Consider the following 72,089-nt stretch of genomic DNA (forward strand, 5'->3'; position numbering starts at 1 on the left):
GGAAATCCCACCATGACATCCTTAAGAGCCTCAGAGAGACCCTTTCTGAACAAAGCTGCCAGCGCAGATTCATTCCACTGAGTGAGTACTGACCATTTCCTAAATTTCTGACAATATACTTCTATATCATCCTGACCCTGGCACAAAGCCAGCAAATTTTTCTCAGCCTGATCCACTGAATTAGGCTCATCGTACAGCAATCTGAGCGCCAGGAAAAACGCATCGACACTACTCAATGCAGGGTCTCCTGGCGCAAGAGAAAATGCCCAGTCTTGAGGGTCGCCGCACAAAAAAGAAATAATAATCAAAACCTGTTGAATAGGATTACCAGAAGAATGAGGTTTCAAGGCCAGAAATAGCTTACAATTATTTTTGAAACTTAGAAACTTAGTTCTATCTCCAAAAAACAAATCAGGAATAGGAATTCTTGGTTCTAACATAGATTTCTGATCAATAGTATCTTGAATTTTTTGTACATTTATAACGAGATTATCCATTGAAGAGCACAGACCCTGAATATCCATGTCCACACCTGTGTCCAGAATCACCCAAATGTCTAGGGGAAAAAAAAAAAGTGAACACAGAGCTGAGAAAAAAAAAAAAAAATGATGTCAGAACTTTTTCTTTCCCTCTATTGAGAATCATTAGTTAGGCTCCTTGTACTGTTATGTTTGCTAATGACAGGTGTTATGAAGGCAATCCAGAAACACAGTGTGCTTAGCGATCAGAGCGCACACAGTGATCTGACAAATACCCAAAAATACAAGAACGAGCTCTGAGACGTGGAAACTCTGTAGACTGCACACCTGATCCTATCCTAAACACAACTAAAAGCGGCTGTGGATTGCGCCTAACAACTACCTAGGCAACTCGGCACAGCCTAAGAAACTAGCTAGCCTGAAGATAGAAAAATAGGCCTGACTTGCCCCAGAGAAATTCCCCAAAGGAAAAGGCAGCCCCCCACATATAATGACTGTGAGTAAGATGAAAAGACAAAACGTAGGGATGAAATAGATTCAGCAAAGTGGGGCCCGATATTCTAGGACAGAGCGAGGACAGTAAAGCGAACTTTGCAGTCTACAAAAAACCCTAAAGCAAAACCACGCAAAGGGGGCAAAAAAAAACCACCGTGCCGAACTAACGGCACGGCGGTACACCCTTTGCGTCTCAGAGCTTCCAGCAAAACAAAAGACAAGCTGGACAGAAAAAAAGCAACAAAAAAGCAAAAAGCACTTAGCTATACAGAGCAGCAGGTCACAGGAACAATCAGGAGAAGCTCAGATCCAACACTGAAACATTGACAAGGAGCAAGGATAGCAGCATCAGGCGGAGTTAAGTAATGAAGCAGTTAACGAGCTCACCAGAACACCTGAGGGAGGAAGCTCAGAAGCTGCAGTACCACTTGTGACCACAGGAGTGAATTCAGCCACAGAATTCACAACACCTGGGACCAGAAGCTGCCGTGGACTACAAGGGCTTCCTCGGAAAGGTGAATATATGTTTATTTTTATTTTTTTTACCTGTAACAAACCTGGCTGGGAAATATACTACGTGACTGGCCAATATACTACGTAGCTGGGCAATATAATACGTGACTGGCCAATATACTACGTGGCTCTGTGCTGTATACTACTTCGCTGTGCAATATACTACGTGGCTCTTTGCTATATACTATGCCACTGGGCAATATACTACGTGACTCTGTGCTGTATACTACGTTACTGGGCAATATACTACGTCACTGGGCAATATACTACGTGGCTGCGCAATATACTACGTGACTGGCCAATATACTACGTAGCTGGGCAATATACTACGTGACTGGCCAATATACTACGTGGCTCTGTGCTGTATACTACTTCGCTGTGCAATATACTACGTGACTCTGTGCTGTATACTACGTCACTGGGCAATATACTACGTCACTGGGCAATATAATACTTAACTGGGCAATATACTACGTGGCTGCGCAATAAACTACGTCACTAGGCAATATACTACGCAACTGGACAATATACTCCATGGCTGAGCAATATACTACGTCACTGGGCAATATACTATGTGGCTGGGCAATATATTACGTCACTGGGCAATATACTACGTGGCTGGGCAATATACTACATGGCTGGGCAATATACTACGTGGCTGGGCAATATACTACGTGGGCTGTGCAATATACTACGTGGACATGCATATTCTAGAATACCCGATGCGTTAGAATCGGCCCACCATCCAGTACAGATAATAAAGTATGATGCAAACAAAAGAGCCACCAAGTGATACCACATTACCCTCCACACGCATGGCAAGGTCGGACTGGCCCACCGGAGAACAGGAGAATTCTCCAGTGGGCCCAGGCACTGACACTTGCCGGCATACAGTCAAGCAGTTGGCTAGAGCCTCCACTGCTCCAGGGGCCCCCAGCCAGTGGCGTGTTGCTAATAGCAGCACACCACGCAGCTGCTATGAGGGCCCCCCGATGCCAGCGGAGCAGAAGCGGGTGGCAGGAGGCAGAGGCCGGCTGCTGCGGCAAAAGCCTATCCCCGCTGCTAAAGAGAAATAAATATTCACTCTTCCCCACACCCCCATGGGCGTAGAGTAGGGTGAATATTCATTTCACCCTTATCCATATCAAAAACCATAACCGATGTCAGTGTCATAAATCATACCGTCAATGGGTCTCACAATGGTACACCCCTTTTGTTCTTAGGATATAGAGAGCATTAAAACATATTTCCACACAATGTCACTCAGATGCATCACTTTGCAGATCAAATGCATCCCCTTTAGAACTCAACGCGTTTACCCTCTTCCAATTTTAAGAGGTTCATCAGGAGTTAAACAGATATCAAAGGGTTACTTAGCTTAGCCAGATTTGGCGTATTTAAGCAATATAGTCCGCAGCATTACCGGGCCAGTCCCATATCAGTGTAGTGCTACACTGATAGGGGACTGGTCTGGTAATGCTGCACTGACATCGGTTATGGTTTTTGATATGGATATGGGGTCCTGTTTGGGATATTAATATCTTTTGTCTATACCAGCATACTAGTTTTGGAATCATGTGGTATGTGATTGTATGGCTATATGAAGTGTGATTGATCATCACAAGAAGGGATCCCTCTATTGCTAGATGAGCACCCAAAAGGGGCACCCCCAGTATGTATAAAAAACCTTAGGATATATATGTATTTCTTTGACACTTTATTAGCACTGTAGCACCTTAACCTATTTTTCTGCACCTTATTTAATCAAAAAGGGCTAGATTAGAGTACAGCTATTAGGCAGGATATAGGGTGCCAACCTCCGCTGTTAGGTACGGTGTGCTCGGTGGAGTGTAGGGCTTGGCACCATCCTGGCCTTTTCTGAGGTATGTTAGTGTTGTTGTTGGTGATGGTTTAAGTAGTGCACGTAAGTGGTCATTTTTAAATTTCCTAATAAAGGTTAATTTTTATCTTTTGAATTTTTGGGGATTTTGTTCTGTGAATTTGTAAATATATCCCCAAAGGGCATTTTTTCTTCTGTGAACCCTACATAGTACACCATACACTATAATGGCCACAAAAGTGCTACATGCAGTATAATGGCCCAACATAGTGCTTCACACAGTATAATGGCCACAAAAAGGGCTCCATACAATAAAATGGCCCCACATAGTGCTCCATATAGTATAATCCCCCCGCATAGTGCTCCATACAGTATAATGGCCTCACACAGTGTTCCATAAATTATAATGGCCCCACATAGTGATCCATACAGTATAATGGCCCCATGTAAAGCTCCATACAGTATAATAGCCTCATATAGTGCTCCATACAGTATAATGGGCTTCACAGTGCTCCATACAGTATAATATTAGCCCCACATAGTTCTCCATACAGTATAATGGCCCCACATAGTATTCCATACAGTATAATGGCCCCACATAGTGATCCATACAGTATAAGAGGCCCCATATTAAAAAAAATCCTCACCTCTGCTTGTTTCCCACTGCTCCGATCTCTTCATTATGTCTTCAGATCCTCTATGCACAACATGGTACATTGGGTGCGTTGTAATGACGTCATCGCTCCCGCTGTGCTGAGACATTAGACTCAGAGGGGGAATGAAGGGAGAGGTAGCATCTGGTGATGCTCCCTCCTACAACATTGCTTTAAACTGTATCGGCCTTAAAGATGCCAATATAGTTGAAAGTGTGATGCTGGATGAAAGTGCGATTCTGGGTGGATGCAATGCCGGCATTGTAAGCCAAATAAACTTGGTCTCACACATGTGGATCATGAACTCACTATCCCATGAGCTGGGCAAACTCAGGAGGTGCATGGCTAAGCGGCTATATGGTCTTCGCTCCTGATAAGGGAGTTAGGTTGCGCCGCAGGTAGTTGCCAGGTACCATTCCTGGACATTACCTGGTACTACCGCAGCTGGCTCCAAGGGTCAGGATCGCAGTCATGTACAAGGACACTGAGTCACTGGCAGGACAGGATTCAAATACTGGTATAAGAGATATATCAGAGCCGGTACAGACAGTGCAGATTCTGGAAAACCAGCTAGTACGGACACTGGTGCTAGTTCAGACAACACATGTTTCAGGAACAGGTTCTGGTTCAGACAACACTGGATTCAAAAACCTTTTCTGGCTCAGACAACATGTGTTTCAGGAACATGTTCTAGTTCAGGCAGAACAGGTTTCAGGGACAAGTTCTAGTTCAGCCAACACAGGTTTTCAGCAACATGTTCAGGTTCAGATAACACAGAACTCAAGGAGAGGGACCTGACAACATAATAGCTGCACAGACAAAAGGGTTGCTAAGGAGTGTGCATTATATACTTGATGCCTCCCAGTTATTGTGTGGGGGCATTTCCAAAGTGCCTTATAGAGTCGGGGAGTATACGCTCTAGCTGCGCCTCCAGAGACCTGCATGGCATGAGCAGGTTCAGAGAAGCAGGAAACCACAGCAGGGTATCGGGGCACCACCATACAGCCAGAGAAGTCAGTATGTCGGCTTCCCTCCCAGGAGGAGGGAGAAAGGACCAGGGATGCTGGTATTGGCGTTACAAGGGAGCTGACTTTTCTGGTGCTTTTGGATCAGTAGAGGTATATGTCAGGATGTTCATGCATACAGATCTTCAACATTTAGTATGCCTCAGTGCTTGCTGCCCCCAAATTTGGCTACAGGTCTTTTTCCGTTTCTTAAGGACTTTTGGACATCTGCCTCCTCAGGCATATCATGGTAGCTGGTAATAGCCTTCTCTTTTTGTTTCCTTATCACTATTTGTTCAAAGCAATGATCTTTCCTCTACAGTTTTTGGACCACTATCAAGCCAAGTGTTTCCCAAACTCCAGTCCTCATGGCCCCCAGTAGATCAAGGCAGCAGAAACTGTCACAGGTCTCTCACCTGTGCAATGTTAAGGAAATCCTGAAAATATGAGATGGTGGGAGTGGCGAGGACTGGAGTTTGGGAAACAATGATCTAGTCAGCTCAAAGTATTTGATGTGTTTTATCTCATACACCGGATTTACAAATGTGTGCTCTTAAAAGGGGTGCTCTTTTCAAGATGTTGAATAATTCTAAGGCTGCAGTAGTCATTAACCCCCTTCCCAACATGGCTATTTTCCGTTTTTTTTTTTTTTTTTTCTCCAAAAGCCATAGCTTGTTTATTTTTCCTTCAACATAGCCATATGAAAAGCTTGTTTTTTTGTTGAAAGAGTTGTACATTTTAACCTCTTACTGCCATTGGACGGGATAGTACATCCAATGGCAGTACCCCCGCTTTGATGTGTGCTCTGGAGGTGGGCCCGTATCAAAGCCGGGACATGTCAGCTGTTTTGAATCGCGATCCGCCTGTGCCTATTAACTAGTTAATTGCCGCTGTCAAACTCTGACAGCGGCATTTAACACCCGCTTCCGGCCATCAGGCCGGAAATATGTACACCGCTGCCCCCCATCACGTGATCGTGGGTCATCGGTTGTCAGCATAACAACCAGAGGTCTCCTTGAGACCTCTATGGCTGTTGATGCCGGATTGCTATGAGCGCCACCTGTGGTCGGCACTCATAGCAATGCTGTAATTCTACTATATACAGTAGAGGCGATCTGAGCATCACCTCTATGTAGCAGAGCCTTGGAAGTTGTGGCAGCTTCTAGCCTCCCATGGAGGCTACTGAAGCATTCCAAAAGTAAAAAAATATGTTTTTAAAAATATGAAAAAATTAAAAAAAATATAAACGTTTAAATCAGAAATTTGTAAAAAAAAAATTTTGCTTTTTAACGATAGGGTTGTGTAATGGCTTATTTTTTGCATTTTTTGTAGTATTGCAGAGTCCGGAACAAACGTAATTCTGGTGTATTGAATTTTTCCTCATTATGTTTTTTACCAATCGAGTTAATTCAGTTTATATTTTTATAGATTGGACTTTACAAACATAATAGTACCAAATAAGTTTATTCTTATTTATTTATTCTTAATAAGGCAAAAGGGGATGTTTTGAATTTTAATATAATGTTCATATTTTTAAAAACATTTTTTTTAATTTTCACTGTACTTGTTAGCAGGGTCGGCGTCAGCACCTGGCGCACTTGGTCAAGTGCCTGGGCCCTGGTGAGATGAAGGGGCCCACTCATGCTGTCTGGGATACAGCGCGACACACAGTGCAGACTACGTGGTGACCGTCTGCCTCTGCCACACACACCTGGAACGAACAGTTCGGCAGTTATCAAACTACAGTTCCCAGAAGGCCAGAATGCAACACGGAACACGCCGCAGGGAATTGTTGAGCTATATGATCCACCTGCCGCACGTGACCTACTTCAATACCATGACGCGATCGTACGCCTGTTACCTAGACAACAGCCACAGCCTGACACTCCGCATGCGCAATATACTGTGACGTCATTTGGAGGCAACCGGACCTCGTGCAGGAGAACCGGAGGATCTTCGGAAAGGACGTCTCTCCAGTCCCCAGTAAGAGGAGCGTGAGGGGGAGGCTGACAGTGCAGAAACCTCCTGTAATGGAGGAGGGAAGGGAGGCCTCAGCTTGGTGTATAAGGCTGAGAACTGAGCGGTGACCTCTGCGGTGTGAGGACACATGACCCAGTACTGCCCCCTGTTATGCGCTGGTGACCTCTCAGCAGCACATATACTAGCATATAATTAACCTCTGCAGCTAATTAAAGGGGTGGATGACTTACCATGCCTTTTTCCTTTTCAAAATTGGAGATGAGAGATTGCTGTAGAGATAATACAAGTGATGGCCTTGTAGTGTCCGCCGCTCAGCGATGTCATCCAGGGCCTCAGTCCCCAGATCGCTGGGGTCACTAGTCACACATGACCAGGATGTCATCACTGAAACCGCCAGGTGGAGCATTGGGGAATTGGGGCGCATGTCCTCACTATCCCTGCTCTCTGACCAGTTTTTAAACAGCTGTGTGAATCCCTTGTCAGGCAGGAGAAAGTGCCAATTACAGTCACATACGTGGAAAGAAGTATATGTCGATGTGGGGGGTATACAGACCTTGTGTCCCCTATATACTGTTGGTTTGATGTTTTATGTCATTGCTAGTCTTGTAACAGTGTTTCCTATTGTGCTAAAATGAGGATTATTCTCAAAATCAAAAAATGGGTAAAATTAGAAAAAGGCTTATAAAAAGAAGCCGCACTGTAACTTGTTATTTTTCTCAAGAATAAAGGAATTTTTTATTTGTTTACTCCTCATTGCCATGGCGACGTCTGCAGTCTGTTCTCAGTGGCCAGTCTCTTAGGCAAGGAGCATGGATTCATTCCCCCAATACACCTGGTATGACATCTTGGAGCAGGTCAACCAAATCAGCCTGGCTCTACAGACGAAAACTATGAACCTCTTCAACACAATTCCACTGGTTGAGATCATCACTACTGCCTTCACAGAGTATTTCACATTTGGGTTCAAACAAGCAGAAAGTAAAGCTGTCGATATATGTAAGAAGCTTGATATACCCACCGAGTACCCAGCAAACAGAATTAGTAAAAAAAAACTCGGCAATGCAATGATAAAGATTGCCAAGAGCCAGCATGCCAGCACGCAAGTGGAATGTTATATTTAAATGCAAGAGAAGAATTTGAAAAAACATTCTTCAAGCCTTTACTTAAAACTGTGCTTGATGAAATCGAAACAAGATTCGTTTTCTTAAAAAAAATTCATGGCCAAGTTTGGATTTCTCAATGACATAAAAAAAGCAGCCACTGACTTGCCGACATTACAACACTAATGTTTAAACTTTGCTGATCCAGCAGTTGGTGGAGAGATTCTGCTGGAGGAATTGAAGACACTCGCTAGTATGGTGCCTGATCATCTAACTCCACAGGAAACACTGCAATATCTATTTTCTAACTCGCTGAGCCTGGCATTCCCAAATCTGGTATTGGCATTGTAGCTCCTGCTAACAGTGCCCGTTTCAGTTGCGTCAGCTGAAAGAAGCTTTAGTAAACTAAAGCTTATTAAAAACTTCCTCTGGTCCCAGATGTCTCAAGAAAGGTTAAATGCATCGGCAATTCTTTTAATTGAGTCACAAGAAGCAGAATGTGTAGAGAAAACAGGAGAAAAGCTTTTTAGCAATTTTCAAATCAAATCTTTGGTTTGCCATCGAATTGCACTACTGGTTTATTTATTTTGTTTTCTTGTTTTTATAGCTCTAAAGCTGCATTTTTGCACATGTCACTTATTGGGGTCAGTCATCAGCACTGTAAATCGACAGTGAATTCAAAACAATCTGACAACGAATACTGATGTGTTGCGATGCTGCAACCCATTTTGCACTTTTACAAATGTTCTACGTTAATACTTTCTAATGCTTACTTAAAAAAGTTATCCATTAAAAAATTGTCATATTCAATGTATGCAGTTTTTTCTTTGCAGCAAGTTCAGCTAACAATAAAATGCCTACTGGTAACTGAGGAAGAGGGAGTAGGTCACAAAAATTGTCATATAAGGGGTTGACTTATATAAAGCCCCTCTGCTGTATGGTATTCTAGAATTTACAATAGCTATCACTCATGTAAGAAGTGAAATCTGGTATTGTACTATATCTATATTTCTCTGCTGTATCTGTGCATCATGAATCATGGTATGTGTTAAAGGGGGGGCCCGCTGAAACTCTTTCGCCCGGGGCCCTCAAAAACCTGGAGCCAGCCCTGCTTGTTAGTCACCTTAGGGGAATTGAACCTGCAATTATCTGATCACTTGTGCTATGTACAACAATTACACAGTATTGATATATATTGCAAAAATCATGGTTTGCTATGAAAACAGGACAGAAGCTGGGGTTCATAGAAGAACCATCATGACAGGCACAAGGATAATCGGCAGACCCCCAGTTATCATGCTAACTCATCGGCGCCCCATGATCACGTTACGTGAACATCATTGGGCGTATGGAAATGCCACCTGTTAGAAGCAGATGATGGCTCAATATCACTGTGATCATTTGCCTGGAAAGATGTGGACTCAGTTCAAATCAAAGTCAGGGTGCCGAAATATGACGTATCAGTACATCATATGTCTGTAAGAGGTGAAACATTTTCTTTTTTGCTGAATTTGGAGAAACTGTTTGTTATATTAGTTGTTTCGAGCTACTTAATTTGTTCCTGTCTGATTGGCTTATTGCATCAGCAGAAAGTTTGTAAATTTTGTTAATAAATCAAAATTTTGCAAAGCGGGTTGATTAATTTTGATTGCAACTTTACATTTCAAAAAAGAAAAACAGAGGAACTGTACAACACAGACCTCTAAGAAAAGATTCTCAGAGGAGATAAGTGCAAATCAGCATATACAAGTTGTAGGACTGATTGAGCATGTGCAACATTGGTTAATCCTGTTTGGTCAGCTGGGGTCCAACGGCAAAGAAAATCAATTATAGTCTGAATTTTGGTGAGTTGATTGATGCCCATGTGAAGAAAGAAGAACTGGTGTATGAATCCTTCTATTAGTTGCTGTTAAGTGGAAAAATGCACTTATTGATTTGACTCCAATACATGAAAGTTAAAGGGATTTTCTAATTCCAGAAAACCCCTAACCAGGCAGCAGTTTGTTTTTTTTTAAAAAAAAGGCAAAAAATTGAGGTGGTTTAATACTATTCAGAGTTGCATACAAATTACAAATTACCATCCTGCTTAATTATGGAGAAATATATAGCAGATCTAGTTGACCAGTTTGCATTACATGCTCTAGTTGTCAGACTGTGGTTAAACATTGACCTTGACATAGTTTAGTCGAATTCTTGTAATAAGTACAATAACACAGACTAAGTAATTAAGGTGATGGTATACCAATTTTTTAACAGAATACATTTAATATTATATACTAGATCCATTTTCACTTTAAAATAGTTATAACATAGATTGCTTTTATAAATATATCAGAAGCTTCTCCACTTAAACCTATTTTAAAAACCTACCTGCGTTTTCATGCAAATCCTGTACAAAGAAGTTTTACTGCCCTCTGCCTCACACAACGTAAACCCAGGTTTGGTGTACAATATGTCTAAAAACTGTCCCAATTTTCATGCTCTGTAACTTGCCAAACAGGCAGTGGATGGTTCCTCTTCATCGGCTTTCTGCAACTGCTATAAGTGCTGGAACTCCCTTTTCCTCATTTCTCATCATGCATTGCTTCCGTCATTATCCATTGTTTTGTTGCCCTAAACTGAAAGCCTGCCCCTCTGTTAATGCATGAGCAGAGAGATCACCAACCTGTAAACAGGGGCAGAGAGACAATTTCTCTAAAACTACAGTAACTATTCTAAAACATAGAACCAAAACTGTGGCTATGCATAAGATAAATGTCAGCTGAAGTAACAAATTTTGTCCATGGGACTTTTTTTGCTAAGTATTTACAATCATTTGCCACTTTTGCAAGTCCACTCTCTTGTATTACATTTTAATTAGATATCTGATCTGCCAGTTTAGTCTGAAACGTTTATGGTAGTATTGTTTATACGTAAAATCCAACGTATGACTGATGAAATGAATTCTAGCTGATCCTTATATTATTTCTTGTGGACAGCTTAACAAATAGAAAGATCCTATTACTACTAAGCCTCTTTAACTTTGACAGCAGACAGCCAATGATCTACCACTGTCATATTCTTTTATTAAATCTTCTCATTCCTGTTTGTAAAACTTCTCCTAAGCTGCCCTCATTCTGTGGAATGTGCTGCCCTAAATTATTGAATTTCTTACTATCATTCCTAGCTTTAAACATGTCTTGAAAAATAATTTCTTTAAGCAGGCCTATGTTACAGTGGGGGGAAAAAGTATTTGATCCCTTGTTGACCTTGTAAGTTTGCCCACTGACAAAGACCTGATCAGTCCATAATTTTTAAGGGTAGGTTAATTTTAACATTGAGAGATAGAATAACAAAAATAAACTCCAGAAAATCATATTACATAAATTATATCAATTTATTTGCATTTTGCAGTGAGAAATAAGTATTTGATCCCTCTGGCAGGCAAGACAAAACCCTTGTTGGCAAGCACAGCAGTCAGATGTTTTTTGTAGTTGATGATGAGGTTTGCTCACATGTTAAGAGGAATTTTGGTCCACTCATCTTTGCAGATCATCTCTAAATCATTAAGATTTTGAGGCTGTCGCTTGGCAACTCGGAGCTTCAACTCCCACTATAAGTTTTCTATGTCATTAAGGTCTGGAGACTCGCTAGTTCACTCCATGACCTTAAGGCGCTTCTTTTTGAGCCACTCCTTTGTTGCCTTGGCTGTATGTTTTGGATCATTTTCTTGCTGGAAGACCCAGCCATGACCCATTTTTAATGTCCTGGTGGAGGGATTTTATGGTACATGGCTCCATCCATTTTTCCATTGATGCGATGAAGTAGTCCTGTGCCCTTAGTAAAGAAACACCCCCTAAACATAATGTTTCCACCTCCATGCTTGACAGTGGGGACAGTATTCTTTGGGTCATAGACAGAATTTCTCTTCCTTCAAAAATGGCAAGTTGTGTTAATACCAAAGAGCTCAATTTTTATCTCAACTGACCACAGAACCTTCTCCCAATCACTCACAGAATCATCCAGGTGTTCATGTGCAAACTTCAGACAGGCCTTCACATGTGCCTTCTGAGCAGGGGGACCTTGGGGGCACTGCACGATTTTAAACCTTTATGGCGTAATGTGTTACCAATGGTTTTCTTGGTTACTGTGGTCCCAGCTGCCAGGAGATAATTAACAAGTTTCCCCATATAGTTTTAGGCTGATCTCTCACCTTCCTCATGATCAAGGATACCCCACGAGTTCAGATTTTGCATGGTGCCCCATATCGATGTCGATTGAATGTCATTTTGTGTTTCTTCAATTTTCTTAATATTGCACCAACAGTTGTCTCCTTCTCACCCAGTGTCTTACTTATGATTTTGTAGCCCATTCCAGCTTTGTGCAGTTCTATGATCTTGTCACTGCCATTCTTATAAAGCTCTTTGGTCTTGCCCATGTTTTAGAGGTTAGAGTCTGATTGATTAATTGAGTCTGTGGACAGGAGTCTTTTATAAAGGTGAATTTATAAGACAGCTGTCTTTATTGCAGGTAACGAATTGATTAGGAGCGTCTAACTGGTCTGTAGGAGCCAGAACTCTTAATGGTTGGTAGGGGATCAAATACCGTATTTTCCGGTGTATAAGACGACTGGGCGTATAAGACGACCCCCAACTTTTCCATATAAAATATGGAATTTGGGATATACCCGCCGTATAAGACGGGGGTCATCTTATATGCCCAGTCATCTTATACGGCATGTGCGGTGCGTATGGTTCCCACGGTCTGGAGGAGAGGAGACTCTCCTTCAGGCCCTGGGATCCATATTCATGTAAGAAATAAGGAATAAAAATAAAAAATATGGATATACTCACCCCTCCGACGGACCCTGGCTCTCAGCGATGCAAGCATCTGCCTCCGTTCCTAAGAATGCTTTGAGTGTAGGACCTGTGATGATGTCGGGGTCATGTGACCGGTCACCTGACCGCTCACATGACCGTGACATCATCGAAGGTCCTTCTCCGTCAGAGGGGTGAGTATATCCATATTTTTTATTTTTATTCTTTATTTTTTACATGAATATGGATCCCAGGGCCTGAAGGAGAGTCTCCTCTCCTTCAGACCCTTGGAACCATCCAGGATCGCTCCCTGCAGCCGTATCCAACGTATAAGACGACCCCCAACTTTTGGGATGATTTTTAGGGGTTAAAAAGTCGTCTTATACGCCGGAAAATATGGTACTTATTTCTCACTGCAAAATGCAAATAAATTTATATAATTTATAAAATATGATTTTCTGGATTTTATTTTTGATATTCTATCTCTCAATGTTAAAATAAACCTACCCTTAAAATTATAGACTGTTCATGTCTTTGTCAGTGGGCAAACTAACAAAATCAGCAAGGGATCAAATACTTATTTCTCCCACTGTACATAACCATAGTCCAAAAATTAAATAGAACATGATGGCTGCACTCTGTCCTCTAGTAGGTAAATTCTCATGTCCGGGCTATAGTCCTGAACAGCTCATTTGCTCATTTACATATAAGAAAAACGTGGAGTTCTTTGGTATAAGACATCAGATCGCATATATCAAGGCATCATTTTATTAAGAGTCCTATGACCGACATGCCCATGCAGACGGCTTAACAGGGTTAATGCTATTGACAGATTCCCTTTAAATACCAGCTTGATGACAGGTATTTTCTCCATGCCAGAGCAAAGAGCCAATCTCTTGGACAAAATTAACAAAATGTGCTTATTGTGTGACTCTTACCATTGCATTTAAATAGCAAGCTCTTGTTCATTACATCACTAATTGCAAAGCACCGTGGAATATGTTGGCATTTTATAAAGAGTTTTATCTGAGACTGCGCTTATATGTAACTCTTTAATGTTTTATCTATGCTCATATATCTATCTCTGCTGACTCTTCAATAACTTGTCTCTTCTGAAATCTACCTCCTCCAAATATGCAGACAAAAGAACATTAGACTGGGCTGAGCACTCATGTTCTTTCTGCAAGATACCTCTGGCAAATTCTTATCTCTAGGTAGAACAGATGAATTAAAGAGGTTGTCCACTACTTTAGTATTGATGATGATGACCTATCCTTAGGATAGGTCATCAATGTCTGAACGGTCGGGGTCCAACACCTGGCACCCCTGCCTATCAGCTGTTCTCGATGCCGGTGGCTGCGACTATTCAAATCATAGGATACGGATGTGTAGTACCCAGCCGCAGCCACTATTAGAAGACGGCAAGTTCCACAAGTGAGCATTTCCAGTCGGTGGCCGCTGCCTACACTGAGAACAGCTTATCAACCGGGGGCCGGGAGACAGACCCCGACTGATCATTAATTGTTGACCTATCCTAAAGATAGATCAACAATGCCAAAGTAGTGGACAACCTCTTTAAGCATTAGTAGAGGGAGAGTTAAGAGGCCCTCATACACATTGGATGGTCAGGTGGTCCTACAAATATAAGAGGGGTTGGCCAACTTAATTTAGGGGTGCCCATACACCTACATAGTAACATAGTAACATAGTTAGTAAGGCCGAAAAAAGACATTTGTCCATCCAGTTCAGCCTATATTCCATCATAATAAATCCCCAGATCTACGTCCTTCTACAGAACCTAATAATTGTATGATACAATATTGTTCTGCTCCAGGAAGACATCCAGGCCTCTCTTGAACCCCTCGACTGAGTTCGCCATCACCACCTCCTCAGGCAAGCAATTCCAGATTCTCACTGCCCTAACAGTAAAGAATCCTCTTCTACTGTATGTTGGTGGAAAAACCTTCTCTCCTCCAGACGCAAAGAATGCCCCCTTGTGCCCGTCACCTTCCTTGTCTACTAATGACAATAAACACAAGATCATTAAGCTTAGCTGACTTTTGATGTTTTTCAATGTGGAAAGGGGAGAAAGCCACTGTCACCAACCAAGAGGGAGAACAAAAGGAACTGGTGTGTAATTTTATCATTTGCTATCTGTTGGGGGAAAATCAAAATGCCCCCATACAAGACAGTTGGTCAGCAAGTCTCACCATAATAGTTAGGTTGGACGGACTTTAATCTAAAGTGTGTTGTGGCCTTATCTATAAGTATCAAGTCTAAGAACGTTTACGAAATGCTACAGCTTAATAAATACACTTCGAAAGACAACAGAAGAGACACAATGATATAATAATAAATTACAGATTGTAATGACTGTCCAGCCAACCAATCAATACCGTGAATCCTTTTTAAGATTCAGGGCAGCAAAAACCTAACACTAAAAGCCCTCACGACTTCTTGTATTGAGATGATCTTTCATTTCCTAGTACATGTGGAAATTTAGTCTATTATATTTGCATTCATTTTCTAAATCTTCACCAATATGGGTTGTCCCATCTTAGCAAGTTATTATCTATCCACAGGATAGCTGACAATTATATGTTCATTGGGGGCCAGACCATCCTAAGAACGGGGCTCTAAAATGGCCTGTTAAAAAAATGGTGTTGGTCGTGTTGTATAGGACTGTGTTTAGTTACAATATCACCCACGCTATTCAAAAAAGTATACATACACCTCTCCGATACTTCAAAATGCAAACTCTCCCTGCTAGGGTTTTCATTCATTTAAATTGAAGTCACACAACAGCTATACAAGTATGGTAAAACATACAATTATATTTATAAAAACAATTTAAAGTGCAAACTGGGGCACATCTTGTGTGTTTTAAAAGATAATTATGGTTTAATAGTAGGTTACAATTATGAGCCAAAGAAGAGAATGACTAACAAGCAGCAGCTTTTGCTCTGACAGGCACGGGCACTCCATGTATTAAATAGAAGACCATTTATTTGAATGGCTACTTGTAATACACACTCTACGCTAAGGAAAATGATTAGCGGACTGCAATTTACCCCTTTTAGGAGCAGACCCATGACTCTTATATTACGGGGATAACATCTGTGGTGAAACGCCACACATCATACATAGTAATTATTTTTATATATTTAAAGGTTTATGATCATTTGGAAATATTTCCCCTCTTGTTTATTGCTTTAACATGATAAGAACTCCGTATGATGTTCTCTAATATGGAAAAAAGTATTCTTCTCCTCCAGAGACCTAAACATTTAAAAAAACATTTCAGATATAAATGTGCCAAAATATACATCACATAGGGATAATCATTGTCAAACCTAATTAATGTGAATAGTGTAAAAGCATCAAACAATAAGAACATGTGAAACTAGATACACCAAGAGGGTATTTTGGGACTTTCCACCTATTCATGGTCCATTTGTAGGCAAAATTGCATAATTCATACTGCACCTTTTATTCCTCTCATATTACAAAATAACGACCTTATCTTCATTTTTACGGAGTTGAACATCACATGTCCAACTTTGCTTTAGGGCGGAACTGCTGTTTATTTAACCTTTCACCTCTAGATTCTCAGCTGCACTTTCTTCATTCGAAAACACTAGAACCACGGTCTGTTATGAATTTTTTATATATATATACAGTGAGGCAAAAAAGTATTTAGTCAGTCAGCAATAGTGCAAGTTCCACCACTTAAAAAGATGAGAGGCGACTGTAATTTACATCATAGGTAGACCTCAACTATGGGAGACAAACTGAGAAAAAAGAATCCAGAAAATCACATTGTCTGTTTTTTTAACATTTTATTTCCATATTATGGTGGAAAATAAGTATTTGGTCAGAAACAAACAATCAAGATTTCTGGCTCTCACAGACCTGTAACTTCTTCTTTAAGAGTCTCCTCTTTCCTCCACTCATTACCTGTAGTAATGGCACCTGTTTAAACTTGTTATCAGTATAAAAAGACACCTGTGCACACCCTCAAACAGTCTGACTCCAAACTCCACTATGGTGAAGACCAAAGAGCTGTCAAAGGACACCAGAAACAAAATTGTAGCCCTGCACCAGGCTGGGAAGACTGAATCTGCAATAGCCAACTAGCTTGGAGTGAAGAAATCAACAGTGGGAGCAATAATTAGAAAATGGAAGACATACAAGACCACTGATAATCTCCCTCGATCTGGGGCTCCACGCAAAATCCCACCCCGTGGGGTCAGAATGATCACAAGAACGGTGAGCAAAAATCCCAGAACCACGCGGGGGACCTAGTGAATGAACTGCAGAGAGCTGGGACCAATGTAACAAGGCCTACCATAAGTAACACACTACGCCATCATGGACTCAGATCCTGCAGTGCCAGACGTGTCCCATTGCTTAAGCCAGTACATGTCCGGGCCCGTCTGAAGTTTGCTAGAGAGCATTTGGATGATTCAGAGGAGTTTTGGGAGAATGTCCTATGGTCTGATGAAACCAAACTGGAACTGTTTGGTAGAAACACAACTTGTCGTGTTTGGAGGAAAAAGAATACTGCGTTGCATCCATCAAACACCATACCTACTGTAAAGCATGGTGGTGGAAACATCATGCTTTGGGGCTGTTTCTCTGCAAAGGGGCCAGGACGACTGATCCGGGTACATGAAAGAATGAATGGGGCCATGTATCATGAGATTTTGAGTGCAAACCTCCTTCCATCAGCAAGGGCATTGAAGATGAAACATGGCTGGGTCTTTCAACATAACAATGATCCAAAGCACACCGTCAGGGCAACGAAGGAGTGGCTTCGTAAGAAGCATTTCAAGGTCCTGGAGTGGCCTAGCCAGTCTCCAGATCTCAACCCTATAGAAAACCTTTGGAGGGAGTTGAAAGTCCGTGTTGCCAAGCAAAAAGCCAAAAACATCACTGCTCTAGAGGAGATCTGCATGGAGGAATGGGCCAACATACCAACAACAGTGTGTGGCAACCTTGTGAAGACTTACAGAAAACGTTTGACCTCTGTCATTGCCAACAAAGGATATATTACAAAGTATTGAGATGACGCCTCTCATCTTTTTAAGTGGTGGAACTTGCACTATTGCTGACTGACTAAATACTTTTTTGCCCCACTGTATATACTATATGCATATATATATTTTTTTTTTATTTATATGTATGTTGAATTGTAATGAAACTTCAAAGGTATATCGGTTATTGCCACTGGGCAAGAATCAAATAAATGCATGAAGAAGAGTTTTCTGTGCAAACTTTCTGCAGATATTTCCTTAAGGCTTCATGTTGGACTAAAAATTCATTGGGGATTTTGTAATTCATGCTGTTTACAGACAGGATGGGACTGTTTCAGAAATTAGAAGATAACATATTAATTTGCCTCTACAAATATTGAAAATGATTTGATGATGGTAGTAGAAACTACAATAGTATAGCTTAACTCCCCAATGAAGTTAGCCGGTAAGTGAATAAATACAACTAGAGCGCCGTTCGCTTTTGTTTCGTAAGATTTCCTATTTGTTATAGTATGTGTATCTGTATTAAAAAAATTAGATTGTGATCCCATTAGGGGCTCAGACTTATAAAAATGGTAACACTGTATAGTGCTGCTCTTTGGTGCCGGAAATGGAAACAAAGTCAAGATTTCAAAAGTGGTGAGTAAAACACAAGAGTCTAATAGTAATCACAAAGGTAAAACCAAAATCCATATTGTATGACAAAACTGAAAAATTACAAAACAAACATAATCATCAGATCATAACGGAGGTGACCATACACTAACCAACTGGTAAAAAGGAAAATTCCTTTTAACGTCAAACTATTAATGATTAAAAGGTCAAGACAAAAAATGAGAACATGTGGTCAGGTACAGCTTATGTACAGCAATAGTGTTCAATTTTACATTTTAATACATTTTTGTGCCGTCAGAAAATAGCTAATTTAATCAATTTTATCTTTTTAAATCAAGTTTTCATGGTAGAAAATGTCTGGGGGTTTTTTTTTAGAATTTTTCATGATTTTTTTCCAATGTAACAATTTTAATTGGAAAAAAATCTTGCAGTTTTTACTGTGGCTACTGAGTCTGATGATATAATGACACTTCCTGTAGTGTAATGATCACTTTATGCATTTATTTCAATATCATCACAGATAGGAACACAATGAATGTAGTATGATCTGCATATAGCTAATACAGAATTCACTACTCACAGTATGATGAAAACACTCCATCTCCCTGCACAATGATCTCTGCACAAGCCTGAAAAAAAACTTGCCCATAAAAGTCAATTAACCTCTCCATCTTTATTGCTTCCTATTTCACTTCAGTAAAGCATAGCTGTAGATGTTGCAACATCAACTCATGCAAGATGGCTGCCCTATAATGATGTACAGAAATAGAATAAAACCATCTATTATCAGAAAATAAAAATAAATAACAAAATAAACAAATATCATGTTTCCCTATTTGGTTATATATACTCTATATAGTGCTGGGCAGCCCACCTGATCTAATAGTAAGGGCGTCACTAATTGGCGGTAAGCCATCATGGTGCACTACAATCTATGTGACTGGCACTCTTTACAAATCCTATCCATGTGCATTTGTAATACATGTGCTTCTCATAAAATTAGAATATCATCAAAAAGTTAATTTATTTCAGTTCTTCATTACAAAAAGTGAAACTCGTATATTATATAGAGTCATTACAAACAGAGTGATCTATTTAAAGTGTTTATTTCTGTTAATGTTGATGATTATGGCTTATAGCCAATGAAAACCCAAACGTCATTATCTCAGTAAATTAGATTACTTTATAACACCAGCTTGAAAAATTATTATAAAATCAGAAATGTTGGCCTACTGAAATGTATGTTCAGTAAATGCACTCAATACTTGTGTTTTCTTTTTTTTTTTTTTTACCAAGGGCATCCCATCCTCCATCAACTTAGTGTCTCCAAGAAGCTGGCTCAGAGTCACCATATTGATGCTGAGGACAGAGAAGACCCCTGGTCCACATAGCACAGGGTGAACCCAGCTGGATGCTGTGGCACACACCTGTAATCCTAGTTACTATGGGAGGCTTGGGCTGTTGGATAACTTGAGATTGTCAGTTCTGGTCCATCCTGTGCTATGTGGATGAAAAAAAGAAGAAAACACATGAATTTCAGAGCACTATAGAAAAATAAAGCACTCAATACTTGGTCGGGGGTCCTTTTGCATTAATTACTGCATCAATATGGCGTGGTAAGGAGGTGATCAGTCTGTGGCACTGCTGAGGTGTTATGGAAGCCCAGGTTGCTTTGATAGCAGTCTTCAGCTCATCTGCATTGTTAGGTCTGGTGTCTCTCATCTTCCTCTTGACAATAACTCATAGATTCTCTATGGGGTTAAGGTCAGATAAGTTTTCTGGCCAGTCAAGCACAGTGAAACTGTTGTTTTTAAACCAGGTGTTGGTACTTTTGGCAGTGTGGAAAGGTGCCCCTGCTAGAGAATGAAATTTCCATCTCCAAAAAGCTAGTCGACAGAGGGAAGAATGAAGTACTCTAAAATTTCCTGGTAGACGGCTGTGCTGACCTTGGTCTTGATAAAACACAATGGACCTACACCAGCAGATGAGATGGCTCCCCAAACCATCACTGATTGTGGAAACTTCACACTAGACCTCAAGCAGCTTGGATTGTGTGCCTCTCCACTCTTCCTCCAGACTCTGGGACCTTGATTTCCAAATGAAATGCAAAATTTACTTTCATATGAAAACAACACCTTGGACTACTGAGCAACAGCCCAGTTCTTTTTCTCCTTGACCCAGGTAAGACGCTTCTGGAGTTGTCTATTGATCATGAGTGGCTTGACACAAGGAAGGCGACACTTGTAGCACATGTTCTGGATACGTCTGTGTGTGGTGGCTCTCGAAGCAATGACTCCAGCAGCAGTCCACTCCTTGTGAATCTCCCCAAAATTTTTGAATGACCTTTTCTTAATAATCCTTTCGCGGCTGTGGTTATCCTGGTTGCTTGTGCACCTTTTTCTACCATACTTTTTCCTTCCACTCAACTTTCCATTAATATTCTTGGATACAGTACTCTGTGAACAGCCAGCTTCTTTAGCAATAACCTTTTGTGGCTTACCCTCCTTGTGGAGTGTGCCAATGACTGCCTTCTGGACATCTATCAAGTCAGCAGTCTTCCCCATGATTGTGGAGCGTAATGAAACAGACTAAGGGACCATTTTCAACACTTAGGAAGCATTTGCAGGTGTTTTTTGTTAATTATTCTAATTTACTGAGAAAATGACTTCTTCTGGGCTTCCATTGGCTGTAAGCCATAATCATCAACATTAACAGAAATAAACACTTGAAATAGATCACTCTGTTTGTAATGACTCTATATAATATGACTTTCACTTTTTGTATTGAAGAGCTGAAATAAATTAACTTTTTGATGTTATTCAAATTTTGTGAGAAGCACCTATCTATTTGGCCCTCTGATCTATGACTATCAAAATAAATTTTGTTTATAATGTGGCACCCCTAGGGGTATTTGCCACAAAAATAGTTACTGACAGTAAATGCAAATACTAAAATAGCAAGACTGCACTACCACCTCCGGCCAGAAGGGGGAGCTCCAGAGACTCCCCTTGATCCATTCTGGTCTGAGAGAAGAACTGGCAGTTGGGCCAAGGAGCTGAAAGTGAGAGGTCATACAGTTGAATCTCTAACAGCCCTGTGACTGTTACCAGGCCTAAATCACCGGCCTGAGGAGAAGAGGGACAGAGAAAAAGGACATTGTGAGAACCGGGTAGCATTAATCACTACCCAGAACAGGCGCAAAGACGGATACCGGATCCGTGGCTGTATTCATTATATATAATACAGCAACCGGAAAAACGTGAGGTGATATCAGCTTCACTAGGGCCGGACGTAGCAACAGACACAGAGTTCAGCGGTACTCCCAGAGGGGGTAAACCGATAAAAGGACTCGGGTTGCCCGTCGAACCAGGACCCGGAGGGGACAGATTGGGCCGGCAGCCAGTTCACATACAGCAGCAGGGCCACACAGAAATTGCGCACAATAAGAGGCGAAGACCCCGGCAGGGTCAAAGTAACTCAGAGTTCCCATACAGACTCCGGTGACAGGACTGGTTGTAAATCCTTTTATGTTAAAGTAAACTGGTTAAACATTTCAGTGCCTCAGTCTTTCATTTGGACAATAGCCATCTATCCAGGATCGGGATTGTCACCGCTGGGAGAACCTGCTGCTGATCAAGTAAGTGCCTGTCCCCTCATGATACCCCTTACACTGTGCATTGCCTGAGGCCACAGCACCGGGTCAAGCCACCCGTGACATCCCCCTCAAGAGACAGACTCCATTGGTCCGGTGCTGAGTATCCCGGTCTCCTGGGCATCACAATTGGCGTCACGAACAGGATCTAGCCAGCCCGTATACCGGGTATTGTGTGCCGTGATTGGAGCCCAAAACTGTGAAAACTGGGATGAAAAATCTTGAAAATTGACTTTATTAAAGAAAAATCCATTCCCCATTGAAAACTATTGAAAGTGACTTTTCCCCATTGGTTATAATGGAGTAAAGATGGCCGCCATCCCCTGAGGTAATCACTTCATAACCGTTAGGCACGAGACTGTTAATTGAGCTACGCCATCACCTGAGCCCCAGTCTAACTGAAAAACTTCAGAATCCGCCATTACAGAGCGTGGCGGGCGGGAGCAGCAGGGGGCGTGTCATTGTGGGCGGCACCAAGCTGAGCGCTCTGACATCAGAGCAAGGGGAAAATCGATCCTGCTGCACAGCGGAACGAATCTACACTATCCCGACGGAAGCGGAGGACCGGAAGGGTCCGGATTAACTAAGGGGGCACAGTATGTCGCAGCACGGAGACGCCGCAGCACCCGGCAACGCTAATGCAGCTGAAAGACAGAGTGTCAATAGAGAGTCCGGCAGCGCAGCGGTGCAAGGAGTGGCGCCCATCATGCCGGTGCTGATGCCATATACCCCGGGTGGCCCATGGCTTCCAATGTATGAAGGTGAGCCTAATACCCTTGACGATTTCAGAGAAAAGATGCTGGCCCATTTTGACATGTTCCCCGTGGGTGAAGTTCAGCGTGTTAGTCTCCTGATGATGCAGTTAAGTGGCCATGCTAAGCGAGAAGTCACAGCATGGGCAGCTGATCTAAAAGGCACTGTTGAACGCATATTTGCTGGATTAAAAGCTACATTTGTAACCACGGCCAGCAGCAAAGCTAAAATACGATTCTTTAATTGCAAACAAAAAGCTAATGAGGGCGTGAGAGACTTTGCCTTAAACCTGCAGGAAGCCCTTAAATCACTTACACTGGCTGAACCCATTTTTAACACCGGAGCGGATAAACTGCTAAGAGATCAATTTATTGAGGGACTCTACACCCCTTCTCACCGGGGGCATGTGAGCATGCTTGTTTTTAAGAACCCTGAATTGACATTTGCCCAATTAAAGGAGAGCGCTATACGTCTCCAGCTGGCAGAGGCACCTCGGGATCAGGATCCTGCGCAACCCATGGCAGAGGCACCTCAACAACAGGGAGTGCCAGTGACATCAGCTATGTCTGGGGCCATTGCTAAGCCCCTGGGGCCCAGTACTAATGAGGCTCTTCAACAAAAGCTTGACTCTTTAGCTGATGTTGTTGCTTCAATGGCTAAAACCATGCAGGAGATGAGAGGACACAAGATGGAGTTGGCAAACTGTAGAGAGGATGTTCCATGGATGAGACCCCGGAGATACCCGACATGGAGAGGACGACCCCGCGACCGCTACCAACCGGATGGACAGCCCATTTGCCGCCGTTGCCAGCAGCCGGGCCACTTTGCACGAGATTGTGATTTAAACGGGAATCCCCTGGGAATGCGGGCCGCTTCGCAGGAATGAACTTTCAAGGCCCAACACCCTGGCACGACAGGTACATCGGAGGACGACCCATTATCCCTATCGTGCTGGACGGAATTCCCCTCAACGCTTTGCTGGACACAGGTTCCCAAATTTCATCTATACCGTATATCCTTTATAAGAGGTACTGGGCTGATGCAGATATTGATAAAGGGCCCTCTGATGTTGAACTAGATATATGGGCCAGTAATGGTAAGTTGGTACCGAAACTAGGATTCAGGGAGATGACCATAAAGATTGGTAAAGTAGAACTGAAGAAACAGGGTATAATTGTTGTTGATGTTGACCGGCGGAACTGTGAACCAACTGTATTGATGGGAATGAATGTGTTAGAGAACTGCTTTTCCGAAGTCATTTCTGTCTTACAGCAAATTGCTGAAACTGCCCAATCCTGCCAGCAGAGAGTTCTCCGGAGGGAAATAAAAGTATTGATGTTAAGGCAACAGGTAGAAGTTGCAGGTGGAGAAATCGGCAGTGTGAGGGTAAGTGATCCAACGTCTATTGTAATCCCACCAAAAACAGAAATGCTGGTATGGTGTAGAGCAGCCATTGGTACTAAGGGACGAGATTATCAAGCCTTAATAGAACCAGTGTACACCGACAGCAGGCCCACTATACTCACAGCACGAGGGATAGTCGAGGTACACCGGGGACGAGTGCCGGTACGACTTTTGAACTGTGGAGAGGAAGAGGTCACTTTGCCAAGGTATGCTACAATGGCAAAGCTATATACTGTTGACAACAATGCCATCACAACCATTGAGCCCTTAGAACCAACCTGTCAGGTGGAAGGCAATGGCTCAGATGGAGAAATGGAGGATTGGTGCCAACAGCTACACGTGGGCATAAATTCAACACCTACCCATCAAAAACAAGGGGTGTATAGGCTAGTGACGGAATATGAACAAGTCTTCAGTAAACACCCATTGGACTTCGGACGTATAGAAGGGGTAGAACACACAATCCCCACAGGTGACCATCCCCCAATAAAAGAAAGATATAGACCCATACCGCCCGCTCACTATCAATGTGCAAAAGATATGCTGAGGGAAATGAAACAGGCCGGGGTAATAAGAGACAGCTGTAGCCCCTGGGCGGCCCCTCTAGTGATTGTCAAAAAAAAGGACGGAACCATGAGAATGTGCGTAGACTACCGGAAGATTAATAACATCACCCATAAAGACGCCTACCCCTTGCCTAGGATAGAAGAGTCCTTAACTGCTTTGAAATCTGCTAATTATTTTTCCACCTTAGACTTAACAAGCGGGTATTGGCAAGTCCCTGTGGCTGAGAGAGATAAGGAAAAGACGGCATTCACCACACCAATGGGTCTATGTGAATTTAATCGCATGCCGTTCGGACTCTGCAACGCATCCGGTACCTTCCAGCGGCTGATGGAATGCTGCCTCGGACACAAGAACTTCGAGACCGTCCTCCTGTACCTAGATGATGTGATCGTCTACTCAAAGACTTACGAACAACACTTAATAGACCTGGAAGAAGTGTTCGAAGCCTTATCCAGGTATGGCATGAAAGTCAAGCCATCCAAATGTCACCTTCTCAAGCCAAAGGTACAGTACCTGGGACACATCGTGAGTTCGGAGGGAGTAGCACCAGATCCCGAGAAAATAAGCGCCATAAGGGATTGGCCAAGACCTACCAGCGCAAAAGAAGTGAGACAATTCCTGGGATTGGTGGGTTACTATCGCAGATTTATAAAAGGATTTACCAAGTTGGCAGCACCCTTGCAAGACACCTTGGTAGGGCAGACGAAGAAACCTTCAAACCGAAACCCTCCTTTTCAGTGGAACGACGAAAGGGAAGACTCCTTTGAACAACTAAAGAAGGCACTAACCGGAGAAGAGGTTCTGGCATACCCAGATTACCATTAACCTTTCATCCTCTACACCGATGCCAGTAATGTGGGACTAGGAGCGGTGCTGTCACAAAAGCAAGAAGGTCGGGAGAAAGTCATCGCCTTTGCAAGTAGAAAGCTCCGGCCTACTGAAAGAAATTCAGAAAATTACAGCTCCTTCAAATTGGAACTACTGGCAGTAGTTTGGGCTGTGACGGAGCGTTTCAAACACTATCTGGCCGCTGCAGAATTTATTGTCTATACTGACAACAATCCGTTGACCCACCTGGACACAGCCAAATTAGGTGCGTTAGAACAGCGATGGATAGCCCGGTTATCTAATTACAACTTCATAATCAAGTATCGAGCAGGTCGCAAGAATGGAAATGCCGATGCCCTATCCCGGATGCCACACTTGAGAGATGTAGAAGAGGAAACGGGGGAGCTTGAAGAAATTGAACTACCAGCCTTCCATCGTCCCAAGGCAAAACATCATCAGTCAAGTACCTATCAGAAACAACAAGAGGTGAATTTTAATCCGTTAGCACACCATAGATGGGCTGACACCCAAGACAGCAATCCGGCTGTGAAGTTGGTGAAGGAACTGTTGACTGAGCAAAGTGCATATCCCGATGAGGATGCCCCAGAAGAGACGCATCAACTCTGGAAAGAGAGAGGCAAAATGTTCCTGTATCAAGGGAAGCTCTGTAGAAGATACACCAATCCGAAAACACATGAATTGGTTTGGCAGATTATTGTGCCTAAACAAGATGTGAAGATGGTCCTCGAAGCTTACCATAATGGTGCTGGTCACTTCGGTTGGAAAAAGTTAGAAGTACTTCTAAGAGAAAGATTTTATTGGGTCGGGATGAGAAAATCAATCGAACAGTGGTGCAGAAATTGTGGCCCGTGCAACCTCAGAAGAAACGATCAAAAGAACCAAAGAGCACCACTGCAGCCCATAATCACCAAACAACCACTTGAACTTGTAGCCATGGACCACGTGAAGTTGACACCAAGCCGGTCCGGCTATGTCTATGCCTTGACCATCGTGGACCATTATTCACGTTTCTTGGTAGTAGTACCCGTAAAAGATCTGACAGCAAAAACAGCGGCCAAAGCGTTCCAAACATACTTTTGTAGACCCCATGGATATCCGGAACAGGTTCTCACCGACCAAGGTACAGCCTTTGAATCAGAGATCTTCAAAGAATTCTGTAATATGTATGGTTGCAAAAAGATCCGGACGACGGCCTATCATCCACAAACAAACGGCTTATGCGAGAAGATGAACCATATTGTAATAGACCTACTAAAGACTTTACCTGAGACAGAAAAGAATCAATGGCCAGAGAAATTGCCTGACTTGGTGGATCTGTATAATCATGTCCCGGTGAGCTCCACCAACTGCACCCCAGCTTACCTTATGCGTGCAAGACCCGGCCAATTACCAATCGATCTAGAAATGGGAATTCTGAAACCAGACGCAGAAGTTCAAGACTCCAATTGGGATATCATACGGCAAAAGCAGTATCGCCAAGTGCAAGAGAGTGTGGAAAGAAGCCTTCAGCAAACTAGAGAAAGACAAGAGCGAACTTTCAACCAGAATGCTCTAGCGACCCCATTAAGACCGGGTGACCAAGTGCTCAAGAGAAATCGTCGAACCAATAAACTGGACAATCAGTGGGAAGCCGTACCCTACGCAGTTTTACCAACAAGAGTGGATAATCCTAAAATGTGTCTCATTAGCAAAAACGGAGGCTTAACATCTGTACTAGTGTCAAGAGACAATCTTAAATTATGTCCGGAAGCATTGAAAGAGCCAGACGTTGTCCAGCCAGAACCAGAAGTTATTCAACCCATACAGGTTCAACCAGTAAAGGAAAAAGAAGAGGAAGTGTATCACACCTGTATAGGAGACTTTCCCAAAACCCTACTAACATACCATGGTGCAGTAGTGGTTCCCATGGTGGCCTTTTACCCAACACCGAACCCAATACCAGAAGTCCCAAGACAGGAAGAGGCTGACCCCGTACTACAGGAGGTTCCAGGCCAGGAAGAACAGATTCCTGGTCAGAGTAATCCCATTCACGGTGGACTTGCCAACTCCATAGTCGTGGAATTATCTTTAGCAGAGCGGGCAGATACTACATCCGCAGTAGACAGTAGTACACCACATGAAGAGACACCGCTATTACGTAGATCACAGCGTAGTACCCAGGGTCAGTTACCGGCCAGGTATGCAGATTACCAACTATAAAGCTCATAATGTGAATTGTATATATGTTATGCCGTATAGTTAAACAGAAAATGTAGTATAGTCATTGTTATCAGTCTGCAACGTTTAAGCCCAGTGCCTACAGAGACTTGTCTGTATGAACTTAAGGCATATTCTTGAACTTTTTATCAGCCCGGAGGCACTAAATCAAAGCTCCGGAAAGACTGCTTTTTGAACTTTGCTTTTTGCTCTTTTTGAACTTTCTTTAGACTTTATATTGATAACTCCGTTGGAAAAATGGAACTAAATTCCTGGACACTAAGAACAGTGCCTTTCCTAATACCTTCAAGGATAGAACTGTATTAATGGACGCTATTTGAAGTGACTTTTTAAAGAACTCTATTTTTGTTTCCTTGAGTGGTTTTTGTAACTTTTCATTTTTAAGACTCTGTACATATTAATTGTTATTTCAAAATGTTATTGTCCCACAGTCCCGGAGTACTGTTCTTAACTAAGGGGGAATGTGGCACCCCTAGGGGTATTTGCCACAAAAATAGTTACTGACAGTAAATGCAAATACTAAAATAGCAAGACTGCACTACCACCTCCGGCCAGAAGGGGGAGCTCCAGAGACTCCCCTTGATCCATTCTGGTCTGAGAGAAGAACTGGCAGTTGGGCCAAGGAGCTGAAAGTGAGAGGTCATACAGTTGAATCTCTAACAGCCCTGTGACTGTTACCAGGCCTAAATCACCGGCCTGAGGAGAAGAGGGACAGAGAAAAAGGACATTGTGAGAACCGGGTAGCATTAATCACTACCCAGAACAGGCGCAAAGACGGATACCGGATCCGTGGCTGTATTCATTATATATAATACAGCAACCGGAAAAACGTGAGGTGATATCAGCTTCACTAGGGCCAGACGTAGCAACAGACACAGAGTTCAGCGGTACTCCCAGAGGGGGTAAACCGATAAAAGGACTCGGGTTGCCCGTCGAACCAGGACCCGGAGGGGACAGATTGGGCCGGCAGCCAGTTCACATACAGCAGCAGGGCCACACAGAAATTGCGCACAATAAGAGGCGAAGACCCCGGCAGGGTCAAAGTAACTCAGAGTTCCCATACAGACTCCGGTGACAGGACTGGTTGTAAATCCTTTTATGTTAAAGTAAACTGGTTAAATGTTTCAGTGCCTCAGTCTTTCATTTGGACAATAGCCATCTATCCAGGATCGGGATCGTCACCGCTGGGAGAACCTGCTGCTGATCAAGTAAGTGCCTGTCCCCTCATGATACCCCTTACACTGTGCATTGCCTGAGGCCACAGCACCGGGTCAAGCCACCCGTGACATCCCCCTCAAGAGACAGACTCCATTGGTCCGGTGCTGAGTATCCCGGTCTCCTGGGCGTCACAATTATAAATTCTTATATGTTTTCCATATGTGCTGAATATGTGTTATATGCAACTTTTTTTTTGTTTTGCCCCTTTTATGTATTTGCGGGGCTAGACCAGTTGCATGTGTGGCCGTCTGAAATATAAATGACACCTCTTAATGCGCATGCCCTACCTGCTGGAACACGGCTGAATAGTGCATTTATCTAACACCACTGGCTGAGCTGAAATTATATATTCTATATTTAGCTCCGCTTTTCAACGCAGAGGATGGGGAAATCCCCCCTTCCGCTACTGCCCACCGCTCTGGAACGCAGGTGGATCGCATGACGTCACTTCCGCTTCTGCACATCGCTTTGGAACGCAAGCGGACCACGGTCACACATGAATTTTACATATGGGAACCGGTCTTCCTGTGGGTTTGAGATGCATCTTGACACACATGCTGATTAAGACAGGTGATTTGGGTCTTTTTATTTTTGGAGACTATATAACACACTTGTTGCCACGCTGCCTAGGCACCACATCAAGAGGAGATTCTTCCTGTTTGCTGAGGACTCTATCACAAAACATTATGACTGACAGCTCAGTAATCTCTCTAACATTCTAAAATTCACTATTACGTTACTCCTGATGAACATCTGGTGAGGGGAAAGGCATCGAGTTGACAGATTACATATATTGTGTTTTTTCTTTTTCTAATTGAACTGTTGGTACACTCCTTTCCCTTCTCATTAATTTCTTAACGTGGTTGACACTATGTTTTTGTAGCACCTTGGATATGCAGCTTTTTTGACAAACAACATATCAACTGTATTTAGATTAAAAATGTCTCCGTGTATAGTTATCTCTGAACAACTCTTACAGTTTTTTAAGAGATTAGCAACATCAATATTACCATTGTGATTAAGTAAGCCTACCAACTTGACAATAGAACTATGTATATTTATTTCCTACATCCAACGTATGAGCCCTTATGTGAAGGATGCCTGAAGTTATCATCTGTTTTCTTTTGAAGCTGCTGTGGTAGTATACTGTATTAATTTTTTGTGTTGATATATTGTGAAGCACTCTATCACTTTATACTGTTAAGCACCCTATCACCTTATAGGCTATACAGTTCCCGACATAATTTCCACATCAGGCTACAAGGGATAGCCATTGAGAAGCGGGGGCAAAATTCTCGCTTCATAAAAGGGTGCCAGCCTCCGCTGATAGGTAGGGGCATCATTAGGGAGAGTTTATATCTCTTTTTAATTTGTGCCTTGCTCTAATATAGCAATGACTAATTCTCTTTTCTCTACACCTAACTGACTAGCTCCTTGATACTACAGGATCCTCTGGGCTAGATTTTAAAAAATTCTTTGTCAGTAATTGTTATTTAACAGTAATTTTTTTCTACCCTGTTCCCAATTAGGGCCCAGCAGGGTTAGTAGGGTGAGCCAACGTTGAGCGGGGGAGTCACATGCACAGAAATAGGTAGGTAGGGCTGTACAGTAATAGAGCAGGGAATGGCCTTCCCCTGGCTCTTCTATCTTGTGTCTCCTTATTTAAGTTGGTGATGGTATTTTGTGTATTTCACTTTTTGCATTTAAGAATTTTTTTAAGATTATTAGTTTGAAATAAAAGTTATATTTTATACTATATTAATTGGAGTTCTCGCTGTGAGCCTTCCTTTATTCATGGATAGCAGGCACATGAAAGTATAGTATTGCAAAGCGACCTACGGCCATTTAACGTGTGCACATACTTTCTCAAAGCCTCCCTGGGGTGTTCCCCTGAATGTGATTGCTGCCTGTGGATAGTGAGTTTTCTATTTCCTTCTTACAATTTTACCTAACCTAGCTATAAACCAGCTAAGGGAGAGCCTACGCTATAATTTATCAATATGAAATTATACAAATCCATACAGCTTATAGCAAGATTACTTTTTGTAGTTAATAATTTATAAATTCTGCACATTAAGGAGAAGAAAGCAAAACTATTTTTTAACTATTTAAATAACAATAAGCCATATTACTTTTTAGGCATAGACCCACAGGATATCCCATATTGTACAATAAGATCCAAAACGCCTACTGCCGCAGAAGGGTTTTCCTCCAATTCCCAAGTCTATTTGGCCTACGCTATTGCAGATGTAGCCTGCCATCTGGATTTAGCAGAGAAGACCCGTCCTGGGACAAATGGATTATCATCTTCTTTGCATAAAGGTGAGGAATATTGTTGTTAATTTTAACTCTTTTGTAGGAGACAATGGCATCTGTGGAATGGGCGATGTATTAAGTATGATTTAATTAAGATTTTCTAAAGGAGTCTGTGTCATTCTTTCAATTAAAAGACTTTTTTCTGAGTGTGTTTTTATATGATATGACTATGGTGTTAGTAATGGGGGCATCTTATTGACGCCTCTCCATTACTAACCTCGGGGCTTGATGTCACCTGACAATACAAAGGTGACATCAACCCCCCCCAACTATCATCCCACTTACCACCGCTACAGGGCAAGTGGGAAGAGTGAGGCTAAGTTCCAGAATTAGTACGTCTTAGAGATTTGCCTTTTCTGGGGCAGCTTAGAGCTGATGTATTTAGCCTGGGGGTTGGCAGTATCCATGGCCCCTTCCTAGGATAATAACAACAACCTGCAGCTTTCTGCATAGCCTACACTGGTTATTAGTTATAGGGAGAACCTACATCCTTTTGGGGGGGTCCCCCATTTTAATAGCCAGTAAAGGCTAAGTATACAGTTGTGAGCTGATATTAAAAGCCTGGGAAGCTCCATGGGTATCAACCCTTTCCCAGACTCTAAATATCTTCCCCCAGCCTTTGGCTTTCCTTCTGCTGGTTAAAAAAAAATATGAGGGAGACCATGCCGCATTTTTCAGAAAAATAATCTTTTATTAATTAAATACATGTACAGTAAGCTGCTCAGACACACTATACTAATTATATATGTCACTGACATCTGTATATCTATCTATTCTATGTGTATATACTGTATGTAATCCATCTATTCTATTCTGTAGGTTCCTGTTGTGATTTTACAGTATGTGGCAGATGAATTGCCGGCTTTTCTTCTATCTATCTATGTAATATATACACATATATAAGTGTGTCTCTCACATCTACATATCTATCTATTCTATGTGTATATATCTATTCTATCTATTCTATTCTAGCTTTTAACTCTGATTTTACTGTACGCAGCAGATGAATTGCTGGCTTTTAGTCTATCTATTATATATATATATATTGTGAGGCAGTGACCCCTATTACAGCTAGGGGACACTGTTTGTTCTCCTCAGGATGTGCACAGAGGCATAGTGAGGCTATGAGGGGGCGTTGTAGTTGCAGATGTAGCTGTGATTACAATTGTTAAAAGCCCTGTAGTATAGAGAGGTTTTAGAATTGAGTCTGAGGAGTCTCAGGTATTTCAGGGCCAGATTGAGGCCTGGCAACCCACAGCAAACACAGTGGTGCTGCTGTCCACGATGACTGGTCACGGATGTGGACAGGTCTTGTGCCCGGAGGTGAACTGGTGGTAGACTGTCCTGTGCCCGAAGGAAGGACTGGCATGTGTCACAGCTGCACACAGGAGGATGTCAAGGTCTGTGTACAGCTGTGAGTAGAGACTGTGATACAGCAGTGCAGGACACCCATGTAATTAGTCTGAGGAGGACTAGCATGTGTAGTGACTGCAATCTAAAGGATGCTGTTATGAACTGGTGTGATTTGAACATTGAAGTTATATGCATTGAATTTATATGCTTGGAACCTTTTCTGTGTGAAGATAACACATTAAATAGACTTTTATGTTTGTGGGTCACTGCTATACTATATATATATATTCATTAAAGAGGTACAGTTTTTAGAATGGAGTCACTTTTTGGTATTTTCTATCATATAGACCCCTCAATGTCACTTCAAATGTGAAGAGGAGGTTTCTAAAAAATGGTTTTGCTAAGAATCAGTGGGATCCGTTGAAGCGTTCCAGAGCTATAACCTCATAAAGTAAATTGGCCTGGTCATCAACGTGCAAACAACCTTGGGGATTAAAAGGGTTAAAGTCACAGTAATGGCAGGGGACACAGGGCTCAAAGGAGATGAACGCCGATGGTGCAGGAGGTAACTATACTCTCTTTTTAATTGAATCCAGAGGTCTCTGGGTATTTAAAAGGGTTGTTCAGTAGTGGACAACCCATTTAAGTGTGGGCTACACACTGTGATTATGCAAATAGTCTCTTCAGAGAGGAAGAGGACTAGAACTTTAGTGCCACCTATTGGAACTAGCAATCCTAAAAGTCAATGTCGAGCCAGAGCCTTTTCAAATTGATGTGCATTTTCAACTTATAATAAAAGATATTTGGGCCTCATGCACATGCGACACAAGTCATATTTATTCCACATACTTGGATCCACATGTTACATATGAATAAGGTCCAAATAACAGATGGAGTCCTGTATGGTGGACATTAGGGTTGAGCGACTTTTAGTTTTTCAGGGTCAAGTCGGGTTTCACGAAACCCGACTTTCTCAAAAGTCGGGTCGAGTGAAATCGGCCGATCCTATTGAAAAGTCGGGGTCGGGGATCGGCCGAAACTCGAAACCCAATGTAAGTCTATGGGTTTTTTGTTTTTTTTTTACATTTCCTTCAGGGCGATATAGCAGAAAAGCCGGTAATTCAATTACCGTCTTTACGATTCCTCCTGCCAAAACCCGACATGATATGAGACATGGTTTACATACAGTAAACCATGTCATATCCCCCTTTTTTTGCATATTCCACACTACTAATGTTAGTAGTGTGTATATGCAAAATTTCGGCGCTTTAGCTCTTAAATTTAAGGGTTAAATCGCGGAAAAAATTGGCGTGGGCTCCCGTGCAATTTTCTCCGCCAGAGTAGTAAAGCCAGTGACTGAGGGCAGATATTAATAGCCTAGAGAGGGTCCACGGTTTTGGCCCCCCCTGGCTAAAAACATCTGCCCCCAGCCACCCCAGAAAAGGCTCATCAGTAAGATGCGCCTATTCTGGCACTTGGCCACTCTCTTCCCATTCCCGTGTAGCGGTGGGATATGGGGTAATGAAGGGTTAATGTCACCTTGCTATTGTAAGGTGACATTAAGCCAGATTAATAATGGAAAGGCGTCAATTCTGACACCTATCCATTATTAATCCATTTGCATTAAATGGTTAAAAAAACACACACACATTATTAAAAAGTATTTTAATGAAATAAAAACACAGGTTGTTTTAATATTTTATTGTACGCTCAATCCACTCGCTGAAGACCCTCGCACTGTAACAAATAAAAAATAATAAATCAACAATATACATACCTTCCGTAGATCTGTAACGTCCCACGTTGTAAATCCATCTGAAGGGGTTAAAATATTTTACAGCCAGGAGCTCTGCTAATGCAGCGCTGCTCTTGGCTGTAAACCCCAGCGAATGAAGGTAATGTAGGTCAATGACCTATAGTTACCTTCATTCGCAGTGATGCGCCCCCTGCTGGATGTCCTCATATGACCGCGAGCCTGGGAACTTTTCCCACGCTCCAGGGACATCCAGCAGGGGGCGCATCACCGCGAATGAGGGTAACTACAGATCTACGGAAGGTATGTATATTGTTGGTTTATTATTTTTTATTTGTTATATAGCGAGGGTCTTCAGCGAGTGGATTGAGCGTACAATAAAATATTACAACAAACGGTGTGTTTATTTCATTAAAATACTTTTTAATATTGTGTGTGTTTTATTAACTCTTTCATACAATTGGATTAATAATGGATAGGTGTCATAATTGACGCCTCTCCATTATTAATCTGGCTTAATGTCACCTTACAATAGCAAGGTGGCATTAACCCTTCATTACCCCATATCCCACAGCTACACGGGAATGGGAAGAGAGTGGCCAAGTGCCAGAATAGGCGCATCTTACAGATGTGCATTTTCTGGGGTGGCTGGGGGCAGGTGTTTTTAGCCAGGGGGGCCAATAACCGTGGACCTTCTCCAGGCTATTAATATCTGCCCTCAGTCACTGGCTTTACTACTCTGGCGAAGAAAATTGCGCGGGAACCCACGCCAATTTTTTACGCGATTTAACCCTTAAATTTAAGAAGTAGAGCGCTGAAATTTTGCACATACACACTACTAACATTAGTAGTGTGGAATATGCAAAAAAAAAGGGGGATATTTACTGTATGTAAACCATGTCTCAAATCATGTCGGGTTTTGGCAGGAGAAATGAAAAGACGGTAAATGAATTACCGGCTTTTCTGCTATATCGCACTGAAGTTAATATAAATATATATATATGTGTCTGAATGACATATATATATATATATATACAGTGGGGCAAAAAAGTATTTAGTCAGTCAGCAATAGTGCAAGTTCCACCACTTAAAAAGATGAGAGGCGTCTGTAATTTACATCATAGGTAGACCTCAACTATGGGAGACAAACTGAGAAAAAAAAATCCAGAAAATCACATTGTCTGTTTTTTTATCATTTTTTTTGCATTTTATGGTGGAAAATAAGTATTTGGTCAGAAACAAACAATCAAGATTTCTGGCTCTCACAGACCTGTAACTTCTTCTTTAAGAGTCTCCTCTTTCCTCCACTCATTACCTGTAGTAATGGCACCTGTTTAAACTTGTTATCAGTATAAAAAGACACCTGTGCACACCCTCAAACAGTCTGACTCCAAATTCCACTATGGTGAAGACCAAAGAGCTGTCAAAGGACACCAGAAACAAAATTGTAGCCCTGCACCAGGCTGGGAAGACTGAATCTGCAATAGCCAACCAGCTTGGAGTGAAGAAATCAACAGTGGGAGCAATAATTAGAAAATGGAAGACATACAAGACCACTGATAATCTCCCTCGATCTGGGGCTCCACGCAAAATCCCACCCCGTGGGGTCAGAATGATCACAAGAACGGTGAGCAAAAATCCCAGAACCACGCAGGGGGACCTAGTGAATGAACTGCAGAGAGCTGGGACCAATGTAACAAGGCCTACCATGAGTAACACACTACGCCACCATGGACTCAGATCCTGCAGTGCCAGACGTGTCCCACTGCTTAAGCCAGTACATGTCCGGTCCCGTCTGAAGTTTGCTAGAGAGCATTTGGATGATCCAGAGGAGTTTTGGGAGAATGTCCTATGGTCTGATGAAACCAAACTGGAACTGTTTGGTAGAAACACAACTTGTCGTGTTTGGAGGAAAAAGAATACTGAGTTGCATCCATCAAACACCATACCTACTGTAAAGCATGGTGGTGGAAACACCATGCTTTGGGGCTGTTTCTCTGCAAAGGGGCCAGGACGACTGATCCGGGTACATGAAAGAATGAATGGGGCCATGTATCGTGAGATTTTGAGTGCAAACCTCCTTCCATCAGCAAGGGCATTGAAGATGAAACGTGGCTGGGTCTTTCAACATGACAATGATCCAAAGCACACCGCCAGGGCAACGAAGGAGTGGCTTCGTAAGAAGCATTTCAAGGTCCTGGAGTGGCCTAGCCAGTCTCCAGATCTCAACCCTATAGAAAACCTTTGGAGGGAGTTGAAAGTCCGTGTTGCCAAGCGAAAAGCCAAAAACATCACTGCTCTAGAGGAGATCTGCAGGGAGGAATGGGCCAACATACCAACAACAGTGTGTGGCAACCTTGTGAAGACTTACAGAAAACGTTTGACCTCTGTCATTGCCAACAAAGGATATATTACAAAGTATTGAGATGAAATTTTGTTTCTGACCAAATACTTATTTTCCACCATAATATGCAAATAAAATGTTAAAAAAACAGACAATGTGATTTTCTGGATTTTTTTTTCTCAGTTTGTCTCACATAGTTGAGGTCTACCTATGATGTAAATTACAGACGCCTCTCATCTTTTTAAGTGGTGGAACTTGCACTATTGCTGACTGACTAAATACTTTTTTGCCCCACTGTATATATATATAAAACGAAACCTGACTTTTAAGTAGAGATCGCCGACCGCCGACCCGATCCCAGAGTGGGATCGGGTCGGGTTTCACGAAACCCGACTTTGCTAAAAGTCGGCGACTTTTGAAAAGTGCCGATCTGTTTCGCTCAACCCTAGTGGACATTATTACAGGATGTTGGCTAGAGTGGGGGATATTATTACAGGATGATGGTTAGAGTGGGGATATTATTACAGGATATGGGTCAAGATGGAGGACGTTGTTACAGCAGCCCAAACATCTGATCAGTATGCTGGTCTTGGCCCATGTTCAAATTTTGCATTTGACCTATAGAACTATAGTTATGCCCCTGTTAAGAAGTGTTAGTTAATTAAGATGCACTCTATATTTCTCGTAGAATCATAGTCATAGAATGGTAGCTTCGGAAGAGAACTAAAGGGTCATCTGGTTCAACCCCCTGCTCAACGCAGGATTCAACCCCATCACTCTCCAAATTTATGACATTTGAATGAAATTAGCACTTATCAGTAGCACTGTGTATATGCTGATAATTACAAATCACCGAACAACCATTAACCTAAACTTTTAGTTTTGCAGCTTTGAATAAAACAGTAAATTATATAAACCTATGTCTGTGTTCCCTTTGTAAAAATAGATTTAGTCTGTGTTCATTGACACTCACACAAATTTGCAGCAATAATTTCTATAGTTAATTTTGCACAAACAAAATCATATACAGTGTGTCCGTAAAGTCCTGGTGCACTTTTGACCAGTCACTGAAAAGCAACAAAAATGATAGAAATGTGAAATGTGCTCCAAATAAAAGAAAACCTCTCCCAGTTTCATACCTATTCAGTCCAGTTCGATGTGGGCTCCATTTGTTGCCCTACACACATCCAAACGATAACATAAGCTTGTGGTTGCATGAAGTCACAAACCTGGCAGTGTATTAATCAGTTCAGTTTATCAGGGGTTAATCTGACTGGGGGCTCAGCAACAGCTTAAATGAGTTTGTGTTGTTTGATTGGTTCTTGCTACCTCTCGTCATAAACAGGTCTGATATGATTGGGCCAGAGAAAGGGTGCCAAAATGTAACTATAAAGTGCACCATGACTTTAAGGACACACTGTAGATATCTGACTCTACTATTTGCATTGTTTGCAGTGAATATCTTACAGTGAGTCTGTCAACAGGTTTTTGCCAACTACTCTCAGGGCAGTATAATATAGAGACAGAGATCCTGTTTTCAGCAATGTGCCACTTACTGGGTTGTTTACTTTAATTTCAACAAGATCACAGTTATAGCTGAAGGAGATGGTAATTAGAAGACTAACATAGTAACATAGTAACATAGTTAGTAAGGCCGAAAAAAGACATTTGTCCATCCAGTTCAGCCTATATTCCATCATAATAAATCCCCAGATCTACGTCCTTCTACAGAACCTAATAATTGTATGATACAATATTGTTCTGCTCCAGGAAGACATCCAGGCCTCTCTTCAACCCCTCGACTGAGTTCGCCATTACCACCTCCTCAGGCAAGCAATTCCAGATTCTCACCGCCCTAACAGTAAAGAATCCTCTTCTATGTTCTATCCTCCAGACGCAAAGAATGCCCCCTTGTGCCCATCACCTTCCTTGATATAAACAGATCCTCAGCGAGATATTTGTATTGTCCCCTTATATACTTATACATGGTTATTAGATCGCCCCTCAGTCGTCTTTTTTCTAGACTAAATAATCCTAATTTCGCTAATCTATCTGGGTATTGTAGTTCTCCCATCCCTTTTATTAATTTTGTTGTCCTCCTTTGTACTCTCTCTAGTTCCATTATATCCTTCCTGAGCACCGGTGCCCAAAACTGGACACAGTACTCCATGTGCAGTCTAACTAGGGATTTGTACAGAGGCAGTATAATGCTCTCATCATGTGTATCCAGACCTCTCTTAATGCACCCCATGATCCTGTTTGCCTTGGCAGCTGCTGCCTGGCACTGGCTGCTCCAGGTAAGTTTATCATTACCTAGGATCCCCAAGTCCTTCTCCCTGTCAGATTTACCCAGTGGTTTCCCGTTCAGTGTGTAATGGTGATATTGATTCCTTCTTCCCATGTGTATAACCTTACATTTATCATTGTTAAACCTCATCTGCCACCTTTCAGCCCAAGTTTCCAACTTATCCAGATCTATCTGTAGCAGTAAACCTGCTGCCATGTGATCCTCCATATTCATGAGTTCTGCAGTCCCTCGCCCAGAACACTAATTGGCAGCGTTCTGCCTATGCACAGTGTATACAGAAAGCTGCCAATCAGTGGTGTGGGAGGGGTTATACCGAGCTCAGCATTCAGAGAACTGGTAGATCTGCAGAAGATAAAACTGTGAGTTTATGAAAAAATCAATAGCAAGCAGAAAAGGAAGTGATATATTGCTGGAACCAGGGTCTCTGTCCCTACATCATGCTACTCACAGTAGGAATAGCAAAAAGCTGGTGACAGATTCCCTTTAGGCCTCATTCACACATCCGTGTTGAACGTAAGTGTTCTATACATTTTTCTTTAGAACACGTACCCATTATAATCCAAAAAGACGCGTTGATTTTTCTCCAGTATCATGGATAAAAAGTGTCCATACAAGTTTATGGGCCTGTGAAAAACACACGTACAGCACAAGGACGATACGCGTCAATGCAAAGGATAGAAGCTTAGTCATTTATTTATTTATTAGTGATGAGCGAATATACTCGTTACTCTAGATTTCTCGAGCATGCTCGGGTGTCCTTCGAGTATTTTTTAGTGCTCGGAGATTTAGTTTTTTTCGCCGCAGCTGGAAGATTTACATCTGTTATCCAGCATAAGTACATGTGAAGATTCCCTAGCAACCAGGCAACCCCCACATGTACTTATGCTGGCTAAAAGCTGTAAATCATTCAGGGCGAAGAAAACTAAATCTCCGAGCACTAAAAAATACTCGGAGGACACCCAAGCGTGCTCAGGAAATCTCGAGTAACGAGTACATTCGCTCATCACTATTATTTATCCATCGATGAAAAACACTGATGACACTGATGGTAAAAACACACACACGGACTGTACACCAACAACACACAGATCCAAATCACTAGTGACGCAGGCATCTTTTTTCACAAATGTGTGAATGAGGCCTTAAGCATAAATTGTCTTGCAGCGAATATGAAATCCGCAGAGCCGGTCAATTTATACTGCGGGTTTTATCCTCAGCACATGGATGAGATTTCCTATAATCTCATCCACTAAGCTCGTACTGTAAAATACATTCTGGACAGCAAACCCACTACAAATACATCCTGTGCTAGGAAGGCCTAGAAGTAAAATACATTAATTTAATGGTATAATGATTATAAATACCATAGTGTTTTCAGTCTCCGACACCATTCCATGCCGTATTATGGGAAGGTTTGGGAAAGCTTGTTAGGCCCCTCTCAAACATCAGTTTTTTGCCGTCATTCACAATCCGTTGGCTCCACGGATCTATCGCAGATTGTGAAAAACTAATGCGTCAGACCCGTTTTTTTGGAAGGATCCGATTAGCGGATCTGGCTAAATAAATTGGAGCATGCTCAGTTAAAAAAACGGAATCCATCGCCAGATTCCATCATTTGACAGATCCGGCACCATAGGCCTCTATTCTAGCAAACGACGGACGGCGACGGATCTGTCACTGTCCGTTTCTTCAATGTACACAAAAAACGTGGGAAAGTTTCTGAATATTTTCTCACGCTACAGAGTTCATATGAGTTCATGCCACTAGGGGGCGCAGCTTCAGTGATGGCACCGCTAGTTACCGAAGCTCCGTTCCCTGGACTTCATTCATTCCCCAGTCTTTTACAGCCGGGAGCAGCAGCATTAGCAGCGCCCCAAGTTGTAAATGTATTTAACCCCTTGAGATCGATTTACAGCGTGGTACTTGACTGTACGGCGGACAGGTATGGGATATTGTTGCTTTTTTTATTTTGGATTTTTTTCTTAATGTGTGTGTGTGTGTTTTAACCCTTTCAGAGTAGTGGCTTAATAATGGATAGGTGTCTTATTGACACCTCTCCATTTTTAAACAGGCTTAGTCTCACCTTACAATAGCAAGGTGATATTAACCCCTTTTCACCCCATATGCCAATGCCACTGGGCAGTGGGAAGAGAGCGGCTAAGTGCCAGAATAGGCGCATCTTACAGATGCACCTTTTCTGGGGTGGCTGGGGGCAGATGTTTTTAGCCAGGGGGGGCAATAACCATGGTCCCTCTCTAGGCTATTAAGATCTGCCCTCAGTCACTGGCTTTCCCTCTCTGGCGGAGAAAATTGGGCGGTGGCCCACGCCATTTTTTTCTGTGAACTAACCTTTTATTTTAACACCTAGAACTCCCAAATTTTGCACACACCCACTACTAACATTATTAGTGAGGCATATATAAAAATATAAAGGATATGCCATGGTTTACTGTACGTAAACCATGTCTCTTATTCTGTCGGGTTTGATAATTATTTAGCAAAAGCTGACAAATGAATTACAGCCTTTTCTGCTATCTAGCACTGTATGAAATATAAATATATACAGTTAGGTCCATATATATTTGGACAGAGACGACATTTTTCTAATTTTGGCTATATACATTACCACAATGAATTTTAAGCAAAACAATTCAGATGCAGTTGAAGTTCAGACTTTCAGCTTTCATTTGAGGGTATCCACATTAAAATTGGATGAAGGGTTTAGGAGTTTCAGCTCCTTAACATGTGCCACCCTGTTTTTAAAGGGACCAAAAGTAATTGGACAGATTCAATAATTTTAAATAAAATGTTCATTTCTAGTACTTGGTTAAAAACCCTTTCTTGGCAATGACTGCCTGAAGTCTTGAACTCATGGCCATCACCAGACGCTGTGTTTCCTCCTTTTTGATGCTCTGCCAGGCCTTCACTGCGGTGGTTTTCAGTTGCTGTTTGTTTGTGGGCCTTTCTGTCTGAAATTTAGTCTTTAACAACTGAAATGCTGCTCAATTGGGTTGAGATCAGGTGACTGACTTGGCCATTCAAGAATATTCCACTTCTTTGCTTTAATAAACTCCTGGGTTGCTTTGGCTTTATGTTTTGGGTCATTGTCCATCTGTAGTATGAAACCACGACCAATCAATTTGGCTGCAATTGGCTGGATCTGAGCACACAGTATGGTTCTGAATACCTCAGAATTCATTTGGCTGCTTCCGTCCTGTGTCACATCATCAATAAACACTAGTGACCCAGTGCCACTGGCAGCCATGCATGCCCAAGCCATCACACTGCCTTTGCCATGTTTTACAGATGATGTGGTATGCTTTGGATCATGAGCTGTACCACGCCTTCGCCATACTTTTCTCTTTCCATCATTCTGGTAGAGGTTGTTCTTGGTTTCATCTGTTCAAAGACTGTTTTTCCAGAACTGTGCTGGCTTTTTTAGATGTTTTTTTTAGCAAAGTCCAGTCGAGCCTTTTTCTTCTTGATTCTTATGAGTGGCTTGCACCGTGCAGTGAACCCTCTGTATTTACTTTCATGCAGTCTTCTCTTTATGGTAGATTTGGATATTGATACGCCGACCTCCTGTAGAGTGCTGTTCACTTGGTTGGCTGTTGTGAAGTGGTTTCTATTCACCATGGAGATTATTCTGCGATCATCCACCACTGTTGTCTTCCCTGGGCGCCCAGGTCTTTTTGCATTGATGAGTTCACCAGTGCTTTCTTTCTTTCTCAGGATGTACCAAACCATAGATTTTGCCACTCCTAATATTGTAGCAATTTCTCGGACGGGTTTTTTCTGTTTTCGCAGCTTAAGGATGGCTTGTTTCACCTGCATGGAGAGCTCCTTTGACTGCATGTTTACTTCACAGCAAAACCTTCCAAATGCAAGCACCACACCTCAAATCAACTCCTGGCCTTTTATCTGCTTAATTGAGAATGACATAACGAAGGGATTGCCCACACCTGTCCATGAAATAGCCTTGGAGTCAATTGTCCAATTACTTTTGGTCCCTTTAAAAACAGGGTGGCACATGTTAAGGAGCTGAAACTCCTAAAGCCTTTATCCAATTTTAATGTGGATACCCTCAAATGAAAGCTGAAAGTCTGAACTTCAACTGCATCTGAATTGTTTTGTTTAAAATTCATTGTGGTAATATCTATAACCAAAATTAGAAAAATGTTGTCTCTGTCCAAATATATATGGACCTAACTGTATGTGTCTCACTGACATATATATATATGTTTTCACAAATATTTGAGCCCATGGATCCATCATATGTCCATTTTTCAAGCCGGCGATAAAATCTCGCCTTACAGATGCCATATGGATGACACACGAATTCTTTTTGGAGAAAAAATTGCATCCTCGCATTGAATAGAGGTCACTGTTCAGGAACATTTCTGCGTATCTTGGCCGTAAAAAACGGACCGTATTTTTATACGTTAGGTGTGACGCCGGCCTTAGACAGCGCATGATGGACTTAAAGAGGACCTGCCACCGGGTCAAAATTGGTCGTTTTCTACTCTTCTTTTATTACTACTGTTCCCCTGAGTAATCCCTTTTTTTAATCCACCATACGGTTCCAAAGATACACCATATGCCTTTTGGTTTTGTGCTATGTTTTATGGTCTTTGCCAAGGGGTCGTTTCTCATAGGATACTTTGGAGGGGTCATTTTTAGCCTGCTCTGAATTATCCTGTAAGTAACGCCTTCTTGGAGCAACAACAACAAACAGAATACTCAGAGGAGCAACAGGAATAAAATAAAGGGAGAAAATTAATTAAAGTTAAATCAGATTTTTGTATTAAATGTATTTTTTTAACAATGTTTTATTTTCCAATATCACAATCTTTGAACATTTGCAATTTTCACACTGGCTGATAGGAATTAGACTCTTTAACTTCATTTTGTTACATGAAATCCGCATGTACATTAGCCACAATGAACAGAATCTGATCCTATCTTTTGTACTGAAGTATTTGATGAGCGTGTGCAAAGGTCATTGTAAAGGGGGGCTGTGAAATTACCGGTTTTGATTAGTAGATCCTGTATTATCAGCTGTTTATAGAGGTGTTATCAGTTATTGTAAACCTGCCTCCTGAAAGAACAGGAAGCATGAGTCTAAAATAGCCCCAAAGACCAATGTGACCATTGAAAAATAACTCATTTTGTCATTAAGCAGACTTTTTTTTTCTTTTCATAGATGTGGTTTAAAGGGTTACAAAAAAATGTTTCTCTTTTGGATATCCAAGTAATTTTTGCATCTATTTCACAATATATGGGCCTTTATTTATTAGTGGAAAAATAAGGGGAAAAGGTATCTGTTTTTCCCATGTTTTATGACCACACAGGACAATTAAAATACATTTTAAAATGTGTTACTCTTTCTGTTATTAATTATTATTAACAGATATAATTATTTGTATATATCGGACACATTTTTTGTTTTACAGGGGTGGGTATATTTACAGTCATTTTGATTCACAACTGCATTTTTACTTATTTGTATTTTTTTTTACCTGCTATTTTGTATTCATTGATCCATTTTACTTTTCATTTATTTTACACATTGTGACCCCAATGAGGGAATAAAAGACCTTGGGGGGGGGGGGGGGGAAATTTCAATAATTTTATTTATGATACTTCCCTTGTATCTGGGTCTAGTATATTAGCCCCAGTTACAGGGGAAATTCAACCTCCTGGCTACATAGCAGACCTTTGTGGGTCTCTTCTGAGCCATCAACTCCTGCTCTAACCCTGTACACAGCAATCACATGTGCGTTGTGTATGGATGAGGCAGCACTATCAGCGCTTGACCACATCTGTGCTGGGCTGTTCTTGTTTGTTTGTATTTTCTTAAAATGTATGTATAAATTGACAAGTATGTGTTACTAGTTGTGGGTGTGTCCCTGCACAATCTGACACTGTCCAATCAGTGGCGCCAGTACCAAATGCGCTGAGACACACCCCTAGGGCAAGAAGAATGGTGACGCCAAGTTGTCAATTTATTCCTAAAGAGGAATGGCACAATGCAGGATGATAAGATGCAAGAATGGTTATATGAAGGGGTGGTATACAAGTGTACATTTCTTGATGGTCCTTTTCAAAGGCATACAAATATATACAATACAAATATTATTTTCCCACTTAAACACATCTATAATGATCAATTAAAAAGATTATGTTTCATATACACTAGAAACATAATATTCAAAGAATAGCATTTATGTAGTGATTGCTTGAAATTTCTAGTTCTAAATCACAGTAATTGCCTTATTTTTGATTGCTGAAATTTTCATTTGGAAGATTGTTCTATTATTTTCATTCGTGACACCCTTCATCTTCAATGCTTTGAATAAGGTTTTATTTTTAGCAGAGAAAAAAATGCATATTGGTGTATTGACTTCTGAGCAGTATCTAACGGGTTAATTGAACATGTACAGAGGCCTCATTTGGTGTTATTGTTGTTATGGCAGATGGAGATGGAGGATTAACCTGGATAGCCAGTGAGCCGTGCTCCAGGAACTGGATTTTTTTTCACATATGAGGTCAGTAATATAAGTCGAATGTGCTAAAAATAATCAGAATGAACAAACCGGATATCTTGTCCTATATTGACAATGTACCAGCATCTAGTGCCAGTATTAGGAAAGTAGTAATGACATAACTCTACAATACTTTATCGTCCTACATATTTAGTTATGATAAATAGGGAGTCTAATGGTCCCAAAATAAAAAATAAAAAAAAAAACAGAGGATGTGTTGGTGTTTTATAAATAAATGATAAGGGTCCTGTAATTACTTGAGGTCAGTCACCACGGACTAACCCAGCATGGATCCAAACACATGCTTTCAGAAGCAGGAGTACAAAGGTAGCTTTCTGCTACGTCTGCACGGCACATAATAGTCTACAACACACTCAGAGATCCAACACCTAAAACATGAGCTTGCTACTTTCTAGCTAAAAGATTGGTAGAATATGTAACATTTCATGTATATGATCATTTGAATATAATCTTATATTGCTTCCTTTTTCTCTAACTTAGTTTAGTTTTAAATTATCTTTATAAAAGTTTGACAAAAGGTTTAGTAATAATGTCAGTTTGGTTTAATAAAATAAATGAATGAATGAATGAATGAAAGAAAATGAAAAGATAATTAGGTCAGGAATGGGCATGAAGAAGGTCAGTGTTAAGAAGCTATATACTGGATGAGAAAGATTGAAAAGACTTACATTTATATATCTACTATGCACAAGTGCTTTCACTGACCTATATAAGTAGCAAAAGCTGCATGAATAAACGCACTAACTGCCTTTGTGCGTGGGGATACTAAAATAGAAATGAAGCAGAGATACACGCGCTATATACAATGCCTTGCGAAAGTACTTTTCAACCTTTTCCCACATATCATGCTTCAAACATAAAGATTCCAAATGTAAATGTTTGGTGAAGTATCAACAACAAGTGGAACACAATTGTGAAGTTGAATGAAAGTTATTGGTTATTTTACATTTTTGTGGAAATTCCAAAACTTAACAGTGGGGAGTACAATATTATTCAGCCCCTTTAACTTAATACTTTGTTGTGCCACCTTTTGCTGCGATTACAGCTGCAAGTCGCTTGGGGTATGTCTCTATCAGTTTTGTACATCGAGAGACTGAAATTCTTGCCCATTCTTCCTTGGCAAACTGCTCGAGCTCAGTGAGGTTTGATGGAGATCGTTTGTGAAGAGCAGTTTTCAGCTCTTTCCACAGATTCTCGATTGGATTGAGGTCTGGACTTTGACTTGGCCATTCTAACAACTGGATACGTTTATTTGTGAACCATTCCATTGTAGATTTTCCTTTATGTTTGGGATCATTGTCTTGTTGGAAGACAAATCTCCATCCCAGTCTCAGGTCTTTTGCAGACTCAAACAGGTTTTCTTCAAGAATGTTCCTGTATTTGGCTCCATCCATCTTCCCACCAAACCATAATGCTGCCACCACCATGTTTGAAAGTGGGGATGGTGTGTTCAGGGTGATAAGCTGTGTTGCCTTTACGCAAAACATATCGTTTGCCATTGTTGCCAAAAAGTTCAATTGTGATTTCATCTGCCCAGAGCACCTTCTTCCACATGTTTGGTGTGTCTCTCAGGTGGCTTGTTGCAAACTTTAAATGACACTTTTTATGGATATCTTTGAGAAATGGTTTTCTTCTTGCCACTCTTCCATAAAGGCCAGATTTGTGCAGTGTACGACTGATTATTGTCCTATGGACAGACTGTCCAACCTCAGCAGTAGATCTCTGCAGTTCATCCAGAGTGATCATGGGCCTCTTGGCTGCATCTCTGATCAGGCTTCCTCCTTGCTTGAGATGAAAGTTTAGAGGGACGGCCGGGTATTGGTAGATTTGTAGTGGTATGTTACTCCTTCCATTTCAATATGATCGCTTGTACAGTGCTTCTTGGGATGTTTAAAGTTTTGGAATCATTTTGTATCCAAATCCGGCTTTAAATTTCTCCACAACAGTATCACGGACCTGCCTATTGTGTTCCTTGGTCTTCATGATGCTCTCTGTGCTTCAATTAGAACCCTGAGACTATCACAGAGCAGGTGCATTTATACGGAGGCTTGATTACACACAGGTGGATTATATTTATCATCATTAGGCATTTAGGACAACATTGGATCATTCAGAGATCCACAATGAACTTCTGGAGTGAGTTTGCTGCACTGAAAGTAAAGGGGTCGACTAATATTGCACGCCCCACTTTTCAGTTTTTGAATTTCCACAAAAATTTAAAACTATCAATAAATTTCGTTCAACTTCACAATTGTGTTCCACTTGTTGTTGATTCTTCACCAAAAATTTACATTTGGTATCTTTATGTTTGAAGCATGATATGTGGGAAAAGGTTGAAAAGTTCCAGGGAGCGAATACTTTCGCAAGGCACTGTAGTACTGTGCGCCCAATGTGATGTGAACATAGCATGTTTAATTAATCTTAAAGAGCATCTGTCAATAGGATCAACTCTCCTAAGTCATCTATATGGGTTTATAGGTCATAGAAAGTTGAATAAAATGATACCTTGATATCTGAGATCCAATATGTTATTACAGAGAAATCTACATTTTTCTTATTATGTAAATGAGCTGTTAAGAGATCTATGGGCCGGACATATATCTCTTGGAGAATCTGCCTTCTGAGATTATTTTAAATGAAAGGGGGCATCACCAGTGTGACACATGTAGATCAGGAGAGCAGTCAGTCATTACATGTCTCACATTGGTATCTCCCTGTGTCATTTAAAATAAACTTTGGGGCAGATTTTAAAGGAGATCTATGTCCGGCCCATAGATCTTAACAGCTCATTTACATATTAAAAAAGTGGGTTTATCTGAAATAACTTGATATCTATGATCTCATGTTTTATCTTTTTATTTAACTTCCTATGAGCTACATGCCTATATGGATAGTTTAAAGGGAATTTGTCAGCAGGTTTTTGCTATGTAATTTGAGGACAGCATAATGTAGCAACTGAGACACAATTTCAGGGATGTGTCACATATTAGGCTATGTGTTGTTTCCATACAATGAAGGCTTTATCACCAGGAAATTATTCCTGCCTGGACCACAGTGCACACAACCCCTGGATCAGCCACACCCCTTTCTCTGATAAGTAGCTCACTGTCAATAGAAAATGTACATAGAAAGCTGTCGAGTGGATGGGGTTAGCTTCTTGGGCTCTGCTACATGCTCCATCTAAAAACTCTGATTTTGACACAACTGTTGTACCCAATAAACTAAGTGATACATCTTTGGAATAAGGTTCTCTATTCCAAAATTATACTGCTGTCAGATGAGGTAGCAAAAACCTGGTGACAGATTTAGGATGGTTGATCCTACTGACAGATTCCTTTAAATAGAGTCTTCACTTTGACACAAATGAATGCAATTGTGTTTTTAATTATAGGCACCACAAACTGTTTACATAATTAGGGATCCCTTTTACTGATGGTCTAAAATGAATAAGAAGAAACAAAAGAGCACAGTGAGGTAAAAAATACTCTGTTGTAAAAAAAAAAAAACACAGTAATAAGCAAGTGCTAGTCAAAAGATGGAAAAAACAGGGTATTTAGTTGATACGTTTTTTTGCAAAAAAACATATCAACTAAATACCCAGTTTTTTCCATCTTTTGACTAGCACTTGCTTATTACTATGATTTTTTTTACAACAGAGTATTTTTGACCTCACTGTGCTCTTTTGTGTCTTCAAGTTTCTTGGTGGTGTGTGAACAGGTTCCTACAGACTTGTTCAATGTGCAAGTAGCCCATGTGTTTCTGGTTTCTGGTCTAAAATGAATGCTGCATTCACATGAGGAGTGCTGTTGTAAGTCAGATTTGCACCTTTCCCACCTCAACACTACATTGGGATGGATCAGCAATTATGAAGTTGGCGCTGTGCTCATCCTTGTACATTTAACTGCAGGTCTTGGCACATGATTCACAGCTGAACATGCTGGAACCCATGTATAGCGAGGTAGGGGCCTCATTGGCCCTGGTCCATCCTATATCATTGTAGGGACAAGGGAGATCTGCTTCATACTTTCCACAGTGCTCCCTACACAACTTACCCAGCCATTTCAAATACTCAGAAAAGGGTCCCAGAACTTGATAATGGCAGATGAGAGTTAAGCCCACCATACATGGGTAATTTCATGGTTCAACCGATCATTCAGCTGGTAGGTATCTTACCTGGCTCTCTCCTACATAGGAGCGCCCACAATTTATTCAGCTGGTAGGTATCTTACCAGGCTCTCTCATACATAGGAGGGCTCACTATTCATTCGGCAGATAGGTATCTTACCTGGCTCTCTCATACATAGGAGCTGTCAGGATTTGAACCCAGCAAATCCTGTGCACCAGACAGCAGCTCTCCCCTCAGAGCTATTTAACTCGCTGGACAGTTCCGTGCTAAGCCAAATTTTTGTACCTATGTTGCTGCTGATGCCTCCACCCTGATTTTCCTGTTGTTTACCACCCCGCGTTCCTGATTGGCTCATTCTGATTGCACACCCTATTTAAACCTGGGTTTGCTCTCCTTTCCTTGTGTGATGATTGAGCTACCAGCCTCTAATCAAGCTTCCTTCCACCCACTGCTTATTCCTTCAAACGGCATTACTGTTCCTGATATCGACCTCTGGCTTTCCTGACTACAATTGCTGCTTACTCCTTCAAACTACATTGCTGTTCCTGTGCACTGACTCCTTGGCTATCCCTGACTATGCTACCTGCCGGTGCTACCCCTAGTGGTTGCAATATCACTATTCCAAACCAGGTCAGTCCATAACAGGAGCAATCAATATTTATTCAGCTGGTAGGTGTCTTACCTGGCTCTCTCATACATAGGAGTGCTAACTATTTCAAGTGATCCTGTGTTCTTTATTAGAGAACCTCTGCCAGACATCTCTGGCGGCAGCTTATCTCTTAAGAGAATAAAATGATCAGGAGTCTGAAATCGGACATGACAGATCCTTATCTCCCCCAACCAATATCTTCTGGGGACTACCATAAACATTAGACTGTCAGCTGAACCTGCCAATATTGACAGGATCGTCTGACAGTCTAATGCATATTGGGGCATTAACCCCTTAATCCCATATGACGTACTATCCCGTCCAGGTGACCTGGGACTTAATTCCCATGGACGGGATAGTACGTCATATGCGATCGGCCGCGCTCACGGGGGGAGCGCGGCCGATCGCGGCCGGGTGTCAGCTGCCTATCGCAGCTGACATCCGGCACTATGTGCCAGGAGCGGTCACGGACCGCTCCCGGCACATTAACCCCCGGCACACCGCGATCAAAGATGATCGCGGTGTGCCGGCGGTGCAGGGAAGCATCGCGCAGGGAGAGGGCTCCCTGCGGGCTTCCCTGAGACGATCGGTACACGGTGATGTGCTCACCGTGTACCGAGCGTCTTCTCCCTGCAGTCCCCGGATCCAAAATGGCCGCCGGGCTGCATCCGGGTCCTGCAGGGAGCACTTCCGGGTCAGGATCAGGCTGCAGCTGCAGCTCTAATCCTGCCCGGCTGTATGTCAGATCACCGATCTAACAGAGTGCTGTGCACACTGTCAGATCGGTGATCTGTGATGTCCCCCCCTGGGACAAAGTGAAAAAGTAAAAAAAAAAATTTCCACACTTGTAAAAAAAAATAAAAAAAAAATTCCTAAATAAAGCAGAAAAAAAAAATATTATTCCCATAAATACATTTCTTTACATAAAAAAAAAACAAAAAAAACAATAAAAGTACACATATTTAGTATCGCCGCGTCCGTAACGACCCGACCTATAAAACTGGCCCACTAGTTAACCCCTTCAGTGAACACCGTAAGAAAAAAAAAAAAAAAACGAGCCAAAAAACAACGCTTTATTATCATAACGCTGAACAAAAAGTGGAATAACACGCGATCAAAAAGACGGATATAAATAACCATGGTACCTCTGAAAACGTCATCTTGTCCCGCAAAAAACGAGCCGCCATATAGCATCATAACCAAAAAAATAAAAAAGTTATAGTCCTGAGAATAAAGCGATGCCAAAATAATTATTTTTTCTATAAAATAGCTTTTATCGTATAAAAGCGCCAAAACATAAAAAAAATGATATAAATGAGGTATCGCTGTAATCGTACTGACCCGAAGAATAAAACTGCTTCATCAATTTTACCAAACGCGGAACGGTATAAACGCCTCCCCCAAAAGAAATTCATGAATAGCTGGTTTTTGGTCATTCTGCCTCACAAAAAATCGGAATAAAAAGCGATCAAAAACTGTCACATGTCCGAAAATGTAACCGATAAAAACGTCAACTCGTCCCGCAAAAAACAAGACCTCACATGACTCTGTGGACCAAAATATGGAAAAATTATAGGTCTCAAAATGTGGAGACACAAAAACTTTTTTGCTATAAAAAGCGTCTTTTAGTGTGTGACGGCTGCCAATCATAAAAATCCGATATAAAAAACTCGCTATAAAAGTAAATCAAACCCCCCTTCATCACCCCCTTAGTTAGGCTAGGTTCACATTGCGTTAATGGGTTAACGCTAACGGACAGCGTTGCACGGCGAAAATGTCACAATTAACGCCGTGCAACGGGTCCGTTAGCACAACCATTGACAGCAATGTGATTTTCGGGTGTAGCGCATCGCTAGAGCGTGCCATTTTCGGCTCGCGCTAGCAAGGTGCCGTTCTTTTGTGGCGCGCCTCAGACGCTGCTTGCAGCGTCCGCGGCGCGCCCGAGGTCCGATCCCCGATCTTCCAGAGCGGGGACGTTAACGCGACCACTAAACACGACACCTAAAAAGACATTGCGTTAGCGCAATCCGCTAGTGCTAAACGGATTTCCCTAATGCAATGTGAACCTAGCCTTAGGGAAAAATAATAAAATTAAAAAAAATGTATTTATTTCCATTTTCCCATTAGGGTTAGGGTTAGGGCTAGGGTTAGGGCTAGGGTTAGGGTTAGGGTTTGTATTACATTTACGGTTGGGATTAGGGTTGGGATTAGAATTAGGGGTGTGTCAGGGTTAGGTGTGTGGTTAGGGTTACAGTTGGGATTAGGGTTAGGGGTGCGTTTGGATTAGGGTTTCAGTTATAATTGGGGGTTTCCACTGTTTAGACACATCAGGGGCTCTCCAAACGCGACATGGCGTCCGATCTCAATTCCAGCCAATTCTGCATTGAAAAAGTAAAACAGTGCTCCTTCACTTCCGAGCTCTCCCGTGCGCCCAAACAGGGGTTTACCCCAACATATGGGGTATCATCGTACTCGAGACAAATTGGACAACAACTTTTTGGGTCCAAGTTCTCTTGTTATCCTTGGGAAAATAAAAATTTGGGGGGCTAAAAATCATTTTTGTGGGAAAAAAAAGGATTTTTTATTTTCACGGCTCTGCGTTGTAAACTGTAGTGAAACACTTGGGGGTTCAAAGTTTTCACAACACATCTAGATAAGTTCCATGGGAGGTCTAGTTTCAATATGGGGTCACTTGTGGGTGGTTTCTACTGTTTGGGTACATCAGGGGCTCTGCAAATGCAACGTGACGCCTGCAGACCAATCCATCTAAGTCTGCATTCCAAATGGCGCTCCTTCCCTTCCGAGCTCTGCCATGCGCCCAAACAGTGGTTCCCCCCCACATACGGGGTATCAGCGTACTCAGGACAAATTGAACAACAACTTTTGGGGTCCAATTTATTCTGTTACCCTTGTAAAAATACAAAGCTGGGGGCTAAAAAATCATTTTTGTGAAAAAAAAAAAGAATTTTTATTTTCACGGCTCTGCGTTATAAACTGTAGTGAAACACTTAGGGGTTCAAAGTTCTCACAACACATCTAGATAAGTTCCTTGGGAGGTCTAGTTTCTAATATGGGGTCACTTGTGGGGGGTTTGTACTGTTTGGGTACATCAGGGGCTCTGCAAATGCAACGTGACTCCTGCAGACCAATCCATCTAAGTCTGCATTCCAAATGGCGCTCCTTCCCTTCCGAGCTCTGCCATGCGCCCAAACAGTGGTTCCCCCCCACATATGGGGTATCAGCGTACTCAGGACAAATTGGACAACAACTTTTGGGGTCCAATTTATTATGTTACCCTTGTGAAAATACAAAACTGGGGGCTAAAAAATAATTTTTGCGAAAAAAAAAAAAAATTATTTTAACGGCTCTGCGTTATAAACTGTAGTGAAACATTTGGGGGTTCAAAGCTCTCAAAACACATCTAGATAAGTTCCTTATGGGGTCTAGTTTCCAAAATGGTGTCACTTGTGGGGGGTTTTAATGTTTAGGCACATCAGGGGCTCTCCAAACCAACATGGCGTCCTAACTTAATTCCAGTCAATTTTGCATTGAAAAGTCAAATGGCGCTCCTTCCCTTCCGAGCTCTGCTATGCACCCAAAAAGTGGTTTACCCCCACATATGGGGTATCATCGCACTCAGGACAAATTGCACAACAACTTTTGTGGTCTAATTTCTTCTCTTACCCTTGGGAAAATAAAAAATTGGGGGCGAAAAGATCATTTTTGTGAAAAAATAAGATTTTTTATTTTTACGGCTCTGCATTATAAACTTCTGTGAAGCACTTGTTGGGTCAAAGTGCTCACCACACATCTAGATAAGTTCCTTAAGGGGTCTACTTTTCAAAATGGTGTCACTTGTGAGGGGTTCCAATGTTTAGGCACATCAGGGGCTCTCCAAACGCAACATGGCGTCCCATCTCAATTCCAGTCAATTTTGCATTGAAAAGTCAAATGGCGCTCCTTCCCTTCCGAGCTCTGCCATACGCCCAAACAATGGTTTACACCCATATATGGGGTATCAGCGTACTCAGGACAAATTGGCCAACAATTTTTGAGGTCCAATTTCTTCTCTTACTCTTGGGAAAATAAAAAATTGGGGGCGAAAAGATCATTTTTGTGAAAAAATATGATTTTTTATTTTTACGGCTCTGCATTATAAACTTCTGTGAAGCAATTGGTGGGTCAAAGTGGTCACCACACATCTAGATAAGTTCCTTAGGGTGTCTACTTTCCAAAATGGTGTCACTTGTGGGGGGTTTCAATGTTTAGGCACATCAGTGGCTCTCCAAACGCAACATGGCGTCCCATCTCAATTCCTGTCAATTTTGCATTTAAAAGTCAAATGGCGCTCCTTCCCTTCCGAGCTCTGCCATGCGCCCAAACAGTGGTTTACTCCCACATATGGGCTATCAGCGTACTCAGTACAGATTGTACAACAATGTTTGGCATCCATTTTATCCTGTTACCCTTGGTAAAATAAAACAAATTGGAGCTGAAATAAATTTTGTGTGAAAAAAAGTTAAATATTCATTCTTATTTAAACATTCCAAAAATTCCTGTGAAACCCCTGAAGGGTTAATAAACTTCTTGAATGTGGTTTTGAGCACCTTGAGGGGTGCAGTTTTTAGAATGGTCTCACACTTGGGTATTTTCTATCATATAGACCCCTCAAAATGACATCAAATGAGATGTGGTCCCTAAAAAAAAATGGTGTTGTAAAAATGAGAAATTGCTGGTCAACTTTTAACCCTTATAACTCCCTAACAAAAAAAAATTTTGGTTCCAAAATTGTGCTGATGTAAAGTAGACATGTGGGAAATGTTACTTATTAAGTATTTTGCGTGAGATATCTCTGTGATTTAAGGGCATAAAAATTTAAAGTTGGAAAATTGCGAAACTTTCTAAATTTTCGCCAAATTTCCGTTTTTTTCACAAATAAACGCAAGTTATATTGAATAAATGTTACTACTAAAATGAAGTACAATATGTCACGAGAAAACAATGTCAGAATCGCCAAGATCCGTTGAAGCGTTCCAGAGTTATAACCTCATAAAGGGACAGTGGTCAGAATTGTAAAAATTGGCCCGGTCATTAACGTGCAAACCACCCTCGGGGCTTAAGGGGTTAAAGAAATGAGGGCACTACGTGTGCTAAGTACAGTATGTATGTAGACTGAAAAGTCTTTTTTTGGGTGGGGAGATGGATCGCTTTAATAAAAAATGTTTAATAGGAAATATGATCAATTTGTACAAATGTTTAAATAGTCTATAAAAAATAAAGCAACCTCTAAAGACAAAGGAGTGCTTTTACATATTTAAACTATTTAAAAACAGTAAGCTCTATCATAATTGGGCAACAGCTTATAACCTGTAGTCAATATTTGTGCCTGAAATACACGTGCAGCATTCAGGTGATGTAACAGCTGCATAAAGGATATACTCATGGCGCACACCCAGCAATCAGTAACTCCCACGTCGCTGCTTTCTGACACCTGGGATTTTGTAAATTCACACATGTAGAAAAATAATGACTAATGCAATCATTTGTAAATTATGAGCGCTTTTTCATCATTTATGCATCTCATGTGCAGAATATTGGCCCTATTAACCCATTCTGTGTCAACGGTTAGCAAAAGTGTTTATCTGGTTTTCTTACAGCAAAGTTTTTAAAAGTTAAAATTTATTATAATATGCACTGGATAATGGAAATGTATCAATTGATTCTTATGTTTGAAGCTTGTCATATCACTGATAAGATAGCATTAACATAATTCTGATGCAGCCCATGTGTCTATAGCCAAGGAGTCAGTCCCTGCTGTTCTACATGTGAATCTGACCAGAGTAATTGATATGTTTTCCCTGTGTTTACGTAAGTTTCCTTGGGGTTCTCCAGTTTCCTCCTATATGCCAAAAATACAAGTCATTCAAAGCATCGCCACTAAACTTTAAAAAGGCAAAATACACAGTTTGTCAGCCTAAGTATTGTCTCTAATTGCATATCATTATGAAAAAATGAGGCAACCAAGTTGACTAATTGCTATTGTCAGATTTTTACTTTACTTATATCCTATGCATATTGGCAAGAATGTACACACAGAAATCAAAGGTCTTGTGACGGATCATACACGGGAAAGGGTGTGTCATCTTCACTCACCTCTGGCGAGGGGAGAGAATGACCCATCAGGGATCGGCTCTCTGGCACCACCACTTACCCCAGGTCAGTCAGGGAACTGCAACGAGGGCAAACAGTCGCCGGAGAGGCTTCCCTTATACGTACAAGTTATTGAGGCGCTCCCATTGTGGGGGGATATATATCACCAGTCCAGGCTGGTGATATATACAGCTCTGGCAAAATTAAGAGACCACTGCAAAATTTTAAATTTGTCTGATTTTTTTTTCTCTTTATAGGTATATTTTTGAGTAAAATGTAAGTTGTTCTTATATTCTATAAACTACTGACCACATGTCTCCAAAGTTCCAAGCAATAAATTTTGTATTTATTTTCTGAAAATGAGAAATGGTCAAAATAACAAAAAAAAAACAGTGCTTACAGATCTCAAATAATGCAAAAAAAAAAAACAAGTTTGAAATCATTTAGAAACAACAATACTAATGGTTTTACCTCAGGAAGATTTCATAAAACAATATTTTGTGGAATAACCATGATTTTTAATCACAGCTTTCATGCATATTGGCATGCTTTCCACCAGTTTTTCACACTGCTTTTGGGTGACCTTATGCACCACATCAAATCCCTATCATGGCCAGCCCAGTCTCCAGACCTGAACCCCATTGAAAACCTCTGGAATGCAATCAAGAGGAAGATAGATAGTCACAAGCTATCAAAGAAGAACTGCTTAAATGTTTGTACCAGGAGTGGCATAAGGTCACCTAAAAGCAGTGTGAAAGACTGGTGGAAAGCAGGCCAAGACGCTGTGATTAAAAATCATGGTTATTCCACAAAATATTGATTTCTGAACTCTTCCTGAGTTAAAACATTAGCATTGATGTTTCTAAATGACTATGAACTTGTTGTTTTTTTTTCATTATTTGAGGTTTGCAAGCAATGCAATTTTTAGTTATTTTGACCATTTCTCATTTTCAGAAGATATATACAAAATGTATTGCTTGGAACCTTGGAGACATGTTGTCAGTGGTTTATAGAATAAAAGAACAATTTAAATTTTACTCAAAAATATACTTATTAAGAGAAAAATCTGAAAAACTGAAAATTTTGCAGTGGTCTCTTAATTTTTCCCAGAGCTGTATGTAAATCTCCACGCCATCACTGTCACAGTTCCTCACTAACACAGAACGGTATGCTGCCACCAGTTCCTCATTAGATATAAGCCCCGTCCGACAACAGGCTTATATCGGGTCAGAAACCAACCCCGGGTAGCACATAATAACCAACTGAGCGTAAAGACGTGGGGATTCGTGAATGGAGATAAGAGCAGCCCAAGTTTAATTTTATATTTAATCGCCGAAAGGCGCACTAAGAAGATAAAAAAAAGGGAAGAAGCCAGCACTGCTTATGGTCAGAACGCAATAACTGATGTGCAATTGCACATAAATTCTAACTGTATTTCAAATATGAGACATTTAGCAAACAATTGATCAATTCTTTGAGCTACCCCGCCACTTCACGGCATTCTCATAATGGGGCAGTCCTAATCTACGTATTTTATTTACATTGTGCCATTATGGCCTCCTGAATGTATAAAGAGTATATTAAAAAAAAAAAAAAAAAGACCACATTACATGCGAACTGTACCTGGAGCATTTTCAGAATCACTCCCTTGGTGCCAGGAAAGGCAAGCGCAGGTAAAGGCCGATCAGGTCCAGTGCGGACATTTCAGATCTGGCTTCCACACTGCCAAACCCGCACCAAAGATGAAGTGTGAGACAGGCTGAGACACAGGTGCACAATCAACTGCAGCCATCTCCACGCCATCACTGTCACAGTTCCTCACTAACACAGAATGGTATGCTGCCACCAGTTCCTCATTAGATATAAGCCCCGTCCGACAACAGGCTTATATCGGGTCAGAAACCAACACTGGGTAGCACATAATAACCAACTGAGCATAAAGACGTGGGGATTTGTGAATGGAGATAAGAGCAGCCCAAGTTTAATTTTATATTTAATCGCCGAAAGGCGCACTAGGAAGATACAGGTATATACAAGAACAAATATACAAATATACAGTCAGGAGTGTAGTACAAGGGTAGGATACAGATAGATTATCGTGTTATGTAGCATGTGACCACAGGGATGCGCAGATGAATCACAGGTCCAAATCATTGTTACATAATTCTCTGGCCGCATCAGCTAATGGGCCTCCTGCCAGTAGAAAAAAAACAAAACCCAAAATGAGGAGATGCCTATTATCATCTAGGGTGCTCCCTCCCACACACTGCACCAACCCCTGGGCTGTGCAGCCTCTCTCTCCCATATCTGAGAGCATGGTTTTCTGGCCAGAACTGTGGATTCCCATAACTTTCTGCCTAACACCCTAAATGGGACGGCGCCACTGGGTCCTGCTGGATTTTATCTGTGCAGGGAGAACAAATATGGCTACTGTATTTAATGCCTGGTAGCTATGCTTTATAACTCAATAACGCAGAGTTCTAGAGGTGGCTGCATGGTATGGGCTTGTGGGCAAAGGAATGCAGATTCCGATTATATACTCGGCTAGATTCAATATCTCAGAGCCTTGTGCTGTTGAGACTGGGATCTGCGGTGCCAATATGTCTGCATGTCAGCCTGAGTCCAACAAAGGAAGCCAGTTGGCTGGTAACTGCACAAGAGTTCACACCCCTTTGATAATTGCTGGACTTGGTGCTGGGGGACACAGGGTCTATGCCTTTTGGCCCCCCTGGAGAGAGTTTCAAAGGCCTATTTTCTTGAGATAATTTTAAAAAAAGGCATTGGTCTTCCCTATTCAAAGAAGTGCCTTCGCTGGATAATGAGGTCCCATTGTTTGATGTGTATTTGACTTCCCTTGGCCTGGGGGGAATGCCAAAGGTGGGAGCTGAGTTTGGAGCACGTATTTTTGGGCCAAACTGTATCTGTTTAGGAATTCCATCAGATATCAAAATTATATCAATTAGATATCATTTTCCCATATCTCACAGGTCTCAATAGAAAAACTAAGAATACACCCTACTCCACAGCAAGATCCATTAAATAGGCTACACCCTTACCTTTTACAGATACATCAATGCTTAAAAATGAATCAGAGGGATGACTAATCATGCTACATCGAGCTCCCCCATCAGTGAAAAGCTTAAAAATAGCCATAGCCAATTAACCAGATATGTGATGTAGCATTGATTGAATATTCAAGTAATGCGTGAATGTGTTGGGACTGTTAAGGAAGGGCTGCCAGAATGACTATTTAAGCCAAATACAGGCGATCGGTGGGTGCACCCTTGGCTTAGCCAAACCTTTCAGTGCACCTTCCGACCCACTTGTTTTCCATCTATCTCAGCCCTCCTCTGCTCTTTAAATCTTGAGCTGTCAATTAAAGAAGGGGGAGAGTGGTGATAGAGGGAAAACAAATAGGTGGAAAGATGCACTTATATGTTTGGCCACACCAAGGGTGAACCGATCGCCTATACTTGGTATGAACAGTTATTCTGAGTCCTAGATGATGTTTATATGCCCTAATAGGGTTCTGGCTGTAGTTGTTGCCCAAAGACAACCCCTTTACTCCTCAAGGACTGATCCGATGGTGGTAATCCGAAATGCAAATTAATTTTAGAATATATTTTAATGAAAATGTCCCTCTTTCCCTAACACTAACTAAATGCTGTTCTTTTTTTTTCTCTACTTCCTTTTTCATGATGCTTTATTTGAGAATCCCTGTGCATGATGAGATACTCAAATGAAGCATCAATAAAGGGGGTAGAGGCTGCCCCTCCCTGAATCCGGGACCTCCGTACAGGGGCAGGTTTAGTCCCTGCTCTATCACTGTGCTTTGTGCACAAGGAAAGTGCATTCTCTCACCGGCTCAGATCAGTAGTAATGAGCCAGCAACAGAGCGCATTGTCAGTGGGCATCGTAAGACAAATACCTGGCTTGCAGAGACACTGCGCTTTCCCTGCAAGTCTTAGAAAATAGTGTAGATTATGGCATTAAATAGATAAGCATTTATGATGAAAATTACTTTGCATTCTGGATCACCGCTTTAAGCTTGGCTTTAATATAAAAAAATTGTTACTTCTTCAGACTCACAGCATTCTGTTACTTTTTGATTTTCACATCTACGCAGCTTATCGGAGTCTTGTGTTTAAGAATTTTTGAGGAGTAAAATTAATGTCTAACTATGATTTTTATTACCCTAGAGAGATTATATTGCACTCCTGGTAAAGAGATGAGGTGCACAACCTACAAGCGAACAGGAGTATACTCTCATATATAAGTGTACGTAAAAATGAAGCCCTGAGTCTAGAAGTAGTATCAAAAAAAGTGAAACATTTTTATTAGACAAGGCTCATTGTGGATACAGGGAATGGCTAAAAAGCCTGAATACACAAAAACATGACGAGAAAACAAGGAAAAACCATATAAAAACAAAAACAAAAAACAACAACTACCTGTGGAGGAACACCCCTAGAGATATTGGTGCTACGAGTGGGCATAGAGTGACTAGAAATGGCATCCCACCATTAAAGGACAAGTGTAAAGGGAGCCCATATAAGCCACTATTACAGCCCCTATGCTAGATATAATCACACTCGTGCAGCCAGCATCACCGTGACTTACCCATGTGGGAAGGGGGAACCTCGACAGGCAGCAGAAAGGGCCCCAACGCGCGTTTCGCGAAGTTGGCTTCCTCAGGGGACCATAAAAAGCATCCATCAGTGCCCGGCCATATATACATGCTGGATGGCAACCTAAACTAATCGCAAGAGCCGCGCCAGGTGCGGCGCGTGCGCAGTGCCGCCCACGGCGTCCGACGCCACATCCGGCCATCCAGACCTCGGCGCGGGTCAAGGAAAACATTTCCTGTGACGTCTGCTGCCTGTCGAGGTTCCCCCTTCCCACATGGGTAAGTCACGGTGATGCTGGCTGCACGAGTGTGATTATATCTAGCATAGGGGCTGTAATAGTGGCTTATATGGGCTCCCTTTACACTTGTCCTTTAATGGTGGGATGCCATTTCTAGTCACTCTATGCCCACTCGTAGCACCAATATCTCTAGGGGTGTTCCTCCACAGGTAGTTGTTGTTTTTTGTTTTTGTTTTTATGTGGTTTTTCCTTGTTTTCTCGTCATGTTTTTGTGTATTCAGGCTTTTTAGCCATTCCCTGTATCCACAATGAGCCTTGTCTAATAAAAATGTTTCACTTTTTTTGATACTACTTCTAGACTCAGGGCTTCATTTTTACGTACACTTATATATGAGAGTATACTCCTGTTCGCTTGTAGGTTGTGCATATTTTGTGGAGTCGCGGCTGCGCTCTCATTTTGGTCCCGTCTCTATAGGACCATATACTCTCTATGTATATCCAGTATGTCAGTTCTTGTTAAACTCTTAAAGAGATGAGGTGCCCTAGTGGGGTTTAAACCCGTAATTAAAACAAATGAGGAACTTGGTACTCGAGCTGCAGTGAATGAAACAAAATTTTATTGGCAATCCTTATAGTTAATGTTTCGGTCCTGAAATTGGACCTTTTATCAGAACTGATTTCTGTATGTTGTATACTTATAATCCACTATGTGCAACGCTATAGAAAATGCAACATGGATTTTTTTTTATATTATGGGAATTTATGAAAAATTCCAATTCTGCCATAGTTGTTAAACCTTTTTTTTATATATATCATTTATCATTTAATCATGTGGATTATTCGCAGAGATGTAACTCCAGTTGTTAATTCTGGATAGCAGCTGTCCAAAATATCTATCTGCTTGCAAGGAGTGGGGAACCTCAGGGTATTTGTGGCCCTCGATGACCTTTAATCCGGTCGCCGGGCAGATTCCCATGGACCACAGTGCTTGGGCCGGCCGTTGTATTATGAAGACCGCCAGACCATTAATTTCCTCTTACTCTGTCAGCACACACACGCAGTGTTCACTACTGAACACTGAAGGGCATGCAATGAAAGATTCTGTCTTGACACCAGTGCCAGAGTCAGAATGTACTTTGCAGGCAGAGTTAGTTCACAATTTGTACGGCCCCCGAAGGACAGTATAAATATCCAAATGGCCCTTGGCCTAAAAAAGATTCTCCACCCTTGCTCTAACAGGTGATCATGGGAGCACAGTTTCTATGACATCTATATGCCTTAATAGGGAAAATAGCATGCTTATACCCTAATGCTCCAACAAGCAGGGTTACCAACTGGTCAGGAATTCCAAGACAGTCCATAAAAATAGGGCACATTTGGGCCCCATCTGTAAAAAAAATGTAAGGCATCCGTGATTTTTTTTTAAGCTGAAGAGATCTAAACAGATTATTTTGACTGTAATTATTGTCATTTTATAGTTTATGGTGAATGCAGTTTATGTCTTCATATCAGAATTATGGTTCTTATCACTTATAATCATAAGGATTTATTATGGTTTTCCAATGTGTCGGTAAAAAGTGTTGTCTGCCTGTGATTTTTTAAGGTGTCCAGAAAAAATAAAAAGCCAAGTTGGCAACCCTGCCAACAAGATAAGAAATAACAAATCATTTAATGAATGTAAGTCCTAAATTTCCTCTGCTTGTATGTTTGAAATAAAATAATGTTAATATTTCATGAACACAAAAGGAAGAATGTCCATGCAATTTTGTAGACTTAGAAATACTTTTGGCTGCATTTAAAAGGACCCAGGCACTACATTAATGTGGTGTTTTAGACATTCATTAAGGAACTGGTAATGTAAAATATGCCATGGAGTAACTATGCGAACCAACAGGAAATCACTGGCTTACTTCAAAGAGAAAATACAGTATGCAAATGAAAGACAGATGTAAAAAGTGGGTTCCCTTAAAGGCTAGCATATTGGATGCAGTGTAATCACATGTATGTTGCATTGTGTGCATGGCTTCAGTTACACTTTTCACTATTCTTGAAATCTATTCAGACAGTCTACAGTGAGATAATCCATTCCACACTCCCGGTGCCTTTTGATTACTCGAGAACTCTGATCACTATGAGAGCACTACTAATTATAACAGATGTTGGAGTAGTAGTTGCGCTACTGTTTGAATGTAATAACTAACGCAAACCCTTGTCTGCACAGGCCAATAGGTGTCTAGGATGTTCAAACGGGTTATAATAACTTTCACATGTCACTCATTAAATTTAAAGAGCAAGAATTTCATGGAAGGGGCATTTCTTATTTTTGCCACCTGATATTTGTTAGCGCTGTTTAACTTTTCTAACCTTATCCTTTGCACATGCTCTTGGAACAGTTGCTAATTTGCCCATTTAGCAGTCTTCAAATAGTGTCTTAAATTTTACACTATATGGCCAAACGTAATAAACATTGACCTCCTAGGAGATCAGGGCTAAGACATCAGCGTCTTCAACAAGGGGTCAGTTTTTATTTTATTTTGTCAGATTTTATTCAAGGAGCTTTTTAAACGTTTTTGGTGAGTATAACCAACAAATCATATCTTGAGTTTTGTGATCCTGCACTATATATTTTATTAACCACATAGATTAGATCTAAATCTTTCATTGTATGAAGATTCGAGTTACTGGTGACATCTGAGGTGGGTGCCTGGGCCATACATCTGTGGTGACCATGGTTGAGTGTGCAGAACTTGGCTCATTTAACAATGAACATTGTCTTCTCTGGTTTATGAAGCGTGTGTAAGTCAATATAATTACGGGTTGGACTGGACCTAAGTGCCAAAGAGCTACTTATCTATTTATGATGTTCTGGATCTGAGAAATTGGGACTTTTCCTGTTATCCATTGCAGCTTCACTTGGGTTTTCGGACTGAAGTGATGTCATATCTGTTTGTGTATATTAAATTTTTTGTGTGGTGGTTTCTTGCCACCACAATAGTTGTGGAAATTTTACACTGCAATTTAGCTTTTTGTGAACATATCCTCATACCATAACTGTTATTGTGCCTTTGATACGTCTAAAGCTGGCCGAGAATTACTGAGTGACCTATGAGAAAGCCACCGACTGAGACGTCGGCCGGTGGCTTATTTCAGGGAGAACAATGTAATCAGCAGTCCAAAATTGGACATAGATGACTGACATCCCTGCAGACCATCAGTCAGCCAACACCTCCATACACATAAAACCGTTGGCCAAATCTGACGATATCAAGGGAATAGAACAACATTAGTCGAATTTGTATGGCAACCAGCTTAACATCACTGCCTTACTCTATAAGATACAATACAAAAGCAGTTCTACATAATGTAATTTACAAATGATCCTCACTAAGTATTGACTATAGGCTTAGAGAAAAGCATTCCAAAAGTTTGGCAGCTAAGAGACATTGCCACTATTAAAATCTTTTAATATAAATAGAAAGTAGAATCCCCTTTACTTATCATTAAATTCTACATCTGCTGAAATTCTGCATAATGCAATTTCATGTGCATAAAATCAATTAGAAATGCTCTGTAATAGAACCGTACATCACTATGCAGACACAGAGGCACATGAAAGACAAAGACGGTGTCTGCTGGAATCAAGTTCAGGGATTTATTCCATTGAGCATGTGATAAGAAAAACCTTCAAACTTTAATAAATCACAAACTGCTAAATTATAGGAAAACTGAGAAGATCTTATTACTTTCTGTCTCCCAGACAGACAGGGAACTTGATATGAAAGGATAAAGCAATGAATACATTTTTTACATGGTAATTATTGTATATAATATGCTTTTTCATTCTCGTCTCTAAAGGGATTGTCCAGTACTTTTAACCTGATGGTATTATGGACTGATCTGAGTTGAAGTAGTGATATTGCAACCACTACGGGCAGAACCAGCAGGTAGCGGTAGTAAAGGAATCGCCAGAGATCAGTAACGAAGCAGCAGTGTAGTTTTTTGGATAAGCAGGAATCATAGTCAGGAGATAGCGAGAGGTTGGTACACGGTAGCAGCAATGGAATGTTGAGGATAAGCAGCAGGTGGAAGGAAGCTAGACTCAAGGCTGAGAGCTTAGTGCTCTCCCAAGGAAGGAAGTGCAGTGCCAGGTTTAAGTAGGGTGTTCAATCAAGAAATCACAGGCTTGAGCCAATCAGGAATTTGGGGTGGAGGCAATCAGAAACTAAGGGTGGAGACTATCATGAACAACACCGGTACTAATATCTAATTTAGCAAAGAACTGTCCAGCAAGCTCTGGTGCACAAGAGCTGTTGGGTTCGAGTCTTGACAGATGGCCTATGGTTAGAATAGGTCATCAATATCAGATTGGTGGGGGTGCGACACCTAGCACCCCAGTTGATCAGCAGTTCCCGATGCTGGCAGCAACCGGAAGTGACAGTGGACTATGGCCACTGCACAGGAGAAGGATTAACACCTCTACCTACCTCCATATCTCTTCTTTTAATTTGCCAGTCTGGCGCAATGTCACATGGGCATCAGGCCACAGCGATGATACTGTGCTAGGCTTACACAAAAGAAGAGTCCCCTATGTTGGCAGGTTAGAGACGGTACTTCTGCTCCCTTGCAGCGGCCATAGGCCACTGTCGTGGTTGATGGAATGGCATGTGAAAATTGATTCACACAAACTCTACTCCCTACGATATGGCCCAAAGTGTCAAATCAGGTGGACTAGATCAGTGGCTAAGGGGTTAATAGAGCATTCCTTTGTAGACAATAGCAGTTAAAAAGGTTCCTAAACACATCTCTGGAGGTCTATGCTAGATATCCTATGTGCATATTTTATTACATCTATTCTTTATATATTGATACATTATGCAAAGTAAACAAATTGCTAGGGTTTGGCGGAATGCACCAAATATATATTTATAGAGTAATAGGTGCGTTCGCAACACGGGGTCCATCGTGCAGGAGTAAAACCCGCTGCTAGTAACTGACTGTACTATATGGCGGTATAAGTGAACTCTGTTACTTCACAGAGTCACTAAAGACAAGAGAACGCTGTGCCCTGTTAACCTGACAGAGGAACACAGCTACCAAATAGAGGAAACAGTGGTCATGCAGTCAGAATAGCACACGCAAAACTCCTCACCGGAGGTGCTGGTATTCTAGGGGCTTATTTCAGCTGGGCCCTGAATCCACTCACACAAAACTCCTCACCGGAGGTGCCGGTATTCTACGGGCTTATTTCAGCCGAACCCTGAAACCACATACATATTACAACACTGGCGCAGAACACATAACTTAGTTGATACTAGTGCATGGCCGTGCGGCTATGCAAACCTTTTATATCTGCAGCAACTACAGGACCTTCCTAGAGGACCAATGGGAGCTGCTACAGTACCTGAGCCACTTCAGGACCTTCCTAGAGGACCAATAGGAGCTGCTGTAGTACCTGAGCATGTGACCCCCGACCTCCAATGAGAGGACTTACCCTGGGCATGCTCAGAAGGGGAAAAGCAGGACTGTTCGCAGCTGACCAGTACTGGCTACAATGGCGGAGCCTGGAAAGTCAGCAGTAACCATCCGCACCCTATCAGGCTGAGCCAGACGCTGGGACCGACATCTCTGCTGAGCAGGCTCCACTGTGGCTGGAGAAGAAAGGGAGACCGCAGCGGAGATGGTTTGAGATATACCCTGTGCAGAAGCGGGAACTCGACCCCTAACACAAATTACCTTTTTGTAGCTATTCCTTTATTACAGAATCAGTAACTCTCTGTACTGATGTTTCTGCAAGATTTTTGCACAAGGCTGGACTGCTTTGACAACTTAAGACAAGGAATAAAGAAAGATGCCTTCCAGAAGAAAACTAAAACTGCTGTCAACAAAAGGTTACTTATTTTTCTTTCTTGACAAAAAGTTAAGTGCTCGACCTGGATGAACTCTTTTTTTCTCTAGGGTTTCATTTTACAACCAAAACTGTTTTTTAACATCAACATTTAAAGGGTCTCATATGTCAGAACTATTTCTGTGAAAAAAGCGATCATGATGCCCATTGCGACCAATTTAGGCTACACGTGGCTTTTAGTCCTTTTGCATATAGCTCCTTTATTGTTTGCTGCTTTAGATGGTTCAGTTTATATATTTGGAGTCTCATGCAGCACATCAGTCCTCATTTGAGAGCTATTTTACAAGTCATACAGTATTGATCACAATAAATAATTAATTTTTTGTGTCCATCCAACTGAAATAATTTCACCTATTACGGTACCTTTCGAAACAGATGGGGATCACAGTTGCCAGAATCCAACTGATTTGAGTTCCATAAAATTATTTGCTTTTTTTTTTTAATGGGGGAACAGTTATTTATTTTTTTTAAATCTTAAATTAAATTATAACTTCAAAGATTTTAGATATTACCGGATTAAGCAGCGAAATTATTCCATATACAAAACTGAGCATTTCTTGAAACTGCATCATGTAAGTATACAAAGGCCGATTCATCAAAACTTTTATTGATGTAAAACGCTTTGAAATGACGCATAATTTTTGCACAACTCAAGGCTGCGCCAAAATTATGCAACTTTTGGTGTTCTCATACCATTTTTTCCCAGCTCCAACAAAGTAGAAGAAGCAGGTGTGGGACGGAACCGTGGTGACAGCTGCTCGTCAAATTCATGACCAAATCTTACTCCAGGAGAGACTGGAGTTGGATTTGTGACAAGGCGCACACAGAGCTGCATGCCTCTTCATGAATCAGAAGCATCTGAATCCAGTACATTTCTTCATCAAGACAGGTGTTAAATTTCCACTATAGTGTGTGATAGTGGAGGAAGTAAGAAGAAGTTGTGAAGTTACCAAATTGTTATTACTAAAGTAAAGCCGGGTCACACAAGCGTATATTCTCTTATGCCAAAGAATCGTCTAGATTATGCTAATGATATTCGGCTTAAACTCTGTCAGCATTTAAGCTGAGTATCATTTTACTGTGGTCCGATTCTCTCGCAAAAGTTGCAGCCACAGGTGTGGAGAAGACTGAGAACTTAATTTTTCCATTGTCTGAGTACGTGGTTGTCCAACTGTACTCGGATGAAATTCGAGTGCATTCCGATGTTTCACACAAACTGATAGACTTGAATGGGTGAGCGTGATCCGAATTTCGGAGCCACTGAATCGGCATGAGAAAAAAACAGCAGTCTAGTATAACATTGGGCCGAGTGCTATCCAATAAAACATCGGATAACACTCGTTCGATGAATACGCTGTAAGGCTTCAAAGGGTAAGTGATTTTTGCGTCCCTTGCCAGTCTTTGAGCTTTCACTTTCAGCAGGGACGGGCAAGTGATTACTGCAGCCAATTAGAGGTGAGTGGATCGTTTAAAATTAAAATATGCCAGTTTAGCCAAATTTTTCCCCAAAATTCTATTCAAAGTCCAAATGGTGTCAGCATATCTGGCTAGGTGTAAACAAATGGTAGCCAAGGCTAACTAATGGCTTATTGCACTGAAGTTTAGACTTTTTGTAGTTTACTTATAATTGTCAAAGATGATCTCTTTTTGCTTACTTATTATCATTATTAATTATTGTTTCTGTATTCTTTTTATTTATTTTATTGCAACAATTACTTTTTTTTTAACAATGCACACACTTTTAGATGTAAGCAGTTATGTTTAAAATTCTGGATTATGGAGATTTCTCTTTTGGTTGTTCAAAAAATGGTTTATTTTCACAGGAAGCAAACCTTCTGTGAAACACAAGGCTTAGGCAGCATGGTGGCTCAGTGGATAGCATTGCAGCTCTGGGGTCCTGAGTTCAAATCCCACCAATGACAACATCAACAAGTAGTTTGTATGTTCTCCCCGTGTTTGCTTGAGTTTATTCTGGGTTTTTCGGTTTCATCCCACACCATAAAGACATACTGATAAGGAATCTAGATTGTGAGCGACAGTGGCAATAATGTCTGTAAAGCGCTGTGGAATTAATGGTACTATATACAGTTAGGTCCATATATATTTGGACAGAGACAACATTTTTCTAATTTTATTTAGAGACATTACCACAATGAATTTTAAACAAAACAATTCAGATGCAGTTGAAGTTCAGACTTTCAGCTTTAATTTAAGGGTATCCACATTAAAATTGGATGAAGGGTTTAGGAGTTTCAGCTCCTTAACATGTGCCACCCTGTTTTTAAAGGGACCAAAAGTAATTGGACAGATTCAATAATTTTAAATAAAATGTTCATTTTTAGTACTTGGTTGAAAACCCTTTGTTGGCAATGACTGCCTGAAGTCTTGAACTCATGGACATCACCAGACGCCGTGTTTCCTCCTTTTTGATGCTCTGCCAGGCCTTCACTGCAGTGGTTTTCAGTTGCTGTTTGTTTTTGGGCCTTTCTGTCTGAAGTTTAGTCTTTAACAAGTGAAATGCATGCTCAATTGGGTTGAGATCAGGTGACTGACTTGGCCATTCAAGAATATTCCACTTCTTTGCTTTAATAAACTCCTGGGTTGCTTTGGCTTTATGTTTTGGGTCATTGTCCATCTGTAGTATGAAATGAGGACCAATCAGTTTGGCTGCATTTGGCTGGATCTGAGCACACAGTATGTCTCTGAATACCTCAGAATTCATTCGGCTGCTTCTGTCCTGTGTCACATTATTATTATTATTATTATTATACATTTTTATAGCGCCATTTATTCCATGGCGCTTTACATGTGAATACGGGGCAAATATAGACAAATACATTAAACATGAGCAGATAACAAGGCACACGAGTACATAAGGAGGGAGGACCCTGCCCGCGAGGGCTCACAGTCTGCAGGGGGATCATCAATAAACACTAGTGACCCAGTGCCACTGGCAGTCATGCATGCCCAAGCCATTACACTGCCTCCGCCGTGTTTTACAGATGATGTGGTATGCTTTGGATCATGAGCTGTACCACGCCTTTGCCATACTTTTCTCTTTCCATCATTCTGGTAGAGGTTGATCTTGGTTTCATCTGTCCAAAGAAAGTTCTTCCAGAACTTTGCTGGCTTTTTTAGATGGTTTTTAGCATAGTCAAGTCTAGCCTTTTTATTCTTGAGTCTTGTGAGTGGCTTGCACCGTGCAGTGAACCCTCTGTATTTACTTTCATGCAGTCTTCTCTTTATGGTAGATTAGAATATTGATACGCCTACCTCCTGGAGAGTGTTGTTCACTTGGTTGGCTGTTGTGAAGGGGTTTCTCTTGACCATGGAGATTATTCTGTGATCATCCACCACTGTTGTCTTCCGTAGGCGCCCAGGTCTTTTGCATTGATGAGTTCACCAGTGCTTTCTTTCTTTCTCAGGATGTACCAAATTGTAGATTTTGCCACTCCTAATATTGTAGCAGTTTCTCGGATGGGTTTTTTCTGTTTTCGCAGCTTAAGGATGGCTTGTTTCACCTGCATGGAGAGCTCCTTTGACCGCATGTTTACTTCACAGCAAAATCTTCCAAATGTAAGCACCACACCTCGAATCAACTCCAGGCCTTTTATCTGCTTAATTGAGAATGACATAATGAAGGGATTGCCCACACCTTTCCATGAAATAGCTTTGGATTCAATTGTCCAATTACTTTTGGTCCCTTTAAAAACAGGGTGGCACATGTTAAGGAGCTGAAACTCCTAAACCCTTCAACCAATTTTAATGTGGATATCCTCAAATGAAAGCTGAAAGTCTGAACTTCAACTGCATCTGAATTGTTTTGTTTAAAATTCATTGTGGTAATGTCTATAACCAAAATTAGAAAAATGTTGTCTCTGTCCAAATATATATGGACCTAACTGTAGGTGAATAAAATGAAAGAAATAAGTTTTAGTAGTAAAATTAGCACAGAGGGGCTTAATACTGCCCTCTTTGCTTGCAGTGCTTTAAGTATATGTAAAAACAAAGCTCTTATTAGGCTAGGTTCCCATTGCGTTAGGGCAATCCGTTAAGCGCATAGCGCTAGCGGATTGCGCTAATGCAATGCTTCTATAGGGTCGGCGTTCTTCCTCCCCGCTAGCGCAGATCCCCGATCTGCGCTAGCGAGGAATTGGCCTCGGACGCACCTCGGACGCTGCAAGCAGCGTCCGAGGTCTGTCACAAAAGAACGGCACATCGCTAGCGCGTGCCGAAAATGGCATGCGCTAGCGATGCCCTTCAGCAAAAAATAACATTGCTGTCAATGAGTGCGCTAACGGACCCGTTGCACAGCGTTAATTGCGCCATTTTCACCGTGCAATGCAGTCCGTTAGCGTGCACACATTAACGCAATGGGAACCTAGCCTTAAAGTGCCATTACTGCAGTACATCTCAGATCAATCAATTCACAGTCACTAATAGCTGTACAAATACTGCACTTTCATATTTAGCAATTAAATCTTGCCCTCCCATTTTTAATTTGCTTCAGCAGTACAACCATACCCCACAATCAGATTAGCCTTTTTTCTACCCCTGGGGTGATTAAGTTGAGCACTCTAAT

The sequence above is a fragment of the Ranitomeya imitator genome, chromosome 6 (genome assembly GCF_032444005.1).
Source record: "Ranitomeya imitator isolate aRanImi1 chromosome 6, aRanImi1.pri, whole genome shotgun sequence".
NCBI classification, from domain to species: domain Eukaryota; kingdom Metazoa; phylum Chordata; class Amphibia; order Anura; family Dendrobatidae; genus Ranitomeya; species Ranitomeya imitator.